Source organism: Sciurus carolinensis, chromosome 6 (genome assembly GCF_902686445.1).
Source record: "Sciurus carolinensis chromosome 6, mSciCar1.2, whole genome shotgun sequence".
NCBI lineage: Eukaryota > Metazoa > Chordata > Mammalia > Rodentia > Sciuridae > Sciurus > Sciurus carolinensis.
The window spans coordinates 87,053,013-87,125,101 of NC_062218.1; the positions used below are offsets into that span (position 1 = coordinate 87,053,013).

Here is a 72,089-nt window from a genome sequence, read left to right on the forward strand (position 1 = left end):
ACTTAACATGGACATATGCAAATGCTATGATATGGATTGCACTTATTTTCTCAGTATTCAGGTGGTCCTAAGTCCAGAAAATATTTTTACATCTTAACCCTAGAATTTATCGGATCTTAATAATTTATCTTATGTAAATGTAGGTCATAAAATATACAAAAACGGTCACTATAATATTACTTATAACAGTAAGCGTACTAAAAAAAAACTTAACTATCTAAAATAAGAGAATTCTTAAATATATTAGACCAGATTCATAAACTGGAATATTATTTAGCAATTAAAAATGGATTTTTTTTAAGGATAGTTAACAACTCTTGAAAATTCTCATGATTTGATGTAAGAATTATAATTAAATTTGTGTGTGTAAATTTCAAAATATGTTTGCATTGATATTATTGGAAAGAAAAACATTAAAATATAATTTCCCACTTTAGGGAAATGGAATTTGGGGTGATTTGTTTTCCTCCTTGTCCATTCATACATTTATCCATTCATTCGTTGAGTCTTTATTGAGGACCTAACAAGTGACAGGCACATATTAGAGCTGTTCAATGAGGAGCAAAAATTTGAAAGGTCTTTGTCACCAAGATGTTTCCAATTTAGTGGGGAAAATATATATGAATCATGAAATCACATAAGTAAATATGAAACTGTGACTGATAATGCACTAAACAGGAGGTTGACTGAGAGCACCTATTGAGGAACCTGCCATAATTTGGAACTTAATTTACCGAGGAACTGACTAGTGAATGGAAATTTGATGTGTGGGTAGGAGATTGAAGCAGGTGCTGGGAGAGGACTGGAAGAGCATTTCTTTGCTGAGGAATAGCAGAGTAAATCCCTGTGGTAGGTGGAGCAAGGTATGTTGGAAAATGTGAGGGTAGTGGTCTGGGGAAGGAATTTGGGATGCGTGATAAAAGATTTTTGTTTAAAAATTTTTACTTTTCTGTACCTTAAGACAGTGGTCAATAACTGAAGTCCTACTGGACAGAAATATTAAAGAACAGCATATAGAATGAGAAGAAAAGATGACACTTAAAAATTCTATAAAATGTACCATTTAATGACTTTTTTTTTGCATTGCTGGAGATTGATCCCAGGGTCATGCACAAGCCAAACAAGGAATCTACCACTGAGCCACAACAAGCCCCACTTAATGACTTTGACAGAGGAGAGAGGACAGAGAAAAGTAGAGAAGTAGCAAGACAACTAGACAAGGGCTTATCGTGCAAACCTGAGGTGTGAAGCAGGGAGATCACACATGTCAAAACTCCTGGTAAGTCATGTGTAGAAAGGGTGGACAATGTGTTTTGGGTTTTATATTAAAAGTTTTTGGTGACCTTAGCAAATGTCATTTGACTGAAGAGTGAATGGGGACATATGAGGACAAGTAGGTAAAGATGATATCTAAAAGGTGATGTAGAGTAAAGGGAAATTTTCCTTGCTATATTTAATTTCCAGAGACTTACTTTTGTTTAAATGGCATTAGGAAGGATGGATTAAGATTGTGTATGAGAGACAGTTGAAAATGAAAGAATGAAAAGAAATACTCTACTGTGTAAATTTTCCATGAAGGTCAGAAAAGATAAGATCAAATGCTATCATAAGTCCTAAAGGAATATTTCTGAAAATAATAAATACAAACTGAAGAGAGGAGATGGACAGTTTCTCTTTGCTAACAGATGACAGGGAAGGGTACAGAAGTAAGCTGATAGGTATAGCAACTTAGTCTTTGAAGAACCCATCATCTCCTGAGGGCAAAGAGAATTGAAAGTTGGAGAGTTGAGAGAAGAGAGGGCACTTTAAATAGTTGCTTGGAGAGTGAGGGTGAAGTGATCTGCAAAACATCCTAGGAAGATCAGGCAGAGGTGTGAGCCCATTTGAAGTTGGTGGTATGGATCCATAGCCAGACTAGTCTGCCCTGTCATTGACTTTCTCCAGCAGTGCTGAGTCATGCAGGACAAGAGCAAAGAAATAAAATAGTGTGCTCATTCAGAGGTGAGATTTTGCCATGGCAATGAGATATAATGACAGAGGAACAAGAAAGTTCAGAACAAGGGCAGAGATTTTTCTGTACTGATGGATCATGGAACCCAAGCTGAATAGCAAATATGTGATAGCTGCTGATGTACTCTGGATGAACTGGCACTAAAAAGAGGGATTAGTGGACTCATTTTCCGAGGAGGCTGAAGAGTGATCATAATTTGATGTGGTTGAATAAGACCATATGAACTGTAGACATTTTTTTTTGGTTCAAGCAAGTAGTTCTTGAATAAACAACTTTGGGTATGAAGTAGTTAAGGTGTGAGAAAGGTCTTTTCTATACTTTTCTGGGTTTTATAATATCTCTGCACTATGTGTGTTTCACTTTTATAATCAGAGAAGATGGCTCATGCATTCTAAGAGAAGCTTATTCCTCAAAGAAAGTGAGAGATCATATAATCCAGCAAATTTATTTTGTGATGAAGATATTGAGGCTTATGGTTAGCTTGAACCAATATTCTAGTTTCTTTTCCCTGTTCCCCTCCTCATGAGGGAGTGCAACATAGTAAACAGAATCTAAGTATTTCATAATAAAATATAAAATATTGTGGACTTTCTAATATCAGCCCTCATATTTAGAGCAAAACTGAAGGCTTCTCCTTTCTTGGTTTTGGTCTGGTGGATTCCAGTTCATGACTTAACTACAGAGCAGCAATTCTCAAATTGTGTTCCAAGAAATGTCAATTGGTTTATGCTGCATGATATATACCTCTTCTGAGAGTCACACCTCACTTTGGTATATGAAAAGTTATCAGAAGGACTCAAGTGAATTATATTTTTAAAACTTTACTTAACTGAGGCAAATTTGTTCCAAATTTTTTAGAGTTATAGTGTTTTGATGACAGAGTATACTGTGATTTGACTGCAGTTTGATTCCCAAGGATCTATGTGTTGGAGTTCTGGTACCAGGGTAGTGGTTTTGGGAGGTGACTGGACCTTTAAGAGGTGGGGTCTCACTGGAGGCACTGCTCTTAGAAGGGAATGAGGGTTCCCTGTGAATTCTCATGAGAAAGTTATTATAAAAGTCTGAGCCACCCCCCCCTCCCGCCACTCTCTCACTTTGGCCTCCTGTTTGAGATGTGATCCTTCTTTCTATAATGTGACACCATCTTGTAGAGACTAAAACAGTGGGGTGCCTCAATCTTGTACTTTGAATCTCCTAGGCTGGGAGCTCAATAAACCTCTTTTCTTCATAAATAGCTTGCCTCAGGTATTTGTTATGGTAATGGAATGCTGTCTAATACAGAGTAGGGATAAACTTCAGGGGCATGTTTAGGGTAACAGGGTTGGGGATAATCAGACATGCAATTGTAAGAAGAAACCATCACCAATATTAATGGAGCTTTATTCACCTTCCTCCGCAAGGTATTTGTTCCACCAAAGCCTTGCAGGGTGGAAGTACCAGAGCACAGGATATGGTGTTGGCAGAATTCGGGAAGGATGAAATGCAACAATAGCAATTATTGTAAACAGTAGAGTCCCAGTTACAGTAGTCATCTGTGGAGATGACCTAAGTCTTCACCTGATGAACATAATCTCCTGCAGCAATTAAAAATTCCAATCTTTAGATTTTTATGGATATTAAATTAGTCAATTACAAAGGACTCTGTTAAAAGTATATTAAAATGGAAGGGGCAGTATATTAAACGAGTACGTTGACATATAAATATGCAAAACAACATTGCTACATTCCAACATTTCTTTGACAATTATTTCTCAAAAATGTTTCAAGAATAGGTCATCCAAACCATGAGTTATGAGTTTACTTCATTTGAATGAAATGCAGAGTACTATAGAACCTGCATTTAAAAACTGACTTTAAAAATTTACATGCCATAAAATACATCCTTTTAAATATACAATTCAGTGTTTTTTAGTACATTAACTAAGTTATTCAATCATAACTAAAATATGATTCTGGACATTTTTGTCATTTCAAAAAGAAACCCTATACCTTTCAGCAATCGCTCACAATTCCTCTCTTTCACCACAGTATGGCAATCACTAATCTGTACAGATAAGCTTTTTCTGGAAATTTTGTATAAATGGAATCATACAATATGGGATCTTTTATGTCTGGTGTTATGGTTTAAATGTGGTGTCCCCCAAAAGCTCACATGTGAGACAATGCAAGAAGGTTTGGAGAAGAAATGATTGGGACATGGTCTTAAAGTAATCAGTAGATTAGTAGATTAATACAATGATAGGGATTAAATGGGTGGTAACTGTAGGAAGGTAGGGTATGGCTGGAGGAAGTGGTTCATTGGGGTTGTGGCTTTGCAATGTATATATTTGTATCTGGCAAGTGGAGTCTCTCTGCTTACTGATCATCATGTGGACTGGTTCCCTCTGCTCTACTCTTCTGCCATGATATTCTGCCTCACCTAGAGACCAGAGGAATGGAGCCAGTCTCTTATGGACTGAGACCTCTGAAACCATGAGCCCTCAAATAAACTTTTCTTCCTTTGTAATTGTGCTGGTTGGGTCCTTTAGTCAAAGCAGTGAAAAAGCTGACTAAAACATCTGACTTCTTCTACTTAACATAACGTTTTCAAAGTTTGTCCATGCCATAACATTTATTGATATTTAATTCTTTTTAATAGATGATTAATATTTTACTGTATGGATATACTATGTTTATTTATCCTTCATCTGTTGATGAACATTTTTTTTTCCTCCTTTTTGACAATGGTGAATATTGATTCTCTGATCATTCCTAGACAAGTATTTGTGCAGTCACACATTTTCTTGAGTACACAGATGCTCCCTGCTGAAAATGGGTTTAGTACACCTAACCTGCTAAACACCGTAGCTTAGCAACACAGTACACTGAAGAGTGTCTATTACTTATTCTTGTGGTCATATGGCTGACTGGGAGCTATCCAGTGTCAGAAGAGATTATCATACTGCATGTCACTAGCCCAGGGAAAGATCAAAATTCAAAATCTGAAATATATATTTTACTGAATGTGCATGATTGTAAAGTAAGAAAAATGTCAAACCACTAGCAATCACACTCTTCCACCATCTGGACACCTAAAAGTGGAATTGCTGGGTCATATGGTAACTCTAACTTTTTGACAGTCTTCTAAACTGCTTTTCAAAGTGGTTGCACTATTTTACATTCCCGAGGGCAATGTAAGAAGGTTCCAATATCTGCACATCTTAGACAACTGTAGCTTTTTTTGTCTATCTTTTTTATTCTAGTCAACCTAGTAGGTGAGAATGGTTTCTCGTTGTGTTTTCCATTTGCATTTCCCTAATGACTAATGGTGTTGAACATCTCTACATGCACTAATTGGCCTTTGCCTATTGTTTTAGTCAGCTGTGACCAAAGAACTGACAAGAAAGATTTTAGAGAATAAGATTACTCATCACTCAGTTTCAGGGGTCTCAGTCCATAGATGGCTGACTCCATTCCTCAGGACCTGTGGTGAGGCAGGACATCAAGGAGGAAGAGTATGATGTAGGGAAGTGACCTTAGGTCATGACCACCAAGAGGCAGAGAAAGAGAGAGAGACGCCCCTCACCACTGACAAGATACACACTCCACCTGCACACCCCCAGTGACCCACCTCCTCCAGCCACGCCCTACCTGCCTCAGTTACCCCCCAGTTAATCCCTATCAGTGTATTAATGCACTGGTTAGGTTGATACTCTCATAACCCAATCATTTCACCTCTAAACTTTCTTGCATTGTCTGTCACATAAGCTTTTGAGGGACACCTCGTATCAAAACCGAAACACCTATCTTCTTCAGATAAATGTCTCTTTGGTCTTTTGTCCATTTTGAAGTTGGGTGTTACATGTTTATTGTTGTTGTTTTGGTACTGGGGATTTAACCCAAGAGTGTTTTACCACTGAGTTACATCCCCAGACCTTTTTATTTTTTATTTTGATACAGGGTCTTTCTAAGTTGCTTAGGGCCTTGCTAAGTTTCTGAGGATGGCCTCAAACTTATGATTCTCCTGCCTCAGCTTCCTGAGTCTCTGAATTCACAGTTATGTGCCACCATACCTGGCTGTTATGTTTTTTTCAATGTTGACGTGTTGGGTTTCAGCAGGAACTTCACATATCCTGGATACTAATCCCTTATTATACACTTATTATACATAGTTTTCAAAAATTTTTCTCCCATTCTGTGAATTGCCTTTTCATTTTCTTTGTAATGTCCTTTGAAAAATAAGTTTATTCACTATTAAAAATTTTTGTTAAATAAAAACTATATAATATTTTTTGTGGTACCATATGATGTTTTGATACATGTATACATTGTGTAATGTTCAAAACAGTGTAAGCCCATATATTTTCACTGTAATTTGGATCTGGAGTGTTCCCCAAAGATTCATATGTTAAAGTCTTGGTTCCCAGCTTGGTGCTATTGGGAGATGGTTGAACATCTCAGAATTGGGCCTACTGGGAGGTCTTTGGATCATTCAGGTGTGCTATTGGAAGGCATACTGGGATCCCAGCCTCTTCCTCTTTTCTACTTCCTAGCCATGAGGGAAGTATTTTGCTCTGTCACATGCTTCTACCATGATATGCACAGGGTCCAGTGAATCCTAGACTGAATTAAAAGCCCAAGGAAAAAACATTTCTTTTTATAAACTGACTATTTCAGGTATTCGTATAGTAACATAAAGCTAACTTACTCCCAAAACATTTATCATTTCTTTGTGGTGAAAGCATGCAAATTCTTCCTTCCAGCTTTTTATTTAAAGCATGCAGTACATTATCATTATCTATAATCACCCTACTATAGAACAGAACAGCAGAATTTCTTTTCTCCTGTCTATAACTTAGTACCTGTTAATCAATCTCTCCCCATCCCTCCTCTCCCCATGTCCCCCCCCCCCACACTCAATCTCTGGTAACCACCATTCTACACTTAAATTCTGTGAGATCAAATTTTTATATTCCATATTTGAGTGAGAAGAGGCAGCATATTGAGTGATTGAGTACTTTATATGTCCTGGTTATTAACCTCTTGTTAGGTATATAATTTGCAAATATTTTCTCCCATTCTGTAGGTTGTCTCTTTAGTCTATTAATTATTTCCTTTGCTGTGTAGGAGTTTTTAGTTTGACACATTCCCATTTGTCTACTTTCACTTTAGTTTCCTGTGCTTTGGGAGTCTTATCCTTGCCTATTCCAAAATCTTTAAGTATTTCTCTTGTTTTCTTCTAGTAGTTTCATAGTTTGGGGTCTTACATTTGGGAATCTCATTCATTTGTGTTGGTTTTTGTCTAAGGACAATGACAGGGATCTACTTTCATGATATCTAGTGGATATCAAATTTTCCCATTCCTTGGAAATGAGGTCCCTTTTCCACTGCACACCCTTTCACCTTTGTCAAAGATTAGTAGGTTGTGGGTATGGAGGTTTACTTCTAGGCTTCCTATTCTGTTACATGATCTATGTGTCTGTTTTGAATTATATTCAATTTTACACCAACTATCTTAGGACACAAAACTTAGAGGCAGTGGCTAACAGTGAATAACCACTTAATACGTCTAAAAAAATGGCCAAGAACATATAACATATTATTATTTTGTGGGACTTTCCATTTCTTTTAATTCAACTAGCTAGAATTATTTGCTTAGTATTTTCCCATTCAAACTTTAAAAATGAAGGATTTGTCTATTAAACAGAACTCTTCATTTCATTGTAAAGAAAGAACATGATGTCCTTGCCTTCATTCATTCCTCACAAAACCATCTCTTTATTGTGGTCTTTGTTTGTAAAGCAGGAAGAGGCACAGAGCAAGTTAATTTCATGTTGAGGCACAAAGATACATATAAATGAGTGAAAACGTGGCCAACACAGCTAGTGTCCTGAAAATTATAAAATGAATGCTCTCCTAGGTTGCTTTTTCTACTCTTTTTTTTTTTTTTTTTTCTAAATTATGTCTCAATGAGAATTGGATAAAAAAATTGAGGGTAAACAAAATGCCACTACCTACTCTGTTTACCCTGGTTACCTAGTGGAACATGTTTGTAAAATATATAATGATACTAGGAAAAGCACTTGCTATTTTTTTTTTTTGTTGTTGTTGTTGCTTATAAGTCACACAGTTTATATAGTGTTTTTGTTACAGCAACCAAAGTGGACTAATACATAATAAAGTCAACATAAAACATGGAATATCATTCTGACAAGACACAGAAAGCTTGTTTTCTATGTAGTTTACACAATAGATACTTGCTATGTTTTATGGGATGTGTATTATATATATGTTTATTGTGTTATACCTATGAAGTAGATACATTTGATACCTCCTTTTTTCAGATAAGCAAACTGATTTTAGAAAGGGGAAGTGACCTACCTTATATTGTAGACAGTAAATGGTTGAACCATGATTTCAGTTCATAAGGGGCATTTAAGAAGGAGAACCTTGTTCCTATCCTGGAAAGGTCAAAAGGTGGTCAAATTCTACCACAGCTTCTGCTGATTATTTGATTTCTAGGGCAGTCCTATCCTAAACATCTATCCATCTATGACTCTGGCTCCTTTGTTTGTTCAGGGATGGGATGACATGGAGGGTCATGATGAGGATATAAGCAGCGACTGCAATAGCTTCTTAGGGCCCCTCTACTGGCCATGTGCTTTCCTTTGTTATCACACACCTCTACAAAAGTACTCTAAAGTTATGTCCTGTTTTATCCAGTTTACAAATGAGGAAGCTGAGGTGTCTGGTGGGCTGTAATTTCTTTGGGTTGATGCAGTGGCAGAACTGAGAATAAACACAGTCCCATTTGACTTTGAAACACTGGCCAGCATCACATGTAGACTCAGGATTTTGTTTTTAAATTTTTGACCATTTTGTCACCATCATTTCGTTATCAGTGGATTCCTTAGGTGGGCATCCCAATGAATTTATGTTATATATGAGAACAAAGAGATGATGAATAAATTGAGTATTGACATAATTCATTTTACAGTGGACTTTTTCACAGATGTGGAAAAGGCAAGAGGAAAACAAGTTACAATGATTACTATTGGTTACCTGCTAATTTTTTCCCTTCATGTCAACAATGGGTCTGATTTCCACTTAGAAGCCATATGAATATGGCAAGGTGCCACCACAGCTGGTTTCAAAGGTACAAATCAGGTTTAATTTAGTCCAGTCAGGGAACGCTATTTTCCCAGATGGAGTAACTGGTTCACAACTGGTCTGATCTGGTCCCATCAGAATGAATTTAGGACCTTTTCTGGCAAGGCTAGGACACAGGTGCCCTTGTTTCATATGTAGGGGCATAGCCTCAAGTCGCTGGGCCATTTTTGTTTACATGAGGGAGTCATCCTGAAGACTGGTAGAGAGAACAAGGAATTGAGATCATTGTAGAAAACTTCAGGTGGTCTGGGTGACAGCACAAACTGTCTTGCCTGAAGACCGATTTGTCTGAGTCTGAGTCATGTGAATCAGTAACTCCCCTTTATCTACTTAGTTTTGGTTTCCTAATGCTCGCAACATGTTTATACTGATGCCATCTTCTGATTCCACTTGCTGGTCCTATTACTTATATTTTCTCTTATTTTATGTGACATATTGTCTTACTAGCCAGTTTTCACATTTCATTTGACTTTTTACCTGCAAGATGATAAACTTTGCATTGGCTGACCGTACACTAAAAAAAAAAAATAAAAAATAAAGTTTGTATTAAAAGGAGACAAGTAGTTTGTTGGAATGAAACCAACTACTATATATTCCAATAAAGCTCTAATAATAATTTAATAAAATAAAACAAGTGAGACTTTCCAAATTATATTTACTATAAGGAGATACATGTTTCCTGTTTAAGACTTTTATTGCTTTATTTATTTTTGCCTTGTTTTTTGTGGTACTGGGGACTGAACTTAGGGGTGCTCTACCACTAAGATATATATTCAACTTTTTTATTTTTTATTTTGAGACGGGTTCTTGCTAAGTTGCCAAGACCTGAACTTGTGATCCTTCTGCCTCAGTTTCCCAAGTCTCTGGGATTACAGGTGTGCACCACACCACCTAGCAATACTCTTAAAGAGTAGAGCAAATGAAATAAATTTTAGAACAAAAAGTGCTATTGTTTTATATCTTTTTTATTAAAGAACAATAACTAGCAAAGTAGCAAAGAAGTGAAAAGTCCATCAACAGTGTTAATATTAAAACTATGCGGTGCTGTTCAATTTACTACTCTGCATGAAGCAAACTAATATACACTGAAATTGAGTTGTGCAGTGTGAAGAAAAGATGTGTGCAAGTGTGAGTATTAGCTACTTTCACACAAGCAAGCAAGACCAATGTTTTAATGTAGCTAACCAATTCCCAACAAATGAAAAAATGTCTTTTAAAATATACAACAGGGCTGGGGATATAGGTCAGTTGGTAGAGTGCTTGCCTTGCAAGCACAAGGCCCTGGGTTCAATCCCCAGCACCACAAAAAAAAAAAAAAAAAAAAAAAAGTCCAACAAACTCATTCATTAGTTTTTGTGCTTTCTTGATCTAAGATGCCAAATATTTATTATGGCAGATTTTTGTGTATATATGTATGGTGCTGAGGATCAAACTTAGGGTCTCACACATGCTTGGCAAGTGCTCTGCCACTTGACTATTTACCCCCCAGCCCCCCAAAATTTTTTATACTAATGAAAATTTGAAGATTGCTCCATTCCCTACCCACGTTATAGTACTATGATTTAATAGTCATTGAATGAGAAGCTACTTTTGAATAATGTTGCAAATATAAAATTAGAGAATTCATAAAAAACATAAAATTGAGGATGTGCAACTGAGAAATGTTTATACAGGCGGATATGAATTCATTAGAATTTGGGAAGAGTAGCTATTGAACTCCAATATCCAAGGTAAAGACAGCTGAGATACAGCTTTCCAATGATCAATTTTGAATGGTTTTCTTGGAAATAAACCACAGTTCAGGAGATTTGAAATCAATAGCAAAGAATAGCTTGGGGATTTGGAGGGAGTAGTGTGTTACAGGTTCTTGGTGTTGCTTTGAAAAATGTTAAGTTGTGGGCATAAGTTGATGAGACTCAGAAGTGTGCAAGCATATCTGAGATAAGGGCAGGATGAGATGAGTTGTTCAGAGGGTAAAAAATAAGATTATAAACTCCCTGACTCCCTTTCCGTTTTCATTTCCCTAATAACCAGTTAACTATAACTCCTTTCTTGCTTTCCATTTCTACAAGGTGGTAATCCTGCAACATGATTGACTAAGTGGAAACTTCTATGTTCTCCCTGTTTGAGTGTCCTGTTCTCTGAACCACCTACATTCAAGGCTGGTGATTTTACCTCTTACTTATTTCTGAACTTCATCCATTTCTTTCCATTCGTACACCATTGCCTCAATTCAGGTCCTTTATCTCTCACCTGTGCTATTGTAGTACCTTCCTGATCTACCTCTCTTGATTCTACTTTCTTTGAATTCCATACCATTTTCTTCACCATGACGTAAGTAAACCTTGAATTAAAAACTGCCCATATATTTCATTGTGTCCAGATGCATCTCCAGGACAAAGACAAATCTCTGAACAAAGGATTTTAAGACTTTTTCCATCCTGTTCAATATCTTTCCAGTATTCTTTCCAGTCTGATCACTGTGACATCATGTAAATGATGTTCTAGACCCACGGAGAAAACCCTGAAGCCCCTAGAATGTGCACCCATGTGTGGCAACATCTGTGAGATATTATTTTCATTGTTGCTTCTGCTTGGAATGCCAACTGTTAGGGTTTGGCTATAAGGGGTCCCCTAAAAGCTCCTGCGTTGATGCCAGAATGTTCAGAGGTGAAATGATTGGATTATGAGAGCTGTAATCGTATCACTCCATCCTAGTTTCAATTAACTGACTGGGTGGTAACTATAGGCAGGTGGGGTGTGGCTTGGGGTGGTGGGTCACTAGGTTTATGCCCTGGAAGGGTTCATCTTCCCTGCAGCTTCTTCTCCTGCCTTCTCTGCTTCCCAGTCATCAATAGGTGGTCAGTTTTTATCTACTGCCACCCTTCTACCATGGTATTCTGCTTCACCTTGGGCCCACTATGAAACCCTCCCAATTCACTTCCAGAATCCCCTCCCTCCATGGTAGATAATTACTCCTTCTGCATTTCTCAACAAACTTTGTAAATATATCTCCTTAGCAATTGGAAATGTCAGGATTTGGTTTTACATTGTTCTTCCCACATTGGACTGTAAACATGTTTTTATCCCTTACTCCAGCTACGTCTGATATACAGTAGCACTCAATACCCATCATTTGGAGAACTGTATCACTGACATCAGGAGGCAAATTTTTCTGAGTTTCTGCAAATGAGTGTGGCAACTCAGAAACCTTTCTTAGATCTCTGGGCTCTATGATATGCTATATTTTGAGATAATAACTTTCCCTGACTTTGTTCCACATATACATGTATATACAACACAAATAAAGAACTTTTGCTGAATGACTAGTAGTTATTTACAGATTCCATGTTCTCAGGAAAGAAAATTCTGTGTCATAAGAATCTTTGCACTCTTGTATCTGTTGTTGTTTTCTAATTAATGCAGGCAAATTAAAAAAATTGGACTCTAGTTTTGAGAAGAGTTAGGAAATTAAAAAGGTTATTGCATGTCCCCTGTGCTTTCTGAATGAAGAGAAAGAAAACTGTCTAGTGACATCGTAGGAATTTGTTTTTATGGAGCTAACTTAAAATAGTTTCTGGTATGGCTTAGAGATATGATTTATAATTCATTTTACAGGCTATATACTAGCTTAAAATAGGGAATCTGGAGTAAGAATGCTTCAGTTCAGCTCTAGTGTCTGCCTCTAAATACGAAACTGTGTGACCTTGAATATACTACTCAACCTCTGTATGTCTCTATTTCACAAGAAGGCTTGTTGGAGGCTTCAATGAGATAATTCATATTAAACAGTTGGAATAGCATCTGGAACTTAGAAAAGGCTCTGATGAATCTGACATCAGACATTGATCTAGTGCATGAAATGAATTTATTAGCTTAAAACTGTCAAACTTTCCTGACCCAATTCTTACTAGAATCATCAGTATCAAACATATTCTTAGACAGTAGCAACTCCCTTCTATGTATCTGAAGTTCAACCATTATGCATTTTGACTTCTGATGATTTCTGTAGACAGAAAAAAAAAAATCAGCTGTTTACTCCATGCCAATTAGAGTGGAATCATTACACCACAAGCAACAACAATTACTCATGACATAGTGGCCTTCCAATATTAAAGAAATGATAACGTTTTGTCTTTTTTAAATTGTAGGTTAATTAGAGTCAATATGCTTGGCCAAACTTGAGAGAATTTCCAAACTACTGCAATATAGAGAAGGCAAATATTGACTGAAACAAAGAACACAGCCTCAGGAAATTCTGTAGTGATTAATTTCAATGCTTTGTATTTGAACAAGGGAGTATTATAGAAGTTAATTGACAGCCAATACATTCTATGCCATGCAGCCCAATTGATTATGTACCTAACAAATGTCCAGTTACAAAGGTGCAAGGTAGCCTTAATTAAAACTAAACTCTTTGTTTGCAATTTATATAACATATAAATATAGTATACACATAGTACTGATTGTATTAATCATTAGTTAATGATTAATCATGTTGATTGTATTAATCATTAATCATGAATCACCCTCAAACAATGGAGTATTAAAATTCTCCTTGAACAGTTGGAAGAATTCATATGTATAACCACAAGCATGTCACTGTGAAGGGGGGCAATTAATTTACTGAAAATACAGTTACTGAAGTTCACAAAATTTAGGTAATTTTCCTTATGTCAAATAGTTTGTCAGTGGTTCAGATAACAATCTCTATGCAATTCACTTTCATTACAAATCCTATCAGAGATATTGAACTTTGAGAACTTCAGAGTAGATGACCTGGAACTTGGCAGAAGAAAGTGGTGCAGATCATAATTTGGTTTACAAGCCCAATTCAGCAGATCTTATTGTTCACTTTCATTTGCCAAGCTGCTTTTTGGAGCAGTTTTCAGAGCCAAGGAAAGTGAAATAAAGACATAATTATCTCTGGCAAAGGTTTATACAACCAACTGTAAATTAACTGTACAATTTGGGGAACAAAGGGCAAAGAGCACAGAGTGAATTAAAATCACTTAGATCTCTATGTGTTTCAGTTTATTTCTCCAACTTTTTTACAGAGTTACAAGGATAAAACAAAAGGGATTAGTTTACATATAATGTTGACCTTTCTCTCTAGCTGCTGGTGAAGATAATAGGCAGAAACTGAGGAAAGAATAGGCAAAAGAGAGTAAAGAAAGGCTCAAGATGATTTGCTATCATGTCAGGCTTAGTATAGTTACAGGCTGACTGCTTTGGGATAATCTCCTTCTAAATTAGATGAGGGTAATATAACCAAATTTTATTTAGGAAAAAGCTAACACTCCCCTCAAGTCCCACAATACACACAATCTCTTAACCTTCCCAAACTGCCTAGTTACCTTATCTGAATCATTTTGTTGCCTTTGGGTAAGCAGGCAGAGAATATGAGAGAATGTGGTCTGGTACTTATATAAAATGCAGCTTCTTAGATATAGTCTAGTCAAGAATTCTACAACAGATCAGCTTATCTAAACTGGCCTATACTCGGGAGGTATGAGGCCTTACAAATGGGGAAAGAGAGAAAAGGGCTCGTGTCAAAGATACTAGATATTGTCCTTCAGAAGTCATGTTAAAATCTGGGTTAGTTGAAAACCAGAGGTGGAGATTTTGGGGCTGGGGAGGTAGCTCAGTCAGTAGAGTGCTTGCCTTGTAAGCACAAGGCCCTGGGTTCAATCCCCAGTACCCCAAAAAAAAAAAAAAAAAAGAAAAGAAGAAAAAGTTGAAAACCAGAGGTGGAGATTCTAAAACAAAGAAAAGGATAGAGAATAGAGATGATTTTGCTGATTTTTTTTCCCACATTCCTTTCTGCTAATTTATGAGGGCTACATTTTTTTGTAATGGATCTTTAAAAGTGTCTTTGAAATGGAGTGTGGAGGGACGTGTTGCATGGGAGTGAGTTAGTTGCTAGTATGTATTATGTACTGCATGTTTGCATCCCTCAAAAATTCATATGCTGAAACCCTAACTCCCAGTGGATAGTATTAGGGAGTAGGGCCTTTGGAAGGTAATTGAGTTTAGGGTAGAACCATTATGATGGGATTACTGTTCTTAAAAAAAGAAAGACTAGACCCTTAGCCTTCACCAATCACCAGATCTGCTGGCACCCTCACCTTGGACTTCCCAGAACTGTGAGAAATAAATTTCTGTTGATTCAGCCACCCAGTTAAGCCTGTATGGGTATGAATGGCAGCTGGTAGTGTGTGTGGTTGTCACTGCTGTGTGTGTGTATATAGTAACTAGTGTGTGTGTGTGTGTTACTGCTGTGTGTGTAGATAGTAGCTTGCGTGTGTGTGTTTGTTGATGGTGTAAGGAGTGAGGTAGGCTGCTGGTTGTTGTTGGTGTGCATTTAATTGTATGGTTGCTGGAAAGTGTGGGTTTAGCTTTTGTTTAGGCAGGTCATTAAATTAGTATCTGGTCATTTGAACCTATTAATCATTGGCATCCTTAGTTTATAGGGAAGCCCAGATCAATGCTGAGATGCTTTAAAGTCTATGTTGCTAATCAGGGTCAATTTCAGTGAAATTCTGCAGCAAGTCATGGGCCTCCTCCAAAAACAGCCACCCCTGAACTGTCAGCAGTTGGAAGACCCCCTCCCTCCAGTGAAAAATCCCTTCAATCTGCTTTATGAGGAGAGAATAAATAAATGAAAGTACAGTGGGAATGACAGTAAGTGAGACAGAGAGGAAGAGAGGGTCAAGGAAAGGCAGAGAATGAGAGAGACATTATTTGATATCCAGCTCTTACATCCTTGGCTCACCCTTGACTTTTTCCCTATGAAGATGCTCCTTGCCCTGCTTTCCCAAGGCTAACAATATCTCTGGAGGTGCTTCTCTGATTGCTTGCAACTTCTTTAAATTAGCTGAGGACTAAATTGGTGCTGGGTGGTATCACAAATCATCAAAAGACGACCTTTCCAACAACCTTAATCTGAACAAGATTAATCTTTTCAGCCCCTTGACTAAAAAGCCCTGATTTATACTAAACCACAGTATTGCCTTTTGGGCACATAATCATTTTCCTTCCTTAGCTCCTGTAATTTTTTAAATAAGAAAGTGGAAAGGTGGGAATATCCTCTGTATGCCACCTGGTATATATATATATATATATATATATATATATATATATATATATATACCCACTCTGCTTCAGTAATTGTAGTAGCTAGAGAAGAATTATTGCTTCTTTGATCCTTTGCCTCTGTTTTGTCCTCAGAAGGTGTATCCAAAAAAATCAATGTCTACTGGCTTTAGAGGAAATGTTTTTAATGGGTCTGCTGCTGCCAAGTCTCCCTGGGAAGCTTGATCAATGTCTCTACACCGGTGGTGGAAGCACGGAGGCTTCAGCAGCCTCATCTGAGCAGACCGTCTCAGAGGCTCTCAGTTTCAAATGTTTCTCGGAGGTCAGATAGATATTATAAATGAGTATAGCAGTTAAGTATGTGACAATAAGGACGGTGAGGGACTGTATGGAGTTGGGGGCATCTCATATACAGGAGGCAGCTGCTACTCATCCCAGTCAGTTGCATAAGGCAGCAAAGTCCCTGTGAGGCAGGAATGTCTGGTTTTTCAAAAGAAAATTTCTCATGTCATTTCTCTCCATATCTAGTATAAGAAACAGACTAAGTTGTGGTCACATACAGTAACATTTGTGATTGTCTCACCCTGAAGAAAATGATTAAGAAATCTTTAAGGTTTAAAACTCCTGTGGAGGCACATACTAGTTTCCTTGGGCTGCCATGATCAAAAAAAACAACCAACCAACCAACCAAACAAACAAAAAAAGCCCCACAGATCGAGAGACTTAAACAATAGAAATTAATTTTCTTGCAGTTCTAGGTCAAGGTGCTGAATTCCTCTGAGACCTTTGTCGTTGGCTTGCAGATTTCCACCTTCTTACTGTATACTACATGGTCTTTTCTCTGTGCTTGATCATCCTTGGAGTCCCTTTGTGAGCTCAATGTCCTCTACTAAGAAGGGTGCACCAGTCAGATTGGGTTAAGGTCAGACCCTAATGGCCTCATTTTAATTTAATTGACTCTTTAAAGACTGTTTATCTAACTACAGTCACATTTGAGATGCTGGGGTCAGGACTCAAAGTGGTTTGGATATGGTTTGGGTGTCCCAATAGGTCTATGTTTAAAAGGCTTGGTCCTCAGGGTGGCAGTATTGGGAGGTGGTGGAAGCTTTGATAGGAGGGGCCTAATGGGAGGTCCCTGGATGATTGGAGGAGCTGCCTTAGAAAGAAATTAAGATAGTTAAGCAGACAAGGGGGAGCTTTTGCCAGAACATGTGCCATGCCACTTGGACTTTCAGTCTCCCAAACTGTAAGCTAAATAAACCTCTTTTCTTCCTAAGTAGATGTCTTGAGTATTTTGTTATACTAATGAAAATCTGGCTAATTTGCTCAAACTGTGAATTCTGAGAAGGAACACAATTCAGTCCACAGCAAGGCAGCAACCCACAGCCCTGGTTCTTCAGAGGCAGGCAACTTGGGCCTCTGCACTCTATTCTCCTCATTCATACCAGTAGACAAGTATGTATTATAAACAAGGAGCGAGCAATTCTAGTATCACATACACAGTGACTTAATTAATGGTTTAAGCTTATCCCTAGACAAGAATTCCCCAAAGGAACTTGTGATTAATGCAGATTATAAAGGCTTTCTGCAGAGAATGTGGAAATGACTCCTGCAACAGAATCAACTTTTTCATCATGTGAGCTGTACTCCATTCTGGAGATAGCATGGTCTTTAAATAGTTAGTAATTGGTACTTTGGTGCATTCCAGCATTTGTCACCACACACAGCTCCTATTCTCTAAGATAAAGCATCTGTGGTGAGAAATGGTGGTTTCTGCTCTCCATCTGTGTGTAGCCACAGTCTTAGAAGTCCATAACTGCTTAGCTTTCCAGATATAGGTTCCTGTGCTGCTGATGAGAACAGAGGGATTTTTCCAGTAAGTCAAGACGAGTTTACCTCTTGTGATAAACAGCAACATAAAAGCATAGCAGATATTGCATATCCTAAGGAAGTATTCCAAACTCTTCACTTAAAAACAAAGAGTATGTGCTTTTGTTTGGGTGAAATGAAAACCAACTATATTGATTTAGTAACTTAAAAAGTTGGCATTGACTCCTACAACTCTATAGCAAAAAGAAATAAGTTAGTAAAAAATGGGCAAAGAACCTGAATAGATGTTTTTCCAAGAAGACATACAAATAACCAATAGGTATTTGGAAAGATCTCAGAATTATTAATAATCAGAGAAGTAAAAAGCAAAACTATGGTGAGATGTCAAATCACATCAGTTAAAATGTCCTTTATAAAAAGACAAGAGGTAATAAGTGCTGGTGAGGGTGAGGAGAAAAGGGACTCCTGAACACTTTTTTGAGGAGTGTAAATTTTACTAATGGTTCAACAATTATGGAAAACATATGGAGGTTCATCAGGAAACTAACTATTGAACTACTAGATGATCCAACAGTTCCACTTCTGGGTGTATATCCAAAGGAAATGAAATAAGTATCTAAAAGAAATATCTGCACCCTAGTGCACCCCTATGTTCATTGAAGCATTGTTCATAACAACTAAGATATGGATGCAACCTAAGTGTCAAATGATAATAGATAAAGAAAAACATGCAAATATTTTTAGTATTCATTATCTTCTATCTATCTATCTATCTATCTATCTATCTATCTATCTACGTATATAAATCATAGATGAACCCATAGGACATTATGTTGAGAGAGATAAGCCTGACACAGAAAAATAGATGCTGGATGATGTCATTTATAAAGGGAATCTAAAAAAGTCAAACATAGAAAGTCAACTCATAGAAACAGAGTGTTTAACAGAGGTTACCAGGGATCAGGGAGTAGGAGAAATGGGGAGAGGTTGTTCAAAAGATAAAAACTTCCATTATAAGAGGAATAAGTTCTGAGAATCAAAGGGACAGCATGAATGGTATTATATATGCTAATTAATCTGATTATGAAAGTCATTACACAATGTGTACATATATTAAATCATCACCAAATATACTTTAATATGTGTAATCTTTATTTATTAATTAAATATTTTAAAAAGAATTTGACTTTGAATATTCTCATTTCACATTTCCTTTTTTTTTTTTTTTTTTTTTTTAAGTACCGGAGACTGAACCCAGGGGCACTTAACCACTGAACCACATCCTCAGCTCTTTTTTTTTCTTTTTCTTTTAGGAAAGGATCTTGCTAAATTGCTTAAGCCCTTGTTAAGTTGCTGAGGCTGGCTTTGAACTTTCCATCCTCCTACCTCAGCCTCCTGAGCTGGAGGGATTACAGGCGTGAACTACCATGCCTGGCTCATTTCACATTTCTGTGACTCACTTGGTTACTGGATGAATCAAACTGCTATTACAAGTGCTGAAGTATTTTTACAATCCCATGGGTAAAACAACAGAATATGGTTATCTCTTCTGTAATCCTAGAAAGTAGGATGCCTTAGTCTGTTTTGTGCTGCTGTAACAGAGTACCTGAGACTAGGTAATTTGTAAAGAACAGAAATTTAGTTCTTAAAATTCTGGAGGGTGGGAAGTCCCAAATTGCTGGTGTGTGTATGTGAGTGTGTGTGTGTATGTGTGTGTGTGTGTGTGTGTGATTGTGTGTGTGTGTGTGTGTCTGGTGAGACTCTTACTGCATCAACAAATGGCAGAAGGTGAAAGATCAAGAGAAGAACAGAGAGAATAGGGAACTGAACTTGCTTTTATAGCAAATGTACTCTGGTTATAATAGATCATTCCTATGATAAAAACATTAATCCATTCATGAGGACAAAGTCCATAGGATTTAATCACCCCTTAAAATTCCACCTTTTAACACTGTTGCATTGGACATTAAGTTTCCAGCTTTGGGAGACACACTTAAAACATAGTGTAAGGTCTTCTAGAAAATTCATAAGTAACAAATGTCAGGGAGTAAGTAATTGACCTAAGTTATCCTACTCAGTTTTGACACTTAAGAATTAGAATTGAGATCTTAGAGGCTCTATTTCAACCCTATGGAGTTTGAAGGGATAGAAACACAGGGTTGGAGCAGGGAATATAGTATTTGGACCATGTGCATTCCAAGGCAGAGAAAGCCTGTCTGCAAGAAGGAGATTAAAAAGACAAAGCAAGAGAAGCAGAAATGGAAGCCTCTTCACTCCTGGGGCAATGGTGTGTAACCACAGTTCCTATCTCCCAGTTTCTTCTTTCTATCCCTGGTGTGGCCCATGTGTATTATCTGCCTTTGGCTTCAATGAATCTTTCTAGTAAATACTACTATTTGCTTAAGAGAGGTTCAAAGGTTCAGTTTAATTATTAAAGGTCAAAGTATCACCCATATCAAGAAAAGCAATGAATTAATCCTGGCAATTACCCAATTTTGAATCAAATATTTTGATTTATTTCATTTTAGGAGATTAGCTCTGTAGTCAATGATAGATATTTCTACCAGTATATGCTCTTACCAAATTTTAAAGCAAATAGACAATATTTTCTTCCTGGTTTGTATTACTTCTGATTAGATTTTCTTAGATTGAAAGTTTCATTTGTAAAATATGGGAGCCAATTATGCTAATTTTAACAATATAATACCAACACACTGCTGGCCCATTTCTGACTCTCAATAAATAGCTATGGGTTGATTTATTTTAACTTTTTTTTCCAAGTCTTTTATGTAGCACAAAGCTTATATCATGGGGTAACACATGCTTTGTGGGGTAACCCTCTTCTGAAGCTTCTTGGTAGCTGTTGACTTGCCCTGTGCCATGAAATGACCATGTTAGAATGAAGGCAACAAATCCGTCAACTGTATGATTTCAGATACCGTCCCTATATTTCAAATTTAGTTCTTTTAAAAAATTCATCAGCTGTGGAGAAGTACCAGATAGTATAGTCCAGAAAAATATAGGATTGGTTGAAGATTCATTTCCCCCAGTAAGATGTGGGATGTTCTGTTTAATTAAAGGTGTAGTTTAGATTTCTATGGCTCCTGTAAATGAAGTGCCCTCAAATTACCCAGTGTAAAAAGCCAATTGTATAATCAGGGCCAGACCTAAAGTAGACTGACTCTTGCTGTCATGTGTAAAGTACATGGGTATTTTAACACCAGGAGTATAGTCTGATGCACTTGTCCTTTGGAAGAAAACACCCTGGAGTACTGTGATTTGATAGTTCTGCCTTCAGCTCTGGAAGCTGTTGCCAGGTAATTAGTGGTACATCCTCAGGGCAGCACCTGCATAGCTGTTACATGTAATTTAAGCAGGAATATAGGGTCTTTGAGTTAAGAGAGCCAGAACTTTCCTTATGCCTTTACTTGACCTCTTTTTTGTTTAACAAAAGAAAGCTGTAACCCTATATTTATACAATTAAAAGTGAATTGTGCACAACAATATGAACATCCTCAACACTACTGAGCTGTACATTTAAAATTGACTAGGAAGGCAAATTTAACATTATATATATTTTGCCTCAATTAAAAAGAAAAAAAAAAGGAACAAAAAGTGGTTTATGTCTTATTCTCACCTATGGTTTGTCTGAGGTTTCAGGCAAGTGCCTGTATAAGCTTGAATATCTCCTTTCATTTTAAATTTATTTTACTTGTGTTCTTGAATTAACATCATCTTACTACTGACCTTGAAAGTTCAAGTTTCTCAAACATCTAGTAAATACCCTTGCCTTCCTTCTGTTTTTTCTTTCCATGAATATTTAATGAGCATTTGTGCATCTGAGACCAGAGAGAGGGATGTGAAGCAGGATTTTCTCTCTGCCCTCAAGGAGATGCAGACTTGTTGAGATGACTGACAAACAAACATTGGAGCAAAACTTATGAGAGACTGAATGTGATCGTTAGGGGTCCTGGAGGGGGCATCTAGACAAGCCTGGAGAACAGAGAGAGGGTAGATGCACAGGGCTCATAGGAAAAGTGACATCCGAGAGAAGAATGAATAGGAGGTAGCTAGAATGAGAAAGGAGAGCCCTACATTGCTGACTGAAAGAACCACATCTAAGAGAACTCAAAGCATCCGGGGGTGAGGACACAAAATGGTGCCAGTGATTTTGTATCTTTGGTGAGTAATAGTTGAGTGAGAAAGTGAGGGCAGAGGTAGGGAAGGCAGGGAGGTGGCAGAAAACGAGGTCAGAGAAATAGGATCAGATCCTATGTAGCATGCTCAGAGATTTTTTCTTTTCTTTTCCTTTTTTCAGTTGTAGATGGACACAAAAGACTGTATGACTTTCTGGAAATGCAGGTGAGAAGTGACAAAGGTCTGAACTATTTTATTTATTTATTTGTATGAGGTGCTGAGGATTGAACCCAGTGTCTCACATGTGCTAGGCGAGTGCTCTACCACTGAGCCACAACCACAGCTCCAGAAGATGAGTTTTACACATAGGCTACCCCAGAATGTTTGGGCAATAACCTTACAGAGGAATTTAAACAGGAAATGACATAACATTTGTGGTTTAGAAAAATCACCTTGAGAGCACTGTGGGAATGGATAAAAATGGAAAAGACTGGATGACTTTCTGGTAATGCAGGTGACAAAGGTCTAAACTAGAGCTGTGAGGCTGGAGGAAAAAAGAAGGGATTGAGCAATATAGAAGGTGACTGAGGAGGGAAAAGGAAGGGTCGAGATGAGCAGCTCTTTGAATGATACACTAAAGATTTATGAATTTCACTATATTTTACCCCACATAACCAGTTAATAATAGGCATATTCACGTATTGAGGGATGAAGTGTACTGATGTCTGTGACTTATTTTGAAATAAGATTATTTGATAGAAAGCTACATGGATTGATAGGTAGTAAAGACAGCACAAATAATAACTGTAAAATGTAGATGGTGTGTATATGGGGATTCACTGTACAATTCTTTCAATTTTTCTATAATAATAATTATTTTCATAATAAGAAGTAGGGGAAATTTGTCCCTAATTTACTTTACATAGTTACAGAAATTATGACTCATTAAATAAAAATAATATTTCAAGTTTTTAAGAATATACTCAATAACTTTAGAACTCCATCACATGTATTCCTTCCATAATTCTATAGGATTTACATGCTATGTTCATATTGATAAACTAATGGATATTTAACTTCAATCTGTTTAATGAACCTATTGTTTTCATCTCAAAAATAGCTAGTATAATGACAGGTAACAGAGAAACCAAGTATTAACCTGAAGATCAGTAGATAAAACATATAAAGTGTTGCTTAACACAGAGTGTTCTATTCCATGTAGAAATTGCTCAAACTGATTCTGGTAACTGTGTGTGGGATTGGAGAAGGGGGGATAAGTGTTTCTGAAAAACAAACAAACAAACAAACAAACAGACAAAATCAAGCACCAAGTTCTTAATTTTCTGTGTGATCAGAACAATGTTTTGTTAAGCAAGGAAAAGAATCTGGAAAAGGACTAGATCTGGGTTGACAGGGAGACAGGTGGAGAGGGTTATTTTAGGTTTGGTCAGACTGAGTCTGAGATGTCACAGACAGTTGGACATATGGTTTTGGAACTCAGTAGAAGATTCTGTACTGGAGATGGGATGTCCCTGGAATTTATCCATATGGTAACGTAGATGAGATTCTGAGAGGGTGGGTAGAGTGTTAAGATGACCAAGATTAGGACTATGAGGAAGATCTGAAGAAGACAAAGAGACAGGCAAGTGGAAATTTCCTTTAAGACAGAGGGAAAAAAACACAAGAGAGGGCTATCATAGATATGTTGGGTGCTCTCCAGAGTTCAAGTGAGGTCAGGGATAAGCAGTGGATTTGACAGTTCTAAGTGAGCAAAATCCATGGTGAGAGACATTGTGGTGAAGTTGGATTAGAGCACTGAGAAGAAGCAAATGGAAGGTTAGAATGTGGATACAGTGAGTATGCATTGTTCTTTAAAGAAGTATGGTTAGGATGAGTTGAAGTTAGACTGTTTTTTAAGATCAGAATGATTCAAGTATATTTGTGAGGAGAACTCTTGGTAATTGAAGAAATGAGCAGAAGCAGAAGGAGTAATAACCAAAGCTGTGTGTCCAAATAGCTGAGAAAAGAAAAGACCTAGAGGCTGAGTGGAAGGTTTAGACCTGCATGGGGTAGGGAGAACTCCCTGCACTTCCATCAAGAGGAGGAAAAAGGTGGGTATGGATAAGTTCCTTTTCTGGGGGTGGGAAGAGGAGAAGCAGAAAGGCATCTTGTTTTCTCCATGAGGGTCACCAGGTAAGTGATGGGGAGCTGGGTGCATCGGTGCATAGAGGATCACAAGTTCAGTGTCACCCTCTGCAACTTAGTGAGACTGTCTCAAAAATAAAAAATTAAAAAGGACCGGAGATGCAGCTCAATGGAAAGATGCCCTTGTGTTCAATCCCCAGGACTACAGAAAAAATAAATAAATAAATAAATAAAAATAAAAACAATAAAAAACAATAAAAAGTGATAGGGAAAGTGGGGAGTCAAAGATATATGAAGAGAATGAATTTTATGGCATTGGGAGCAGGAGCAGAATAGACACATGGAGAGAAATGCTGGCCATTAGCTGGCATGGTGGTAGTTTTCTTCAGGAGCTCTTCGTTACCTAGATATTGGAGGTATCTACCTAGCCATTTCCATTCTGAACTGTTCCTCAGCTCTCAGTGCCCCTTTGCTTTTGGGTTTAATCCTCATCATAGACATAATGTATCAGAGACTGATAACCTTTTCCTTTGTAAAGAAAATTTCCACCTGTACATCTTAAGACAAATAGCCAGAGTGAGTTCAAACATGTTTTCCCTAGAACTCCAATTTGAAATATAGTCTTTTTTAACATTTTGATGTTACTAGCATAATTAGATCAACACTTACACCAAATCTGGACATAACCTAGCATTTATATTACATTTTACAGCCTGTCTCCTTAGGCAGGTAACATATTCTGCTTCTACAAACCTGAATGTGTTCTTGCAGCAAAACAGAAGTGGCCAAGTCTAACCCTATTTCCGAGATCTTTCATACTCAGATGGGAGGCAAGATTTTGCAAATTTAAATCAGAATTTCACTACTGACCTTTAAAGTTCCCACTACTGACCAACTGGAATCTCAGTAATTTTTTTCCTAGGAAAAATATCACCTCCAATCCTAATTTCCGCTTTTTCAAATGTTTTCAAAAGTAGATGGCAGGGTAGGCATTAACCCGATGCCTGGGTCAGCCTCTGGTGTGTGGCTTTCTGTGTGGCTCCCAGATGCTTCATTTTGAAACCTTGATTTTCATTCTTTCTTTATTCCAACCTGGATTTCAGCAGCAACCCCCTTTCTTTAACCTCCATCTGTGTGGAGATCCTAGAGTAAGGATATTCCTGGCTTCTTCAGTAACCATCTCCCCCTGCTCTTTTCTGGCATCCTATGTCTCACCACTATTTCTTTCCTGAGTCACTGTGCTCAAGTGACAGGGCTTTTTTTTTTTTTTTTTTTTTTTTTTTTTTGGTTTCAGCTAGCCCTTGCTTGATTTTTCATAGAGTGAAGCTAGTAACACTTTGTGGATTATTGCATCCATTCAGATTCAGAACCCAAAACAATTTCTAACTTATTTGATCTGAATTTTGAAGATTTAATGCCATTCTTTGGATTCAGCCAGTCTTTGTGTGAGCTCTGCTTTCAACCTTCTGCGTATGCAGTAGTATTCAACAGGTGTTAGTCAACTCATATTTATTGGGAGCCTACTTAAGTTTGTCATTGCAATAAAGAGGTGGATTAATCATAGTAGTCATCATCAAAGGTGCTCATGGTTTGATTGGAAAAGATAACAGTTAACATACAACAGTAATTCTCAAAATGTAATGTGCAGAATAATCAGGTGAATGGTGTTTTAGTCAGTTTTTCACCACTGTGACCAAAAGACTTGACAAGAATAGTTTTAATGAAGAAAAGTTTATTTTGGGGCTACTGTTTCAGAGGTTTCAGTCTGTAGATGACTGATTCTCTTTCTAGGGGCCTGAGATGAAGAAGGACATTAAGGCGGAAGAGTGTGGTGGAGGGAAGTGTTTCAGAACATGGCCACCAAGAAGCAGGGTGGTGAGGAGGGGGGCAGGGTACGGAGAGAGAGAGAGAGACTCCCCTCACCACTGACAAAATATATATCCCACAGGCATATCTCCAATGACCCACCTCCTCCAGTCACACCCTACCTGCCTACAGTTATTCCCCAGATAATCCCTACCAGGGAATTAACATACTGATCAGGTTAAGCCTTTTATAACCCAATCATTTCGTCTCTAAACTTCCTTGCCTTGTTTCAAATATGAGTTTTTGAGGGACACCTCACATCTAAATCATAACAGATAGCTTTTAAAAATGCAGATTCTTGAGCTCATTCTAAAGAGATGTATTCTTTAAATCTAGTGAAGAATCAGCATTTTTTTTTCAGTATTGGGGATTGAACCCAGGACCTCACACATGGTAGGTAAACACTCTTTATCACTGAGCTACATCCTCAGTCCAGAATCTGCATTTTATATAACCATGTGGGGATTTGGGGTGCTGAAGAATAGTGGAGGTGAATATGATGCAGAAAGTTGTGGTAACCATATTTTGAGAAATACTGAATGGCATTGAGGAAAGGTTATAATAAAATATCTACTCTGGGTGCTCTGGGTCCCAAAAAGGTATTGTCTGATAGCCAAGGGAGGAGGTTATAGAGTTAGGGAGACTGAGGAAAAGTTTGATGAATACTTCACTCTCACCTCTCACATGATCTGTGAGGATGAAGTACTGTGAACCCTGCATCCTTGGCCTTTGTCTCTGAAACCTATTCTAAAGTATTTTTTACTTGATCTATAGTGTATACACTTTGCTAGTGTTTTTTTCCTTACTTTTGACTAAACAATTATGTTGTCTGAAACTTCATGAGTTCTGTGTATCTCTTCCCATTTCTAGGCAAGTTGTAATTAGGTAGCAGTTTCCTCCAAAACTGAATTTGCCACCCTCTGTTCTTTATTTCTGAATTTACATAACTCCACATGTGTTTTCATTTTCAGTGAACAATCTCTTTTTCTTAAACCCAAATTGAAAATACTGCACTCACCTCACCCAGTCATTGACTGTATTATTTGTTTCTCACAAAGGCAGGCTTTTGATATTGGCAGGCTTGAGATATTGTAGGTAAGTGCTCTACCACTGAGCTACATCCTCAGCCCTAGAAATCCATTAGATTTAATGAATATGAGTCTGTAGTTTTTCATTTGGTAATTTTTTCTGTAAGAAGACTATGCGAGCAGACTGGTTAGAGCAACTGATGATAAATGTGTGTGGGATCACTACATGATGACATCTTTGTGTTTGTGTCTTTGAATTTAAACTTTAATGTGAAGAAAGTGTGAAATGTGTCATGTTCAAATTTTTATGCTGTTAATATTTTTAAAAACTTTTGGTTTTATTTCATTTTTTTCTCTTATTAATTTTTTACTTGTTCTAATAAGTTCTTTTTAATTATACATGACAGTAGAATATATTCTGATACATTTATACAAACATATATTTTATTCTAATTAGGACTCCAGTCTTGTGGTTGAACATGATGTGGAGATTCACTGGTGATGTGTTCATATGTGTACATCAGAAAGTTGTGTCAGATTCATTCCCCTGTCTTTCCTATTCCTTTCCCCCTCCCTTCCCTTCACTCCCCTTGGTCTAATCCATAGTACGTCTATTTTTCCCATCTCCCCACTTGTTGTGGGTTAACATCCACTTATCAGAGAGAACATTTGGCCTTTGGTTTTTTGGGATTGGCTTATTTCACTTAGCATGATAATCTAATCTCTTAAGTCATCACTGAGAAATGAGAAATAATATTAAATTGTGGAATATTTGGTTTTTATTTATCCGAAGTATTGATTTCTTCAAATTGAAATGTTGACATATAGGGACAGGAGAGATGTGAAAAAGTTGTCACCCATTTTATGAAAGAAGATGCTATGTACTGGATTTTGTTCCCTCCTCCCCAAGTTCATATGTTGAAGTCCTAACCCTCAGTGTGACTATTTGGAGATCTAGGTTTTAGAAGGTAACTAGGGTTAAATGAGGTCACTCAGGTAGGGACTTAATCTGGTAGGATTGGTGGCCTTAAAAGCAAAGAAAGATATTGTGTCTTTCTCTCTCTGTACACACACCCATACACCCAAGGCAAGGCAGAATGAACACACACAGAGAAGGCTACTGACAGCAAGTCAGGAAGAGCCTTCACCAGAACCCAGCTGTGCTGACACTCAGATCTTGAACTTCCAGCCTTCAGAAATGTGAGAGAGTACATTTCTGTCAAGTAAACTACCCAGTGTATGGCATTTGTTGTGGTACCCAGTCAATTAAGAAGAAGATGTGCTTGATAGTATGGACACTTGCGCATTCCGGGTCTAGCTCTGCAGCTATCACCTTACTTTCCTGAGCCTCCCTCTAAGTTTCCTGAGAACCTGCTTCCCTCTCTGCAGAATGCTAGTGGAGTCCTATTATCTTTTCCAGTTGCTGAAAATTTTGATTCTGATTACATCAATTGAATTGTTTTGTTGAATATCATTGTGTGTTGAGCCTGAAGAAAACTTCAAGACCTTGTTCCTAACTCATATTTAGCAGAAAGGAAAATTAAGGCCCTAAAAACTAAACTATGTGACTTGTTGTCACATAGTAGATGCACCTGGCAATGCCTGGAAGTATAGTCTTCTTTGTTTGTTTTCCCATTACACCGATGAACGGGTTGTCAGGTGTTAAATATGAATAATGTTTTCTATCATGGACCTACTTCATTGGGAAAATGTTAATGGGTTGGAAAATGATGAGTTTTTCAGAATAAAGATAACCTTTATTATTGTATTGCAGAGAGTTATGATTAAAATATTCTGAAATTCTTTCTTTTGAAGTTACCTATTATCACATCTAATTTTTTTATAAGTATTTATTAATAGGTAATGCCTGTAGTGGCTTTAGTAGCTTCCTGTTGGTGATGTTTATCAAAGCTGTAAGGTTGACTAATATCAGGATTTGACTCTGCATAGGACTATGTGGTTGCAATATTTTATTTATAATTTTTTTGTATTTAAAAGTAACACCAGCATATGGGAAATAAACAAATAATACTAATGATCTTAAAACTGATAGGAGTTTCTCACACACTATTCTTTATTTCTAATTATACTCTCCAAAAAAGCAATGTTTTTTACTGTTACTTTCTAAAAATCTTTTTGAAGATTATTGTGATAACTTTATTTTTTTTTTTTTTTTTTTTTTTTTTTTTTTAGAATTTTTTTTTTTTTCTTTTTATTGTAAACAAATGGGATACATGTTGTTTCTCTGTCTGTACATGGCGTAAAGGCATACCATTTGTGTAATCATAAATTTACATAGGGTAATGTTGTTTGATTCATTCTGCCATTTTTTCCCTTCCCCCCCTCCCCTCCCACCCTTCCCCTCCATCTATACAGTCCTTCCTTCCTCCATTCCTGCCCCCCTCCCTAAACCCAACTCCAACCCCAACACTAACCCTTCCCACCCCCATTATGTGTCATCATCCACTTATTAGCGATATCATTCTTCCTTTGGTTTTTTGAGATTGGCTTATCTCACTTAGCATGATATTCTCCAGTTTCATCCATTTGCCTGCAAATGCCATAATTTTATCATTCTTTATGGCTGAGTAATATTCCATTGTATATATATACCACATTTTCTTTATCCATTCATCAATTGAAGGACATCTAGGTTGGTTCCACAATCTGGCTATTGTGAACTGAGCAGCTATGAACATTGATGTGGCTGTATCTCTGTAATATGCTGATTTTAAGTCCTTTGGGTATAGGCCAAGGAGTGGGATAGCTGGGTCAAATGGTGTTTCCATTCCAAGTTTTCTAAGGAATCTCCACACTGCTTTCCAGAGTGGCTGCACTAATTTGCAGCCCCACCAGCAATGTAAGAGTGTACCTTTCTCCCCACATCCTCGCCAACACCTGTTGTTGGTTGTATTCTTGATAATTGCCATTCTAATTGGGGTGAGATGGAATCTTAGGGTGGTTTTGATTTGCATTTCTCTTATTACTAGAGATGTTGAACATTTTTCCATATGTTTGTTGATTGCTTGTACATCTTCTTCTGTGAAGTGTCTATTCATTATTGTGATAACTTTAGATAATGTGCTTCTTCCTTTATGCTTCCATAATCAATAGATCATATCCTTAGACTTCCTGTTAAGAAATGAGGTTAGTAACTCACATTACTCTCATGTCCCTGTCTTCCATGATTAAGTTTGAAAATTGTGTTATTTTTAGTTTTTCTTAACTTTTTAATTTTAAAAAATATCCTAAAACTCTATTTTTTTTTAGTACTGTGGATTGAACTCAAGGGAGCACTACCACTGAACTACATCCCAGTCCTTTTTATTTTTTATTTTGAGAGAGGGTCTAAGTTCCTAAGGCTGGCTTTGAACTTGTAATCCTCTTGCCTCCACCTCCTGAGTCTCTGGAATTACAGTTGTGCACTATTGCACACAGCTAAAACTCTATTCTTTTAGCAGAATTTATTGATTCATTGCTTTTTAAAATGAATACATCTGTGTAATAGAATGTCTACTCTTTTTTCACTTTTCCTCTCCTACTTCTTTATCATCCTTCGCTAAGCTACACTTTTGCTTCTACATTATCAAGGTTAACATTTGCATCTCATTCTGCAAACACAAATATGTCTCCTATGCTTGTCCAGACCTTAACTATAAATGCAGAAAAACAATGAAACAGTGCTTAATATTTTATTTCTAAAGAGCATTCTAGGACCCCAGATATCCTGTCCAAATGGATTTTCTGTAAAAAATATAGAATTGGAAGTTTGCCACTTAGACAATTTGAGGTTAAAAATTACATTTATTTGAAGATATCACTATCATCTACTTTGCTGTTTAAAAATGACTTAGCATAAATAAAATCTGAAAAGAGATTGCAAATATCATTTAAATATTTTTTAATTGTGTAAATTTGTGTTAAATCAGTTTCTGATTTAGTTCAAAAGGTCTGGTTTGCTTCAAAAGGTCTGATTTGATACTACATTAAGCTATATTGCTTTAGGAGCCTTAGTAGTGACTTTTCAACTGCAATTGGTTTACTTACTACATTCAGAAAAATTCTACTTTTAACATGTTTCTGCCATGTCAAGCTTAAAATTATTCCATGTAACTAAGTCAGAACCTCACTGTGGAATCACCCTAGATTCACACCAAGAAGACTATGTTGCTCTTCGAAGTGTGAATATGACAGTTAATTTGGGATGAAGAGACATTCTTAACCTTAATAATCTCTCTTGTACAGAATGTTGCTACATCCATTGAAGTTTGTAGGACATATGTGGGCTTTGGGTCAAGCATATCTAGATTTTTAAATAGGTTAAAAGCTGTACTATGTTATCTTTTTTTGTGTATGTGTTCAGATTTCCAGTATGATTGCTAGGGACTTAATCCTCCACACCTTTTTGATGAAAATACATCTTGAACTTCCTTACCTATTTAGCATTTCATATCCTGCAGACATAAATCCAGGAGCTAAGCTTAGCTCATGGAGCTCTGTATATTTTCACTTCCCCAGGGGTACTTATATCATTTCTGAGGTAAGAAGATCAATACAGCATAGGGTTCTCTAAGTAAGGGCTAAATCAGTACCAAATATAGAACTGATAAAACCTTTAGTGGCTTCCTGTTGGTGATGTTCATCAAAGTTGTAAAGGCTGACTAATATCAGGATTTGACTCTGCCTAGGGCTATGTGGTTGCAAAATATCTCACACAGTCTTATTTGTCATGGTGTCTGAATGTTTCTATTTTTACAATTGATATCAATGGTATTATCCTTTAGGGTCCTTAATTCCTGATCAGATTACATTTCTCTTATAAAAAATTATTAGGAACTAATATTGATATAGTTTCATGGTGTTCACTAGATTTTGAATTCCTGAAGAGCATCTGTTGTGCTTTATCTTCTTTATATCTTTAATATACTGTAGATGCTTCTTATACATAAGATAGGTGGCAAATGCTAATTTTCTGCTTAGCACTGTTGTAAACTCTATATATGCATTATTTTCTTTAATACTCAGAACAATCTCATGAAGGAGACAATCTTTAGTTCTGTTTCACAGATGAGTAATTTAAGGAAAAGAAAGCTTAAGTCAGTTGGCCAAAGGCAGTCAGCTAGTTAAATGATAAAGCTAGGGTTGGTCTGAATGACTGACATCTTCCAGAATGAAAAATAGTTGGATTCATAGTTGATTGCCTTTTCAGATGGCTTTAGTTAGTAAAGTGAGTGTAAGTTTCCCTCATGTGTTTTCCAAACTTGACAACTAATTTCTTTTAGTGCAGAATAATATTACATTGTTTATATGTACTACTTTCACCTTCAGAAGGACATCTTGGTTGCTCGCAAATTTGGGCAACTATAAGTGAAGTTGTTATGGTCATCTGTGTGCAGGTTTTGTTGTGGACATATGTTTTCACTTTCTGTGAGTATATACCATGGGGTGTAATTACTGGATTGTGTGGTAAGAGTATGTATAGTTTATACAATTTTATATCCCTACCAGCAATGAGTGAGGGTTCCTGTTGCTCCAGATCCTAACCAGCATTTGGTATTGTTAGTATTTTGAATTTTGGTCATTCTGATAAGCATGCAGCGGTGTATTTTTATTGTTTTAATTTGTTAATTCCTGAATGGTATATGATGTTTAATATCTTTTCATATGCTTACTTGCCATTTGTTGTCTGATTTACTTATACCATTAGTTATTTTTATCAATTTTTAAAATTTGTTCTAATTAGTTGTACATGACAGTAGAATGCATTTATACATTTTGATAGATCATACATAAATGGAGTATAATTTTTATGATTGTACATATTATAGGATCACATTGGTCATGCAGTCATATATGAGGTAATAATGTCTATTTCATTCTACTATCCTTGCTACACTTATACCCCTTCCACTCCCTTCATTCCCCTCTACCTAATATAAAGTAATTCTATTCTTCCCAAGTCCCCTTTATGGTTAATTAGCATCCACATATCACAGAAAACATTCAGCCCTTGGTTTTTTGGGTTTGGCTTATTTCACTTAGCATGATATTCTCCAACTTCATCAGTTTACCAGCAAATGCCATAATTTCATTCTTCTTTAAAGCTGAGTAGTATTTCATCACATATACATATCACATTTCCATCTTGAATTAGATCGTTTATCATTGAGTTCTTAGATTTTTAAATATATTTTAGATAAAAATGCTTTATCAAAATGTATAAATGCATTCTACTGTCATGTACAACTAATTAGAACAAATAAAAAATTAATAAAAATAGCTAATGCATAAATAAATCAAAGAAGACAACAAATGGCAAGTAAGCATATGAAAAGATACTAAACATCATATGCCATTCAGGAATTAACAAATTAAAACAATAAAAATACACCACTGCATGCTTATTAGAATTAGTCTTTTGCAGATATCTTTTCTTAATCTGTGATTTTTCTTCTTATTTTCTTGACATTGTCTTTCTCATAGAAAAGTCTCAGAGCTTATCGATTGATAACTTATCAATTCTTTCTTCATAGATTATACCTTTGTTGTTGTATCTAAAAAGTCATTACTGGGATGAGGTGTAACACAGGAATAGAGCACATGCTGAAGTATGTGAAAGGCTTTGTGTTCTGTCCCCAAAACCACATCCAAACACACAACAGTCATCGCCACACACAAGGCCATCGGGAATTTTTTTCCTGTTATCTTCTAGTTCTATAGTTTCATGTTTTATATTTGGGTCTATGATTTATTTTATGAAGGATATATAGTCTGTGTCTATATTCATTAGTCTAGTTTGAGATTTATTTATTTTACTTATCTTTCAAAGAAACAATTTTTGGTTTTGTTGATTTTTCTCTATTGGTTTTCTTTTTTAAAAGAATTTTATTGATTTCTGCTATACATTTCATTATTTTATTTTGCTTACTTTGGATTTAATTTGCTCTTCATTTTATAAAGTGGAAACTTGAATTATTAATTTTAGATTTTTCTTCAATTCTAATGTATGCACCGGATACTATAAATTTCCTTCTAAGTTCTTGCTGTATCACACAAATTTTTTAAAGTTGCATTTTCATTTTCATCTAACTCAAAATGTTTTAAATTTTAAAATTTCTTTTGAGATTTATTTTATCAATCTATTATTTATTTATTCTATGTCTTATTTAATTTTTAATTACAAGTTGTTTAATCTGTATTTGAGGATTTTCCAGTCATCTTTTGTATTTTCTTCCTTTATTGATTTCTTGTTTAATTTTATTAAACTGTATGAACATGCTAAGGGCACTGATGGAGAAATTTACAACATGTAAAAACACATGAATAATGTAAGCAATAATCCTGGCAAACCTGTCTGTGTCGACCTCTTCAAATTGTGTTTTGCCTTTCAGTGTGTCTCATAACTTTTTGTTGACAGATGGACATGATTCACTGGATAAAAGGAACTATGGTAAGTAGACTGTTAGTATGTTGGTGATAAGGTATGGAGATAGGGGAAGCATTCTCTAGTCCTACAATCAGTCTCCATCTTTGGATGAACCCTTGACCTTGAACTTCACTAGTGCTTCTCAGTTGTTTGTTCCTGTGAGAGGTGACTCTACATCTAGAGGGGGCTAGGGTTGGGTATTTTCTTTCTCTGGGTAGGTTAGGCGTTGATAAAACCCCAGCAGTTTAGATACAGGTAAATAGTTTCTCCTAAGGGCAGGCCTTGATAAATAAGAATATAATGGTCTGATCTATTTTAAGATGTTCCATTTCCCTTCCCTCTGCTGCAAGAAAGAGGGGATTTTTCTTTATTATTCACTGTAAGAACCTGATAGAGCTCCTGGATTTAAAAGTTTTAAACTCTCAGAATTGTCTGTGGTGAACCTCTAGTAATTTGTCAATCGTGCTTCAGGTTTTCCTACCCCAGCACTGGTTCCCACTGAGGTTTCTGCCCAAGTAAGCCACACTTCTCTGCATCTGCTTCTTTATTTTTCCAGTTTGGGGTGCAGTGGTTTGCCTGTGACCTCGGTCCTCTGAGAGATCAAAGAATAGTTGTTGGTGTTTCAGTTTGTAAGTTTTTACCTGTTGTTCTGATGCAGTGGTGACTTCTCAGCTCCTTACTTGTTAGAAGAGAAACTGGAAGTCTACTTGATCTAGTAACCATCACGCTCCATGTCTTCCATTAGCTATTGATTGGTTGACTTGAATTCTGTGTGGTGTGTTGCCTTAGGCTTTCTTTGCCTCACTCCTCTTTCCCTCCAACTTGTTCACTGGGATTCAACTCCCTGAAAACATGATAGCACATAAGCCTTTATTTCATAGCCTGGTAACAACAGAGAATTAAGAGGGAGAGAATTTATAGTGGTATATAGGAAGTAACTGATATACCTCCTTAAATGCTTCTTCGGAAAAAAAATTCCAGAAGGTTTTTAGAGTCTTTGTTTTTCTCTACATATGGAATAACATTTGGAAAAAAATTTATGAGTTAGCCCACCTGTGGACTGTATTGAAAATGTGGTTGCAAATTTTCACACTGATGTGTCTATTCCTCTCTTTGAGAGGTGGAGTCTTTAATTCTGATAGGCTGATAACTTTCTACTTTTAGTTTATAGGTCTTTAGATGAGGAGAAGTTGCACTCTTGGAGTTATCCTTGCAACTTCATTGACCAATAAGCAGAATAAAGTAGAAGTGACATTTTATAGACTCTGGGACCTAGGCCTCAAGAGGTCTTGCAAGTTCTACCTTCACTTGCTACACTGAGACCACCATGGAGAGAGGCCAGTCTAGTCTACTATATGCTAAGAGGCCATGTAGAGAAGTGGGTCATCCTAGCTGATGTCCAGCATGCACTCCAGACAGATCAGGTCATTCTGAACTCTCTAATCTCGCTACCCCTCCAGGTCAATGCAATCACATGACTGAGTCCAGGCAAAACTAGAGGAAACTTCATAGCCAGGACACAGAAGTAAGAGAAATACTAAATCATCATTGCTTCAAGACACTAAATTTTAGGTGGTTTGTTGCACATCAACAGATAATAGTAGAACATGAACAAGATTCTAAAAATCTGTGGAATCATTCTTATGCCTCAACTAAGTAGATTATTAAATGATGTAATAATAAGTTTGAAAATATTCATAAGGTTTCATGCTGAGTTTTGGAGAGTTCTTCTGTATTTAACCAAGGAAGAAACTACAAATGAGGAGTTTCTGTTCCTTGTTCCATTTAAGCTTATAAAAATTGCCCTCAGTTAATTAAAAGGGCAAATACACCTGAGGTAGTTTGTGAAATTGCAAAGCATGATCTATATGTGATAAACTCTTGGATTCTGGGAATGCAATATCTGAGAACATCATAGTTTAGTGACAAGTTTTGATTGTGTAGATGGTACAAGTTTATACTATGGTCTGATTCTAAATGATTTTCTGGATCATAGCAGTTACTGACATTTACTGAACTTGAAGGAAGGAATGGGGCTCTGTTGACTGAGCAGAGAATGAGTTATGCTGGTGATATTTTAAGGGGGTTTAGAAAATGTTAATAATAAGACAGAAGAGAAGAATCCAAAGAAAACAGAATTTTTTTTTTTTTTTTTTTTGCAATGCTGGGGATTGAACCCAGGGCCTTGTGCTTGTGAGGCAAGTACTCTACCAACTGAGCTATATCCCCAACCCAGAAAATATATTTTTATCTTCATATCTTTGTTGTGTCTGTGATGCCAAAAGGGCTAGAGACACCAAATTTCCTTCTATTGACAGAAAGGAAATCTCACATCTGGCCCTTTTAATTTTTAGCAGCAGAAGTTTGAATTTTATTATACAACAGAAAAAAGAAGGTGGTGGATTTTTAAAATATCACTGATTAAAAGAAATCTTTTTTGCTTAGTACTTGGTATAGCAGATCTGGTTCTTAGTTTTTTATTTTGTGTTTGTTTGTTTTTGATATGGGGATTGAACTCATGGGCACTTTAAGTTGCTTGAAGACTTACTAAATTGCTGAGGTTGGCTTTGAACTTGCAATTCTCCTGCCTCAGCCTCACTAGTCACTGGGATTACAGATGAGAGCCACCAAGTGTGGCTGTAAATCTGGTTCTTTCACTAAGATGGTAAAGTACATCTAGTTCATGCAAGAGGAAGACATGGTTCTATGGTCACTGAGAATGAAAGAGCATTTACATTTTACTTTTGCTATCTCCTGGGAAGGGGGAAGACTTTCTGCTGAGTCTGGCAGAGAAAACCATAAATATCCCCTAAAGAAGCAACAAAGTTCTACAGACATGAAGACACCAGTTGAAATATCATACCTCAAGGCAATTTGTATGAATGATGTTCAAGGACAGGATACTCCACTCTCATCCTCTTTCTAGTGCCTTAGTGTGGCAGAAGATGCTAGAACTTTCAGAACCCTATTAAAAGATGTTAGGGAACACAAAAAGAATTAGTATTGAGTTTTCTCAGTGAACCTCTGCTTTCAGTTAGAAATTATTATAAACAAAATATAACATATTGCCCATTGTGTTGCCTAACAATTACTTATTTTAGGGAGGGAAAATCATGTTCCAATAAGGACTGTTAGTTTGTTCAAAGAATTGTTTTATTTTTGCCCTCAAATACTATTAAGTTTATAAAATATGCCCTGGGATTCTGCCCTTGATTATTACACCGAATATTAGAGTCATGATCCTGAGAGTTAATTGCCCTCACATGTGCTCCGTCATTTACTGCCGGCTCAGTGTCTTTCTTTTAAAAGCATCCTTATGTTTCTCCTTCTCACCAGGCAGAAGTATTTCCAGTCCTATGCACAGGTAATGGCTCTTTAAATTACCACCATTCAGTCATCTTCCGGACAGGTTTTCTTCAAGAGTCAGCAAACAAGCAGGACCTTCCAAGGACTGCTCTTCAAACTAGTGGGTCTTCTACTTTGTCTGGACGTAGTTCCCACTGGGAAATACTGCCTGTGGTTCCAGGTTGTTATTTCAGGACACTGAGACACGCTGATACTCTTTCATAAAACTCACTTGAGAATTCCAATGGAAATTTTAAAAATATGATCAACTGTATTCATTCATTCATTTAGAATGTATCTGTTGAATGGAAACTATATCCCATGATATCAAATAAAACCCAGTAGCTGATCTCTGCGAGCTCATAGTCTCCTAGTGAGAGATACAGGAGTCTGAGCTTGGCAGAGGTAGGCATAAAGTCTGCAAAGGACAAAACCTAGGTTGGAGGCTGGGATGACAAAGTAGGAAGAGGGTCAAGAAACATTCTGGGGAAAGTGATATCTAAAATGTGTTTTGAAGTAAGGATTAGGAATTATTCAAGAGAAGAAAGAAATGGTGGCTAATTTCTGATGCTGCTTGCATGTTAGGGAATTTGGACTTTACCCAGGACTGGGAGTGGTTCTGTGTAGCAGCATTAAAGGCTTCTAAACAAGAAAGAGGACTGATCTGATTTCTCTTGTAGAATGAACACTTTGGTGACAGTGTGGAGCATGAATTAGGAGCAGTGCAAAGCCAAGGGAAAGAACATCTCTTAAAGAGTAGTTAAATAATTTAGATGATAAAGAATGAGAACCTTATCTCAAATGCTAGAAGTTGTGTGTGTGTGTGTTGAGTTATACTCAAAAGATACTAAGGAGGAAGATTCGCCTGAGAACTGGTTGTATATGTGGGGTAAAGAAAAGACAAGTCGAGGATGACTTCAGTTTTTCTACTTGAGTGCAAGTTTGTGTGACTGGATCATTCATGATGTTGATGGAAATGTGGAAGAACTAATCTTAGGAGATTGACAACAAATGAATCTTTGGAGATCTTGACTTTGAAGGACCAGTGGAACACTCAGATGGAGATTTCGGTTAGCACATGATTATGGGTCTGGAGTACAGGAAAATAGCTGAACTGGAAAAAAATACTTTGAAATCTTCAGCACATAGAGAATAGATAAAAACTTGAAGGTATACAAGATCTTCCAAAGAGTATTTGTAAAGGGAAAAGAGAAAAGTACTAATTACAGATTTATGGGACACACTGACTATAAAAGTTCGGTGAGTTGAAGAGGAATATGTAAAATATTTTTCTGGAAGCAAGCAACTAGAATGGTTAGAAGAAAATTAAGAGGGGACAAAATCTAGGAACTGAAGGAAGAAAGAGGAGAGAGAGAGAGAGAGAGAGAGAGAGAGAGAGAGAGAGAGAGAGAGAGGTGGGGGGGGGATTCTGTTAGAAACTAGACATATCTAAGTTATACCTAAGATTTCAAGGACTAAATAGAGGTGTTGGTACCTAAGATTTCAAGGACTAAATAGAGGTGTTGCTTGTTTGGATTTTTAAATTAAAATAGATGAAAATTCCATTAAGGAAATAAAAAGCAAAGCAAAACAAATGTCAAAGAACCTTTAAAGTGATCAATGAAAATAATTAACAAAATTCTTATAGTTTTTATGTAGTGGTTAAAAAGTGAAGCAAAGAACCAAGTTATCTGCAAATTTATTCAGTTAGGTCATTTGCTTCTGGTAAATATTTGTAGGAGTTCAAGTGCTTCTGAAGTAAATTGCTTATTAATCTTATTTTTAACAATTCTTATTGCTGCATCTGAAATTAAAATGGATGGGAAACCATTTAAAGTACTCAACAGGATAGCAGATTTTAGTTGCTAATACCATCCAGCGTGCCTGCTTTGGTAGCTGGAAAGAAAAAAAAGCATTTGTGAAACTTACCAAGGTATTTACTAAAGCCAAACAACACAGTAGTAGTTTTCTACGACTGTCATAACAAACTGCTACAGACCGGGCGTCTTAAACAGCTGACATTTATCTTCTTGTTCTGGAAGCTGGAGAATCAGATGGAGGTGTTGGCAGCTTTGCCTTTTCTGTGCCCCTCTCCTTGTCTGGCACTGGCCTTCTCCCAGTGTCTCCACTCATTCGTCTCTATGAGTATGTCCACGTCCTAATCTTTTTAAGGACACCGGACACATTGGATTAGGGCCCACACTTAGGATGTCATTTTAACTTAATTACCTCCTGAAAAACCCTGTCTCCACAACAGTCCCATTCTGAGGTGCTGCAGGTTAGAACTTCAGCACATGAATTTGGTTGGGGTGTGTGTATGTGTAATACAGTTCATAAAAATCACAAAAATCACTCTTTTTGAAATTTTAAATTTCTATTTATTGACATGAAAGAACTTCTCATGGATGATTGTATTTTCAGCTCAATTTTAAGTTTCAAAAGTGCACTTTATCAAAGGCATATTTTGATCATTAATAAAATTACTCAACTATATATGGTAAAGCAGCACATTTTACTGCTTCACTTGTGGATGCCCCTGTTTTTTTTTTTTTTAAATTCATTTTTATTGTAAACAAATGGGATACATCTTGTGTCTCTGTACATGAAGTAGAGGCATACCATTTGTGTAATCATACATTTACATAGGGTAATAGTTTTTGATTCATCCTGTTATTGTTTTCTCTCCCCCCATACCTCCCCCGTCTTGTCCCTCTATAGAGTCCATCCTTCCTCCATTCTTGCCCCTTCCTAACCTCTATATGTGTCATCATCCACTTATCAGTGAGATCATTCATCCTTTGGTTTTTTGAGATTGGCTTATCTCACTTAGCATGATATTCTCCAACTGCCTGCAAATGCCATAATTTTATTATTCTTTATGGCTGAGTAATATTCCATGGTGTGTGTGTGTGTGTGTGTGTGTGTGTGTGTGTGTGTGTATCACAGTTTCTTTATCCATTCATCAATTGAAGGACATCTAGGTTGGTTCCACAATCTGGCTATTGTGAATTGAGCAGCTATGAACATTGATGTGGCTGTATCTCTGTAGTATGCTGATTTTAAGTCCTTTGGGTATAGGCCGAGGAGTGGGATAGCTGGGTCAAATGGGGGTTCCATTCCAAGTTTTCTAAGGAATTTCCACACTGCTTTCCAGAGTGGTTGCACTAATTTGCAGCCCCACCGCAATTATGAGTGTACCTTTTTCCCCACATCCTCGCCAACACCTATTGTTGCTTGTATTCTTGAAAATCACCATTCTAATTGAGGTGAGATGGAATCTTAGGGTAGTTTTGATTTGCATTTCTCTTATTACTAAAGATGTTGAACATTTTTTCATATGTTTGTTGATTGCTTGTATATCTTCTTCTGTGAAGTGTCTGTCCATTTCCTTAGCCCATTTGTCGATTGGATTATTTGCATTCTTGCTGTAGAGTTTTTTGAGTTCTTTATAGATTCTGGAGATTAGTGCTCTATCTGAAGTATGATTGGCAAAGATTTTCTCCCACTCTGTAGGCTCTTTCTTCGCATTACTGATAGTTTCCTTTGCTGAGAGAAAGCTATTTGGTTTGAATCTATTCCAGTTATTGATTCTTGCTTTTATTTCTTGTGCTATGGGAGTCCTGTTGAGGAAGTCTGATCCTAAGCCAATGAATTGAAGATTTGGACCTACTTTTTCTTCTATAAGATGCAGGGTCTCTGGTCTGATTTCAAGGTCCTTTATCCATTGTGAGTTGATTTTTATGCAAGGTGAGAGATAGGGGTTTAGTTTCATTCTGTTGCAGATGGATTTCCAGTTTTCCCAGTACCATTTGTTGAAGAGGCTATCTTTTCTCCATTGCATATTTTTGGCCCCTTTGTCTAATATGAGAAAATTGTATTTATTGTCCGTGTCCTCTATTCTGTACCATTGATCTGCCTGTCTATTTTGGTGCCAATACCATGCCGATTTGTTACTATTGCTTTGTAGTATAGTTGAAGTTTCGGTATTGCGATACCCCCTGCTTCACTCTTCCTGCTAAGGATTGCTTTAGCTATTCTGGGATTCTTATTCTTCCCAATGAATTTCATGATTGCTTGCTCTATTTCTGTAAGGTACATCATTGGGATTTTAATTGGAATTGCATTGAATCTGTATAGCACTTTTGGTAGTATGGCCATTTTGACAATATTAGTTCTGCCTATCCAAGAACATGGGAGATATTTCCATCTTCTAAGGTTTTCTTGAATTTCTTTCTTTAGTGTTCTGTAGTTCTCATTGTAGAGGTCTTTCACCTCTTTTGTTAGATTGATTCCAAAGCTATTGTGAATGGGGTAGTTTTCCTAACTTCTCTTTCTGAAGATTCATCACTTATGTATAAAAATGCATTGGATTAATGAGCATTGATCTTATATCCTGCTACTTTACTGAATTCACTTATGAGTTCTAAAGGTTTTCTGGTGGAATTTTCTGGTTCCTCTAAATACATAATCATGTCATCAGCAAATAGGGATAGTTTGAGTTCTTCTTTTCCTATTCATATCCCTTTAATTTCCTTGGTCTGTCTAATTGCTCTGGCTAGAGTTTTGAGGACAATGTTGAATAGAAGTGGTGAAAGAGGGCATCCCTGCCTTGTTCCAGTTTTTAGGGGGAATGCTTTCAGTTTTTCACCATTTAGAATGATATTGGCCATGGGCTTAGCATAGATGGCCTTTATAATGTTAAGGAATGTTCCCACTATCCCTATTTTTTCTAGTGTTTTGAGCATGAAGTGATGCTGTATTTTATCAAATGCTTTTTCTGCATCTATTGAAATAATCATGTGATTCTTGACTTTAAGTGTATTGATATGGTGAATGACATTTATTGATTTCCGGATGTTGAACCAAACTTGCATCCCTGGGATAAAACCCCCTTGATCACAGTGCACTGTCTTTTTCATATATTTTTGTATGCGATTTGCTAAGATTTTGTTGAGAATTTTTGCTCTATGTTCATTAAGGATATTGGTCTGAAATTTTCTTTCCTCGATGTGTCTCTGTCTGGTTTAGGTATCAGGGTGATAATGGCTTCATAGAATGAGTTTGGGAGGGTTCCCTCCTCTTCTATTTCGTGAAATACTTTGAGAAGTATTGGAATGAGCTCTTCTTTAAAGGTTTTGTAGAACTCGACTGAGAACCCATCTGGTCCTGGACTTTTCTTTGTTGGTAGGCTTTTGATGACTTCTTCTATTTCATTACTTGAAATTAATCTATTTAAATTGTGTATGTCCTCCTCATTCAGTTTAGGCAATTCATATGTCTCTAGAAACCTGTTGATGTCTTCGAAATTTTCTATTTTGTTGGTATAGATTTTCAAAATAGCTTCTAATTATTTTTTGTATTTCGATCATGTCTGTTGTGATATTTCCTTGTTCATTCCAAATTTTAGTAATTTGGGTTTCTCTCTTCTTTGTTAGTGTGGATAAGGGTTTATCAATTTTGTTTATTTTTTCAAAGCACCAACTATTTATTTTGTCAATTTTTTGTATTGTTTCTTTTGTTTCAATTTCGTTGATTTCAGCTCTGATTTTAACTATTTCCTGTCTTCTACTACTTTTGGTGTTGCTCTGTTCTTCTTTTTCTAGGGCTTTGAGCTGTAGTGTTAGGTTGATTATTTGTTGATTTTTTTCTTCTTTTATTGAATGCACTCCATGAAATAAATTTTCCTCTAAGAACTGCTTTCATAGTGTCCCAGAGATTTTGATATGTTGTTTCTTTGTTCTCATTTACCTCTAAGAACTTTTTAATTTCCTTCCTGATATCTTATGTTATCCATTCATCATAGAATAGCATATTATTTAATCTCCAGGTGTTGGAGTAGTTTCTGTTTTTTACTCTTTCATTTATTTCTAATTTCAATCCATTATGATCTGATAGAATATAAGGTATTATTTCTATCTTCTTGTATTTGCTACCAGTAGCTTTGTGGCATAATATATGGTCTATTTTAGAGAAGGATCCATGTGCTGCTGAGAAGAAAGTGTATTCGCTCTTTGTTTTATGGTATATTCTATAAATGTCTGTTACGTCTAAAATATTGATTGTGTTTTTGAGATTTATGGTTTCTTTGTTCAATTTTTGTTTGGAGGATCTGTCCAGTGGTGAGAGAGGTGTGTTAAAATCACCTAGTATTATTGTGTTGTGGTCTATTTGATTTCTGGCATTGAGAAGGATTTGTTTGACATACATGGATGAGCCACTGTTTGGGGTGTAGATATTTATGATTGTTATGTCTTGCTGATTTATGCTTCCCTTAAGCAGTATGAAATGTCCTTCTTTATCCCTTCTGACTAACTTTGGCTTGAAGTCCACATTATCAGATATAAGGATGGATACTCTGACTTTTTTGCTGTGTCCATGTGCATGGTATGTTTTTCCCCATCCTTTCACCTTTAGTCTGTGGGTATCTCTATCTATGAGAAGAGTCTCTTGCAGGCAGGAAATTGTTGGATCTTTCTTTTTAATCCAATCTGCTAGTCTTTGTCTTTTGATGGATGAGTTCAGGCCATTAACATTTAGGGTTATTATTGAGATATGATTTGTATTCCCGGTTATTTGGCTCACTTTTTTTTTTGACACGACTTGATTTCTCCTTTATTTGGTTGTTCCTTTAAGGTAGTTCCTCCCTTTGCTGATTTACATCGTTGTTTTTCATCTCTTCCTCATGGAATATTTTGCTGAGAATGTTCTGTAATGCTGACTTTCTTTTTGTAAATTCTTTTAGCTTTTGTTTATCATGGAATGATTTTTTTCATCATCAAATCTGAAGGTAAGTTTTGCTGGGTATAAAATTCTTGGTTGGCATCCATTTTCTTTCAGAGCTTGAAAAATGTCATTCCAGGCCCTTCTAGCTTTTAGGGTCTGGATTGAAAAATCTGCTGATATCCGTATTGGTTTCCCCCGAATGTAATTTAAATTAGGTTCTTTTCTCTCACAGGCTTTAAAATTCTGTCTTTATTTTGTATGTTAGGTGTTTTCATTACAATGTGCCTTGGTGGGGGTCTATTGTAATTTTGTGTATTTGGAGTCCTATAAGGCTCTTGTACTTGGTTTTCCATTTCATTCTTCAGATTTGGGAAATTTTCTGATATTATTTCATTGAATAGATTGTTCATTCTTTTGGTTTGTTTCTCTGTGCCTTCCTCAATCCCGATAATTCTCAAATTTGGCCTTTTCATGATATCCCATAGTTCTTGGAGATTCTGTTCATGATTTCTTACTGTCTTCTCTGTTTGGTCAACTTTGTTTTCAAGGTTAAATATTTTTTCTTCGATATCTGAGGTTCTGTCTTCCAGGTGTTCTATCCTATTGGTTATGCTTTCTATGGAGTTTTTAATTTGGTTTATTGTTTCCTTCATTTCAAGGATTTCTGTTTGTTTTTTTTTTTCAATATCGCTAACTCTTTATTGAAATGACCTTTGCTTCCTGTATTTGCTCTTTTAACTGTCGATTGGTGCGATCATTCAATGCCTGCATTTGCTCTTTCATCTTATCCTTCAATGCCTGCATTTGCTCTTTCATCTCCTCGTTTGCTTCCCTGATCGTTTTAATTATGTACAATCTGAACTCCCTTTCTGACATTTATTCTGTCATGATGTCATTGGATTTTATTGCTATACCATCTAGGTTTGTTTGGGACATTTTCTTCCCTTGTTTTCTCGTATCGTTCAGGTATCTACCCCTCTAATAGTGAAACTCTGGGATATTGCAGATTTATTGACTAATATTGTCTCTGTAGATTTCCAATAACTCACCTCTTAGCCCTCAGTAGCCTGAAGTCTTGGAGGAACTTGATAATGCGGTGCTCCACTAGGAAGTTGGCCGTCTACGGGTCGTGGCCTTCAGGTGGGGTATATTCCCTGGTGGCTCTGAGTTGATCCTGAGTCTCTCAATACCTCCTCTTCTTGGCTCCTGGGTCTTGTCAAAGGTCCTCTAGCCTCCTGTAGGTGTCTCAGGAAGGGAGCTGCACTTCCAATGATGATGGCCATGCCCTCAGGAGTAATTCGAAATGCCTGCACCAGCCTATAAAGAAGCCTCTGGCTAACCCTGTGAAGGCAACAAACCTCGGTGTGGTGGTGGGGCGGGGTTGTTCAGTGATGGTGTCTTCTTTGGCCTGGTGGTTGGGCAGGTTTGCTACCCACTGCCCAGCTCCACAAGGCAGGTGGGTTGAGTGCCCACCTGCTACCTCCGCGATGTAGGCGGCCTGCCTCACCCACCAGCTAGCTCCAGGACTGCGACCAACCAGTGATGGCACCGACCTAGGTGCAGGGGTCAGGCGGAGTGGCTTAGTTATCCGGTTGTTTTTCAATCCATGGAATGATTCTTCAACATTCTTCCCATTGAGAAATGGGAGTCAAATGTCAATGTCTCCTTCCTCAATCTGTGAGGGTTCTCTGTGAACTGAGGCTATCCTGGCTTTCAGCCTTAAATATTGACAACTCCACTTCACCTCTCTTGGCATATTCCCTCTAGAATCCCTGAGCAACCCTGGAAGAAGTACATGAGCCATGCTGCATAGGCCAGGGGAAGGTATGTAGTCAACTGTTCCCTTTCAGCCATCCTTGAAAGGCACCAGGCATGTCAGTGCAATAATTTGAGATCTTTCATCTGTCAACTAAACACCACCAAAGGCTCTTGGCCCACCCCATGTGGAAAATGATGCTTGTAGAAATACTTTACAGATTTGATCTCTTGTAAATGAAAGCTACTAGTACATCAGTAATTTCACCCCGTAAAACTGCTTGGCAAAGCATCTGTACTTAGTATGAAAATGCTCTGTACAGACTGTCATGCTAAATCTCATTTTGTTCGTTAGAATTGCCATGGAATGCTTGTGTCTGAATTCAAGGTCATAGATGCTTACTGTATTCTCTCCCCTAGTATCAGAAAAAAGGAAGCTATTCTGTGGTAGATGGAAATTACAAGGCACCTATGGAATTAGAGGAGTCACCAAATAATTTTAAATTAGTACCAATATGTTTGGAGATTTTCACATTTAAGAGGCCAATATTTACTATTTTGCCTTTAATTAACTTATTAAAAACCCAATTGAATATCAGAATAATACAGTTTCATTTTAGAATGTATCTTTTTATTCCTATATAAACATTCCGAGAAAGAGACAAGAGATCGGGTTGTCATTTTTTGAAATATCCTTCCATTTACAGTGTTGGTTCATAAATGTGGAGTTTGATAATGATGACTGACAAGTGTTACAGTTCTGGTTCCTATGATTACAGGCTATGCCTTCTCCTGATGCCACACACATATTTGCATTGATGATTAACATAGGCAGGAGAGTACTGCAAGGATATGCATTGCTGTATGCTGTATGCATTGCTTCCTTTGTGCAAAGTAGTGAGAAATAAATTGGTACTAGAAATATTTTACCATGAATTTTGTGGATGGAAAAGAGAAGCCAGATAAAGAAATGTGTGAAAAATGTGTTAGGGAGTCAATGAGTAAATAAATTTAAGTAATCTGTAAGTAATATCAGATACTTATGCATGTTATGAAGGAAATAAACAAGGCAATATGGCAACAAGACAGGAGCTGCTTGAGACAGGAAGGTTGGGGCAGACCCTCAGCAGATATGCAGTTGGGTGGGAAGAGCTAAACCTCAGAATCTTATATAGATGCTTTTGAAATATTTGTCTTACACTACTAAACTGCAACTTTTCCCTTTACTAGACACATGAATGGGCATCTTGTTTGTCAAATACTTGACTTCCTGTATTTCATGGTGAGTGATTCACATTCCAGAAATATCATAAAGAATTGTGCTATTTGCTGACTCATTTCCTTATCAATTTATTTTTTCAAAAAATAATAAATTTCTAGAAGATCAAATTAGGATAATATAACAATTATTTAAATATGTAAAAATAATAAAAGGATATTATCAAGATCACAGACAATAATAGATGTTGTCATGGATGTGGGGAAAAAGGCACACTTGTACATTGCTGGTGGAGTTGCAAATTGGTGCAGCTACTCTGGAAAGCAGTATAGAGATTCCTCAGAAAACATGGAATGGACCCACATTTTGACCCAGTTATCCCACTCCTCAGTTTATACCCAAAGGACTTAAAATTAGCTTACTATAGCAACGCAGCCACATCATTGTTTATAGCAGTTCAATTCACAATAGCTAGATTGTGGAACCAACCTAGATGCCCTTCCACAGATGAATGAATAAAGAAACTGTGGTATATATACACAATAGAATATTATTCAGCCATAAAGAAGAGTAATATTATGGCATTTGCAGAAAAATGGATGGAATTGGAGAATATGCTAAGTGGAATAAGCCAATACCCAAAGACCAAAGGCTAAATGTTTTCCCTGATAAGTGAATGATGATATGTAATGGGAGTGGGGGTGTGGGGAGTGAGAGAAGAATGGGGGAACTTTAGATTTTGTAGAAGGAAATGAGAGGGAGGAAGGAGACAGACATCATTACCCTATGTACATGTATGATTACACGAATGGTATGAATCTACATTGTCTACAACCATAGATATGAAAAGTTGTACTCCATTTGTGTACAATGAATCAAAATGCACTCTGTAAAAATAAAAAATATAAATTAAAAAAAACATTGAAATAATAAAAAAATAGTCAATATTTAGCAAGCATTTACTAAATGTCTAGTATCAACTAAACACTCCTTGTTTCTCTGGAGTATTTAGTTGATACTAGACATTCAATGTCTATGTATTAGTTAATGTTTATGTGTTAGTTAATTTAGTTTTTATATTGGTCCACAAAATTGGTACAGCCAATATGTTCCTGTTTGGGAAGAAATCAGTCGACCAGAGGAGAAAATAATTTGTCTCTTGTCAAAGAGTAGGTGTAAGAGTTGATAGACTACTTTCCATTACACTGCATACACTACCTTCACAGAATAGAATAGTCATCCCATGTGTTCAGTATTTTGGTGGTTTAATACCAACTGAATTTTTTTTTTTTTTTTTTTTTTCCAGGATGACAGTTTGCTTTTCTTCAGAGCCAATGATTACTGTTAACTTGACCTTGGGAATTTGCAAGAAAATAAAGATGCATTTTTTTATAGAAAAACTACATCGAGAAAAATGTGTTTTATTCCAACAATATTCTGTGTAAACAGTTAATAAATCAGAAAAAAGAAAAATGTTAACAGTAATTTAGCAGTAAATGGGGTATTTGACCTGCAGCTTCCAGATGAATTCCCAAACGACATGAATAATTTATTTTAGGAAGATGAAATGATATGGGTTATGTAATGTTTGATGAGAAATTGCAGTCATAATTGGGGAAATTGCTTCTACTTAGCAGGGTCACCAGTGGAGGAAGGAGCTGCTCCCACGATATCATTTTCCACCTTGAGAATCTTGGCTGCAGTGGTGTGTAAGTGCTTGCTGCCCAGTTGCAATCCAACTAGCATAACAGAAGTAAGCTTTGTTTTCCAGAGGCCTCCAAAGCCATTTGAGTATCTAACATCCAAATGTCCTCTGAGCTATTTTCTTAGAGGTTGTTCTCCAATCCCATCTCCACATCTTAGAGATGCACTTACCACTTAGGTTTCCTAGATTTGCACAGATGTAAGCCACTCACAGAACTAGGGATAAGCTGTAAAATTGTAGGGCAGCTCAGTTGCTCCTTGGAATTTATGCCCTAAGGGACAAGAACTCTATAGAGCATTTTGAAAGCTGACAGCTTAGTGTTGGCAGCTGAGTTTTGACATTCATGCTATTATCAAAACTCTCTCAAACAGCTGAAACTGTAGGTATGTGACAGCTAAGCCCTTCTGCGAAGCATGTTTATCTGGCAGGAAAAATGCTATCAGTTCCCTTATTATTCCATTATCCTGTACATTGCAGTTGCTTTCTTGTTAATCAACTAAAACTAACATATTTTTGAGATATCTAAAATGACAAGGCAACTAAAGAGCTACTGTTAGAATTTAAGTCTTAATACCATGTTTAATTTAAAGGTATGGCTTTTCTTCAAAATGTTTAGTTGGAGAATTTTGCCACAGAATTTCAAAGAAATTTAAAAAACAATACAAGCCCTCACAGATTTGTTAGTCTCTATAAAGCTCACGCTTATTCCTTTCCTGATGAACTTAGAAGAGGGTAATGAAAAACCCTATTTCTACCCAGGTTAGAGCTGACATAATCAGAAGTTGGTGTCTGAAAAAATACTTTATCAAAATAAAGAGCTGAAAGTTGAGATTAAAACAAAACTGCAATGTGACCCTCAATTTTCTTTCCATTAAATGTTAAAAAAAATAATATTTGACAAGTAAATAAGGATAGAAAAACATTTTGAGGATGTTGTATCAGAAAGAGGACATTCTTTTTATTTTTTGAACAACAGAAAGATAATGCTCCTGAAGCTATTCTTACTTTCTATACTTTTTCAAATTATTTATTTATGTATTTATTTTTTACAGACTGCATTTTGATTCATTGTACACAAATGGGGTACATCTTTTTCTTTCTATGGTTATGCACGATGTAGATTCACACAATTCATGTAATCATACATGTACATAGGGTAATGATGTCTGTCTCATTCCACCATTTTTCATACCCCCACTCCCTCTTGTTTCCCTCTACATAATCTAAAGTTCCTCTATTCTTCTCTCACCCCACCCCCCACCCCCATTATATATCATCATCCACTTATCAGGGAAAACATTCGGCCTTTGTTTTTTTGGGATTGGCTGAGGGTAGTGAAAAGCAATGAAATTACATTACAACTTATAAAATAATGTGGCTCTTTGGTTTTTAGAAACCAAACCAATTGCTTTTTGTATAAAAAAGTTCTTTCTTTTTTTAATAATCATTTTATTTATTTTCATGTGGTGCTAACCCACTGTCTCTCGAGTGCTAGGCAAGTGCTCTGCCACTGAGCCATAACCCCAGCCCCCAAATCAATTGCTTTTAAAAATACAATTCTCTCTTTGGATGACCCCCACCCTGCCACAAAAAAATGGTAACAATGATAGATAAAACACATCTCAGTCCTTCAGACTAACCACCAAATTCACTCAGAGACATGAAAATTTGACCTCACCAAAGAATGTGTAAAAACTCTTTTCTTTTACTTATGTACTAGATAAGCACAAATTTAAATGCATTATTAATTTAAGTAACCCATCCTCTTCCCCCTGATTGCCATAACTGCATGTAAATTCATAGAACTCTCTGATATCCTTTGATTCATGACTGAGAACTGAATTTGATAAAACAGATTGAGATAGGTCGTGGTCCTATTTTCCATGTGTGTGCTCAACACCAAACAGGCAGTCCATTCAATAAATTAAAACAATCAAAACAATCCTCAGTGAAAAAATGAAATATATTTAGTTGGACTTTTCTCATGATTTAACCTCTACAGAGTCATAGATTTTGAATTTATCAATATTCCAGTCTGATTTGCAGGCTAAGTTATATGGTGGTTTTAAAATGACATTAAATTGTAGCAACAACACTTAAAGAATGTATATGATTCATTTGACTTGATTCTAAGCCATTCATATACACAGGCATAAAACATACACATTGCATATTCATATGTATACATGTATACACACACACATATATATATAATCTTTAATCCTCTTAACATCCTTAATGTGGGTAGATGCTATCACTATTCCCATTCTGTGGAGAAAGAAATAGAGGCTCAACGAGATTAAATAGTTTGCCCAAGGTCACAAAATAATGAGAGTGGTATTTAAGTTTGGGCTATCTGCCTGTAAAGCCTGTGCTGTTTATCTATCATTATATTATATTGCCCCTGGGTTGAGTCACCGGAACATTTACATTCATTCAAAGTTTATCTGCAGTGCAAGAATTTCAAAATTCTATATGAGTTCCTTCAAAAATGTGGTCGATACAGTGAAGAGGAATAACCACAATGGAAGGGTATTTTCGATGCTTCCATACAAAAACATCTGGAGGTAGACTCAATAATGCAAAAATATTGATTGTGAGTTTAAAAGGTGATGAACTTCAGGACTGATAACAGCCAAATTTATATCCCTAAAGTTTCCCTCTTATATTTCCTAATTCCCCTTTCCACATTTAAAAAGCTGGTTTTTAGAAGTGATGACAGAAGTATTACAGAGTCAGCCCTAATAACAGCTGTCAACTCAGATTAGTGCAAGTAAAAATTTCTTTCAGTTTCTGTCACACATCTGTTGTAGCCTAATTTTTTTAAAATCATGGCTAGTGAGCTGTAGCGTGGTGTACAGCATTTTTTCCTATATTTAAAGTACTTTTCTATTTTCTTTTTTATTGCATTGCCTCATTTCCTGTAAGTTTTTCTATTAATGCATTGTAACTGTTTAGCTCCAAGCAAGCACCAAGAAATAAATAAAAATGTGAATGCTTGCGTCAAGTAAGATAAAGATTTATTGGGACTTTAAAATATCTTGGATTCATTTTATATATATATATGTAAAATTATTTATACACATTTATCTATATTATGTATCTCTAAGTTTTGGAACTCTTTATTATACCTATGAGTTGCAATATTAAGAAAAAAGTAGCTTTGAGACAAATGTTCTCTTTCTCTTTTCACTAATGTTTCTGTTTTTGGTTAAAATATTATCATGCTGTCTCATTTGTTCTATTAATAACTTAAAACAAACCAAAAAATAACAATGAGAAAATTTACCAGGTTACTAAAGGTAAGACTTTTTAGGTTGCTTGATTTTATCTTGGTCCAATGGTTTTTAATAAAAGCCTTTCAGCACATTTATTATATTCAGGCCTTATTTGCATTTCTTACTATTGAGATGGAATGGAGCTTTAGGTGGAATTTCTACCAAGAGAGGTATTGAATATTTTTAGCATCAGTATCATCTTAATCTCTGACCTGGACAGCTCTCTGGGGACAGCTGCAGCTGTCATTTTACCTCCCTCTGACAATCTTGGGTCATATATGGGCCCTACAGAGAATAGGAATAACTACAATATTTTCAATGTTTAAGATACAAGAATGTCTGGAGGCAGAACTGATAATAGAAAAATATTGATTTGTGAACTGAAACTCATCAAGACTGATAACAGCCCTCGTTACACCCCAAGAACTTCCATGAAGTCTGGCTTCTGGTCAATTCTGACTCTGTCTAGAAGGCAATCCTGAGAAATGAAAAATACATAGATTTATACTCAGACTTCAAAGTTCTCAAATTCTATTCCAGATGGAACCAGAGATTTGAAATTTGTTTCTACAACATCTGACCTTCAGTTTCCTTATCATTACATTTCAGAGAAAAACTGTATTTTTATTTTTTCCAAAGACTAAAATGAGATGAAAAGTCTGTGAAATTTTTGGCATCTCTTAATAAATGTTTTTGTGTCTCTCAATAAATATTTATTTCTAGTTTGACAAAAATTTTTATTTTTGGAATGATGATAAAAATAGAATACATAACAAGATGTATTTTTGTTGAGTCAAGAAATATTTATATTTGTGAAGACCCTTCCTTCTGGAATTTATAATGCTCTGCATCAACGTTTTTCAAAGTGTGGTCTATGGATAATCTGCATCAAAATCACTTGAGGTACTTGGTTTTAAAATTATCAAATTACCTGTCTAGACTGGTCTTACTGAATCAAGATTTCTGTGGAAGTCATCTGGATAAATATACATATGCAACTACATCCCCAAGAGAAATTTTTTTTCCCTACACTAAAATTTGAGAAGTAGACTGGAGGTGTAGCTCAGTGGTAGAGTACTTGCTGAGCTTGGGTTTGATCCTCAGCACTCCCCCTGACTCCATTAAAAAAAAAAAAGATTGAGATGCATTACCTTACCTTATATACAGTCCTTTATACTTTATAAATCATAAATCATTTTCACACTAGTTATGTCATCTGACTCTCCACCCTTGTCTTTATGGATTGGAAAGTGAGCTCTAGAGAAGTTCTAAGCCCAGGTTACAAAGACAAGAAAAGGCAGGACTTATGCCTCTGTTCTGGTCTTCTACTTCAGCTCTCTGATGCTACATTTCACCATTCTCTGTCTACTTGAGAGGAGGTAGCTGCAGACAGCTTGGTGCATGCATGTGAGTCTATACAGTACTCCATTCTGTAGCTATGGAGATATAACAAGATTTTTAAGTATTAGAAATATTTCATCAGATATGTATTCTAGCAGGCAGCCGAGAAAATGGTTGGAGAGAGTAGGAACTGAATCTAGGGAGTGAGTAGGAAGACTTACATACCATCTATCACATAGGTAATGTAGATGAGGTTACTAATGTCAAAAGTTTTCAAAATGCATTCCAGAAAGCATTGGAAATAAAATTCTTGTGAGAACAAGACATAGTTGTAAACCCATAAAGTGGTACTTTATGGTGCTTATTGAATTTTAACATTAATCACATTAATACGGCAAGCTTCTATAATAGGACTCATTTTTGTGAACTCTGTGAAAATAGAATCATGTTTCATTCATCTTCATATCCCCAGAATCTAACTGAGTGTTGACTGTATAGTTTCATTAAACGTGTTCATTGTTTATTTAATTGAGTGAATGATATTGAAAACATTTATTTTACATTGTTTAAATTATTGTTATATTAATAGTTCATAATTTATACATCAATATGTACCAACATTTAGCTTTAGGTATATTTACTCATTTGATCATCACAACCAGTCATCCTATTACTAATAATACCCATTTTACATGTGAGAAGAACAGAGTAGTTAAGGAACTCACCCAATGTCAGTTGCTTATCCAAACTCTAATCCTAGTATAATTGGAATTTGAATTAGATAGTCTGGTTCTGAGGCCTTACTATGCTATATTACATATGTAAATTTATCATTATTATATTTATACATGATGTTATTTCATATTTGTATAAATTGGAGTTTAGGATAGGAAAAGGAAAGACCGTGGAATGAATCTGACATAATTTTCCTACGTGCATATATGAATACACCACAGTGAATCTCACCATAATTTACATCCACAAGAATGGGGTCCTAATTAGTATAATATATGTTGCATGCTTATATAATTATAAAAAAATATAGTGCTCCAGCACACTAGAAAGTTGGAGTTTAATAGTTATACCATGTCCTACAGTAATGAACAACCTTAAAATATCAGTGGGTTGGGCCAATAAGTTTATTTCATACTTATACTTTCATGTAGTATAGATGACTTTGCTGTGTGGTTTTCATCCAAAAGATGACTCAGCAATCTGGGCTCTTTCGTCTTGTAACTATGCCAGCAGGCATAGGTGTCCCCCAGGAGAAGAGAAATGAAGTAGGCACACTAGCTCTTAATTATCTTGGTCTATAAGGTCACAGCACGTCCACTCATATTTCATTGGGTAGCACTATTCACATGGCTCAACTTAACAGCAAGGAAGATGGGGAAATTTCTACAGAGGAGCATAAGGATTTTTGGTGAATCATAATAAAAAAAAAAAACAGTACAGTAATAAATACATAAAAATAAAACATTTGGAGCATTGCATTTGTTTCAGACCCTGTTTCTATCTCTAATTAGTTCAGTGACTCTGCTAATGTAATTTATCTGCTTTGAATCAGTTTAATCATGCATAAAATGGACAAAATGAGTGACTACAACTCATGAGGTTATTGTATTACCAAGTCAGAAACGATAAAAGTAATGACCACAGCACAGTTGTGGGCACACTGTAAGTGCTCAATATAGTACAGCCATTATAGCACTCAGAGTTGTCCACAGAAATACAATTAATAGGAAATATTGGTATATTTATGATATGGAATATTATATTTTCTTAGTATAAAGGAATCAGCTTACATGATTATGAAGGCTGGAAAACCCTAAATCTGCAGTTTGAATCTGAAGGCTGGAGGCTGCTATAGCAGCCGGAAGAACAGATGTTCCAGTTCAAAGGTAATCAGGTAGGAGAATTCTCTCTTACTTGGAACAGGGTCAGCCTCCATCTGATTGGATGAGGCCCACACACAATATGGAGGGAAATCTGCTTCATGTAGATTATTTATTTAAATGTCAATCATATCTAAAAACATCCTTCCAGTAAAACCACAACAATGTTTGATTAAATATCTGTTCACATGATGGCCTAACCAAGTAGACACTCAAAATTAATCATCACGAAATGGAGCAAATTATTTGTATTTAAGAGCATGTTACAATGAACCCCGCTATTGTGCATGTTTATAATATACTAATGAAAACATTAAAATGAATCATTACAGCTACCATTATTGTTTTAATTATTATTATCAGGTACAGTCTATAGTAAGGATTTTCTTATCCATCAATGAAAACTTTTTCTTCATGAATAATTTGCTTTTCTTCCTAAAGATCCACGTTAAAAATCCCTTCCTTATTAGGAAGAGTTACCCACTCCAGTTGGATGCCTATGAGTACAGACAAGATTTGGGTACCTAGAATGAGCAGATAACATTGGTAGCCCCTCTTACTAGACCACCATCTTGATGGTCATACAGCCACCATGGAAAGTGCACATAGGTCCGTAAATAAAATGTTACATGGAAGAATAGAGGAAAAACTGTGTCATCCACCTTCTGGAATTTCTCCTCTATGTTACAATGTCTAGAATAATCATTCTGATGTAATATTTTTATCACTTGTAGTGTTTAGTTCAATTTTAGTTGGACTTTCACAATCATATTAAGGCTAATTACTTGTATAATTCTCAATCTAACACTTAGTGAAATCTTTATTGCCTCCAGCCAAGGCAAGGAGGGAGAAAGTCTGTACAAACTGTTTGGGTGTTTAAATAAAACAATCAGCTGATTGATTTAATTTCTCACTTTCAGCTAGTCATCATCATGGAGACACAAATGAAGAGAGATTCCAGAGCCAACTTCATCCAGGGAAACACTGGGCAGATTCAAAAGGCCTGGAAAGATACTTTTTTCTTGGTGCCCAGAAGCTGAGGAGACATAGGTTTTATCAAAATGGTGGAGAAAAATAAATTCCAGACACACAATGCTTTCCAAGAAAATGCCTCATTTTGGGAAAATCTAATCAGAATTGAATCAATTTCATTATGTATAAAGTGGGCATAATAAGTGAATACAACTCATAGGGTATGTTGTACTGTAAATTCATAAATGGCAGAAAAAATGACTATAGCACAGTCTTGGTCACACAGTATGTGCTCAGCACAGTACAACCATTTTATTGTTCAGAGTTGTCCAGAGATAGAGAATTAATAAGAGGTAAGATAATTCATGGGTCCAGCTGCACACACTCAACTCAGTCAACCTGTTGGACTGAACTGACTAATCAATTGGTAATTATTATCAATCAGCTGTTTGAATTGACAGCATGTGTGACCAGTGTGTCACTGAGGTCAGATAAACAGTGTAGGAAACAAGATAGAATTGATCCTGCAAAGTCTTATTTCTTAAATATATCTCAAAGTATGTAGAATAACTTTGTCTTTAAATTGCTTGGTATGGTTCTATCAGCAAAAGGACCTCCAAGTGCACATCTAGAATGGTAAAAAAAAAAAAAAGCATCTACAATAAACTAGACCAGGTCAATCTTAGTTTTATTTTAAAATATTAAAAGATAGAATTAAAATGTTTTGTGTTATTTTATTCTAAAACAAATGAACTGATAGCAAGTGCTTTCCTTATCATACAAAAATATCCGTGACATAATAGTCATACAAATTGAAACTTTTTTTAAGAAAAACAAATGTTTGAAGTCCTATTGAATTTCCATGTCCATTTGCCATGTCCTTTTGCTTTTAATTGTCAGCATGTTCTATTTTATTTTGTGTTTCATGATAAATGTCATTGCAGAGACATAAAAGAGAGCTAGAGAGTATCTAGAATCCACTTCCTGATTTATATGTTGACCTGCGCTGTGCTTATTCTATCTCTGAGCTAGCACTCACCTCAACTGCAGGAATGTAAAAATTCGAATGCAAAAATGTGAGTTGTAGAAAAGAATATACTATCTGCTGATTTTATAGTTACAGGGTTTTTCACAGAAAAGAGGCTTTACAAACCTATATGGAAAGGGTTATTAATGTATATGAGTGGATTAATATATCAGTTAAGCTAATTTAGTTATATTCAGTAGGGAAGAAAATATGCCACTCCACACTATTGACTCTCTTTGTGGTGTGGATAATCCTTCATAAAACATATTTTATAAAGTTCTCTGTAAACTGAAAAATCATAAAATATATCACATAGAAATTTTGTGTCAAGCCACATTATAAAATGACTCCATTTATTTGGTATGATATGGATGAGGAGAGAGGGGTGGGACAGTAGTATGCTAGAAATGTTTAAAAACCTGTTGAAAAGAAAATGCATGAAAAATTTATATGTGTGTGTGTGTGTGTGTGTGTGTGTGTGTTTGTAAGTTTATTATCAATTTCAACTGATAGGAAGACTGTTTAGCACACTATTCATAAGTATTAAAATATACAATACTTTTTATTATAAATTCCATTTATATAGAATGTTTTCATTGATTTTTCTCAAATATTTATATCCTTAGTTAAACTATACTTGCAATTGATGGTCAGTTGTGGTTATGACATGAACATATTGGTTGATAATTTCATTCAGTGAAACAACAAAAATGTCACTATTGGACATTTTTGGAATGTCACTATTTCTTAATGATATTGCTTTCATTATTAAAAATAATTAAACTTAAATAAGTTATGTTTAATACACATGTAATAAAACAAATTTGTCCCTTCATGATGGTTTTATTACATGTTACTACTATTTTTGCTCTTGAGGCTGTTTATGTCTATTACTGTGGTAGTAATACTCTATAATGGTTAACTACTACTATGGGCCATCTGTTCTCAGCTTCATGTTTAGTAACTTCAGGTTGGAGGCCAGAAATCTGCCATGATGGGGCTGTTTACACAATAGAAACCAGTATATGTTATAAGTTAGCGTTAGATTTTTTGTTTTGTTGATGTTGAGATTTAAGAAAAAGAAGGAAGAAATGTTAATAGTGTCAACTAAAATTATGTCATGTCTTTGGTCATTGCAATTTTGAAAACCCAAAATATTCTCCCAATATTTGAAGATTAGTATTTGCATTGACAATCATATTTGACATTGTTCATCAGTCAACATCTATATTATTCTAATATTGTTGTAGCTCCAACAGTTCCTACACAATACTATCATATATGCTAGATACTCAGCAAATTCTTACTGAATACAGATAAAAATGCAGATATCTAAAGTGAGTTATGCCTTCAACCTATTAATCATTGACTTAATTGTTTTATCAGGGGCTCAAAGTCCTTCAGGTGAAAGCAGTGCTCTCTGAAGCATATGGACTAAATATGAGGGAGCAAGGTGTTTCCTAGAGGTTAAGTGGGTATGGTTAACAGAAGGAGGATGAATGAATTTAGGCAACAAAACAACTAGGTGTTCCGGGCACCTGCTGATTATTCTCCTAGCATGCTTGCTGAACCCATTCATCTGGAAATAGTTTTTTGTGGGTTTTTTTTTTTTTTTTTTTTTTAAATTTTAGGCTATGACCTAGTTTCTCCATTGGCTTTAATTTTATTTATCCACTGTGGTATTCACATATTAGGGCAATCAGTGGCTCACAAATTACAGTAGCTGGACTAGAACTATCAATATTAGAAATGCAAATTTTTTTAGAGATGCCAATTCTTAGGCCTCACTCCAGACATACTGAATAAGAAATTCTAGGGATACCCCCAAAAATGTGCATTTGAACAAGCCCTCCAAGTGATTCTGATACATGCTGAAGTCTGAGAATTTCAGTTGTAGTTATGTGTCTGGTTCCTCTTTGTAACATTCTGTTTAAGGATTTTTCTGAACAAATGATAGAGCTAAGTCTTGTCCAGCATTCCATTCATCCTGTGTGCTAGCAAGTATGTGCATACACGTCCCATTTCCTTCCTGCCTATTCCATACTGTCCCCAGGTCTGAATATCTCATTTTTCAAGACCACTGCATTAATTCTAAAAATCTCTTTTCAATTTCCTTTCATCATAACTTCCAATGTTTTTGAGAGAGCCCTTAGGCTTGAACTTCTCCATGGTTCATTGCACAAGAAGTCAAAGCCTTTGGGAAGAAATTAGGAATAATTTTAAACCTGCTTCTCCTTCAGGCAAAATCTCTGATCTCTAGAGCTGGGGGTGGGGACAACCATCTGAGGTCCTCTCTTTTTGCCTTTTCAAGTGTGGAGCCACCACCTCATTATCCAGGGGAGGGCAATCGGGGCCTCAGTATTCTTGTTCTGTTGTACTCATTTCATAAAAGAGAGCTCCATTGAAGAAGGAAGCAGCCATCTCTCAATTATTCTTACCTGGGACTTAGCTTCAACAACAGGTAGGATGGGAAAGGTCAAATTCTGCTCATCCTGGGAAGAAAATCCTTGGGGAACTGGGGGAAAGGAACCCTTGTGTTTGAGGCTGCAGCAATTTGGAATGGAGACTCAACCTTGATGATCTGGAGGTAAGGAAGGAGGGATGTTCATGTTACAGACTCTCACACTCTCACCTATCTTACTGAATTTTCACAGATTTTTTTTTGAAACAGATTGTTTGCTCCTTACTCCTGGAACCATTTCTAGAGAGAGACTAAATGTTTTCTTTTCTTTCTTTCTTTCTTTTTTTTTTTTTTTTAGTGCTGGGGTTTGAAACCACGGCCAGGTGCTTTTGCTAGTTTGCTACATTCCCAACACTTTTTATTTATTATTTTGAAATAGGGTCTCCTTAAATTACTGAGGCTATCCTCAAACTTACAGTCCTCTTGCCTCAGCCACATGAGTAACTGGGATTACAGGTATGCACTACTGCACCTGAATAATGTTTCCTTTTTGTGAAATAATTTTCTATAGTTTCACAGGGTAGCAGGTCAGCCATGCCTAAAGTTGATGGTTCTCATGCTGGATGTGAATTGAAGCTATCTAATTCATGCCTAAATTAACTTAGGCCCCATGAGATCTGACTGTCCACAACTGAGATAGTTCTCCTAGTCCCAGCCCATATGCTCAGTGTCATGCCAAGCCTGACATAACCTGTTAATTCTGACCTCTCAAGTAGTTCCATATAGCTATAAACATTTTCCAATGTCATAAGCACCTTGGCAGAAACTATGATGGGAAGTGATGTCAGTAGAGAGAAGAGAGGGATGAGTGTGAATTGCCTTTAATATTTTGTTCAGCATCAGCCCTTGCCCTTTGGAATCACCACCTCTCAAGAGTGAACTGACTTCTTATTACAGGGTGTACATGTTTCCTTGATCTCATTTTTAAGAAGCTGTGTAGAATTTTCCAGTCTTTTGATTAAGTCGATTGTGTTAAATACGCCTTTTTCAGGGACACTTGCTCAAGATTGAAACTCTATTAGGAAGGAAAACCTTCCCTTCAAGACTTTATGTTTCTAGGTTTGGTATTGGTGCAGCCTGCAGGTCATGGGTATTCACAGCCCTTCCAGAAGTTCATAGTCTAGTAGGGAAAGCAGAGAAGTAATCAGCAGTTATAATGTCATGAGACAGTGTGGCAGCAGTGAGAAATCACAGGCTGCCTGTTCCAGGCACCTCCCCCTTACACTGGTATCCAGAAAGCAGTGCTGCGATTGATTCCACAGCACGGAATGGGAAGGTGGCAGCGTGTAGATTTCTGATTTCTTGGTTCTCTTTAAAGCTGAGAAGTGAGAAGCAAATTGAGGAATGTGCCCAGGCAACTGTTTTTTTTTCTCTGATTATCTAACTATAGTAGGAGAAAACAGAGGTTTCTATCTTCATAGGGGAAAACAGGCTACAGGTGATGTGACTGTGGCTTGACCTAGCCAGCACGAGTCTCCAGTCCGGGAAGACCTTTTCTTTGACAAAGAAAAGTTTAGTAGCTGAGAGCTGTGGTACAGGAAATTATGTCTCTCCCTTGCTCAGAGCCTCCAATGGGTCTCCAGTGTCAGTGGAATAAAGATCCCTAGCACAGGACATAAAGCCTCCTTGTCCTGCCCTCTACCTGACTCCCTCCCGGCCATCACTACTCCTGCCATGCACACATTTTATGTTCTAACCATAAAAGCTACGTGCACACAGCATTCTCCTTTTATGTTTCTGTATCTTTGCTTATATTTTTATTTTGCTTGGAATGTTCTTTTCTTTTTTCCCTTTTTCTTGTAGGCATCACTTCCTTAAAGAAGTTTTCCTAGCCATTGCAGACCAAGTTAGACGCTCTTCTTCTAAGGATTCTGTCCGCATCTCTAATCTTGCCCTTGCCATATTATACTACATGTATACTTTGCTGTGAGCTCCTCCAGGCTAGGCCTTATCTATATTTGTATCAGCCATGGCTGAGCATAATGCCTGGGACATAGTTGATACTCCAAGAGTATTTTTCTGTGTAAATGAATCAAATGATCCTTAACTGTCTCCTGAATGATTAATTCCCTGCAGCATCTGTTTACTTTCCCACTAAAGTCTGGAAGCAATAGGTGCCTTCATTTAACCATTGGACCTAGAAATGTAGCAACCCGTAGCCTGCCAGGCTGAATGCACCTGAAAGCCTCAGGAAATCTTGTCACTGTGCATTTTATTATGTAGCTACAACTTGAGCTGAATAGGGAGAAATGAATCCTGGCCAACACTGAGCATCATGCCAGGAATAGAACAGTGGGGCCATTGCAGTCAGTGAAACAAAAGGTTACCATGGTGTCATTGGGGAGTGTTCTTGAACTGTGGCAGGACCATATTCTCCTTTCCACCCCAGATACTTCTCCATACCACTGATGGGGAAAGCCTCTGGCTTTCTGAATCCGTGGAGGAGTGCATCATGCCCTAAACCTGTCCCTGCAGAAAGCTGCTTGTCCTTGGAGTCCCTAAGCAGAACAGTTAGGGTGATCTCAGTCCCTCCTGGCTGCTTAGTAAATGTTATATGATATACAGTACCCCAATCAGGTGACACAAGGAGAGCTGAAAACATCTCTGATGGTCTTTGCCACAGCACTCCTTATGCACAGTGCATTCTAGTTACCCAGCATCTTTAGTTATGACTCCCTTTCCTTTTTCTAAACTAAGACTATGTTGACCTTACAAAGGATTTCACTGAGTGGCAGGTCAAAAGTGTCAGCTTATGAGAGTCCACTAAATAATAAACTTCTTCCTTGTATGTGAAGTTAGGTTTTTCACTTTGGGGGACAATGAGGGACTGCAATAGAGGAAAAAGAATGCAATGTACTTCCAAGAAGTTAGTGAGAAAGTATATCATTTCCTTTGAAGTGCAGAGTGATATATTTTTTTACCTTCATACAAATGAGATTCTCAAATACTGTGCAATTTTAAGAAGCACAAAAACAAAACCCTTGTTTTGATTATAAGCCTGTGGGAATGAAGATGATCTCACAATATGCAATAAAAAGGGTCATCTCTTGATCTTGGATGTTTCCCGCTAAGTACATTAAGGGTGTCATTGCTGGCAATGGAAAGCCCAGAGCTCCAGCAGTTTCTGCACTGTGATTTAGTGCAGGGAGTGACTGAGAGTATTTTTGTCAGAGGAACTGGTTCTCTGCTTAGCCTCAATATTTCATAAAAAGCTCATTGCAGCAAATTTTTCATTTGGCAGCATCTGCTGTGCTATCATCTTGATATCTTCATATTAAGTAACACTGACACTTCAAGGTCAAATGAAGTCAAAGTGACATGATGAATTTTAAATTGTCAGCTACTGTTAGTCCTATATATTTTTTAAAAAAGACGTAATTTTTATTTTTTTGCAATGATGTCAGCAAACATGTAATAAGCAGTGTTTGTAGGGAAAAGGAAAAGCTATAGGAATCCTGGAGTCATAGGGCAAATTATAAAGGTCAATTTGAAGGTAAGAGTGGTACAGTGGGAAAGTCACTAGAATAGATCCCTCATTCAATTCTGACAGTGCTGATCTTGTAAAACCATTTAATTGTAGGACTTAGTTTCTCCAGTGTAAAATTAGGAGAATGAACTACATTGTTGTTGTAGTATTTACTGTTATTCATATTTTCAGTGAGAACCTTTCTAGATGCCATTAGAAGGAACACTGAAATATACTAGAGAAAAAGGATGGTTTTTTTTTTTTTTTTTCCTCCTAAGCACTTAAATAATAGAATAGGCACTATTGCTTAAGTGAATGAATTGAATGGGATGAAGATTACAATGAGATACATAGGTTAGGAAAGGAGCCTGCATTGTGCAGTGTAGATTAGGAAAAAAACAAAGCCTGTTTACAGGACTGTTTACATTTCCAGTGGAAACACTGAATGTTATAGCAATACAAGACTTTTACTTGAATTGTTTCAGAGGTCATGAGATTACATGTGTAACCTACTGTCCAGAGGGCATCATGTCATGTGGACTGTGTTTTCATCAATAGCCAACCTTAAAATGAGTGAGAAACATCTACTTCTGAGCAGTTTTGGAACGCTTTCTACTTGAGGATAATGTAAGTGTTTGATTCTGGAATTTTGCCCATAACTCAGAACACAGACCAGGGTCTTAGGGAAATTTGATCAGTGCTTCTGTAAAGGAACACCAAAGCCACAGATTCTGTTACAGCAAGACAGAAAATGCATTACAAGGGAGGACAACATGTTTCATGGGATGATGGCTTGTCCTGAAGGGGGCTTGGAAGAAGAAACTGACAGCAATTAGGAACAATGATTAATGCTAGACTAACTTCTGGGAACCCTGCCGGAACATGCTCCTCAGAGTGTATTGGTGTTTCCAGTTCTGCCTTTTGTTTTGCCTCTGGAGTCAGACAGAGTTTTGCTATAGGTCCTTGTTATTGTCTATTAGCTTTGTTTTGAGTACTAATACGAGAGGATATGTTCAGAAGCACTTTCTTCCCTCACTTGATCATCCTACACAGTATTGCCATTGCACTCTTTTTGTTGGTTTATTTTGTTTTGTCTTTTTGAGATGGGATCTTGCTATGTTGCCCAGGCTGTCTTGAACTCCTGGAATTGAGTAATCCTCCCACATCAGCCTCCTGAGTGCTGGAATTACAGAGGCTATCATGCCCAGCTTCACGTTACATCCTTAGAGGTATATTTACTCTCGGGCATTACTGTTTGGGGTATTCACAGAAGTATATAGTCAAAACCCTTCCTCCATAGCTGGTCTCTTAGCTTCTTGGATGTGAACCTGCCAGCCACTGTGAAAATAATAGACTGGTACTTATGTGTGGATTGACCTTCCCTTCTTTGGCCTTGGGATAGGAAGAATGTGAAAGCTGGGGGAATTAGAAGCAGATTCTGGATCCTTTCTGTGAGATCCTTCATTAAAGATTTTATTTGCATTGTTCATAGAGGACAACTTTCATGGGGGATATTGGAGAAGTGGGAAGCTGTTTTCTGATATCCATTGAGCTGCATTTTTTTTTTCTAGGCTTTTCTTGCAGTTCTCAGTTCAGTGAGTTAGCAGACAGACTAACCAGGGCTTCTCTGAATTCCAATTTCTCAGGCTAAACTGGGTTAGTTAGGTTGAGTGGGTAATGAGGGCCTTGGGGAAGGAATAGGCTACGCTTACTTTACCTTAGGTCTAAACTTTTTTTTTTTGCCTAACATTGTTGCTGTTGAGAAGTCAGAGGTCATTTTCTAGCTCACAGGTCATCAAACTATGACTCATGAGCAAAATCTATCTTTTTAAAAATATTTATTTATTCTTTTTAGATATACATGACAGTAGAATGTACTCACATACATATTGACATATTATACATACATAGAGTATAACTTACTCTAATTAGGATTCCATTCTTGTGGTTGAACATGATATGGAGTTACATGGTCATGTATTCATATATAAACATAAGGAAGTTATGTCTGATTCATTCTACTGTCCTTCCTATTACCATCTCCTCTCCCTTCCCTTCATTTACTTTTGTCCAAAGAACTTTTATTCTTCCCTCCCCCACCCTCATTATGTGTTAGCATCCACATATCAGAGAGCACATTTGGCCTTTGTTTTTGGGGGATTGGTTTATTTACTTAGCATGATACTCTACAGTTTCATCCATTTACTGGCAAATGCTATAATTTAATTTTTCTTTATGGTTGAGTAATATTCCATTGTGTGTGTATATGTGTGTGTGTGTATATATATATATATATATATATATATATATATATATATCACATTTTCTTTATCTACTCATCTGTTGAAGGGCCCCTATGTAGGTTCAGTATGATAGCTGTTGTGAATTGAGCTGCTATAAAGGTTGATGTGTTTGTGTCACTGTAGTAGGCTGATTTTTAAGTCCTTTGTGCATATACTGAGGAGTGGGATAACTGGGTCAAATGGTGTTTCCATTCCCAATTTTTTGAGGAATCTCCATACAGATTTCTAGAGTGGTTGTATCAATTTGCAGTCCTACCAATAATTTATGAGTGTAATTTTTCCCCAGTACCTCACTAACATTAACTGTTACTTGTATTCTTGATGATTGCTGTTCTGACTGGAGTGAGATGGAATCTCATTATAGTTTTAATTTGCATTTCTCTAAGTACTAGTAATGTCGAACATTTTTTCATGTATTTGTTGACCATTCATATTGCTTCTTGTGTGAAGTCCCATTCAATGACTTTTCCTATTTATTGATTGGGTTAATTGGTTTTTTGGGTGTTTTTTGAGTTCTTTATATATCTTGGAGATTAATGCTTATCTGAGGTGCAGGGAGCAAAGATTTTCTTCCATTCTGTAGGCTCTTTCTTCACATTCTTGATTGTTTCCTTTTTTGTGAAGAAGAACAGAATATATCTTGTTGCTTGTTTTTAGCAAATAAACTTTTATTGGGACACAATCATGATAATTTATTTAAGTGCTCTCTATTGATGTGTTTGTGCTATAATAGCCAGATTGAATAACTGCAAAAGAGACTACAAGATCTGCAAAGTATAAAGTATTTACTATTTGACCACATATGTAAAAAGACTGCTAACCCCTGCTATAGTTCTTTCTTTTCTGGTAATCTGTTTTAAGATCTTTTTTTTGATTTTTTGTTCTCTGTACTGTTGATAAATGTGTTTAGGTATCAATTTATTTTGACTTTCCTTGCTTGAGATTTATTGTTCTCTCAACATTATTAGTCATGAACTTTGAATACAGTCTCTCCATCTCTGCTCTGGAGACACTGGTTAAATTTATGCTAGGATCTCATTCTATCCTCTATTTCTCTTAACTTTCATATTTTCTATCTCTTAGGATCATCTTAGGATCTCTGTGCCACATTCTGGAAATTTCTACAGATCTATTTTTTTGATTCTGTCTTCTTGCTTGTGTTGATTTATTAAGGTTTTCCATTTCTTCATTATTCAGCCTTGGTAGACTGTTTCTAGGATTTTGTTTCTTCTGGGTTATTTGATTTTTGTATCATTGTACTAGTCTCTTATGATCCTATACTTATGTGGTATCAATTGTAATATCTCTTATTTCATCTCTGATTTTTTTTATTTGGATTTTCTCTCGTTTGTTTCATAGTCTAGTCAAAGATTTGTCAATGTTGTTTGTGTTTTCAAAAACTCTTAGATTTGTTGATTTTTTTATATTATTCTTCTAGTTTCTATTTAATTTATTTCCACTCTGATATTTGTTGTTTCCTTCCTTTTTCTAACTTGGAGCAAAGTTGGTTATTCTTACTTTTTCTAGTTCTTAAGTTGCAAACTTACGCTACTTATTTGAAGTCATTATTTTTTCTTCATGTAGGCATTTATCACTATAAACTTTCCCCTTATAACACTCCTGGCTGCATCCCAGATTTGGTACTTTGTGTTTTCATTTTCTTTTCAAAATATTAAATCTTGCTTTAGATTGGCTTTTTTGGCCCCTTGTTATCAATTTCACATATTTATGTATCCTCTAGGTTTTCTTCTGGTGTTAATTTCTAGTTTCATACCTTTGTGGTTGGAAAAGATACTTGATAATTTCATTCTCCTCATGATCTGTTCTGTAGAACGGTCCACATGTGCTTGAGAAGAACATGTCTTCTGTGGCTGCTGAATGGGTTATGTCTATTAGGTCTAGTAAACAAATGAGATACATGTTGTTTCTCTGTTTGTACATGGAGTAAAGGCATACCATTTGTGTAATCATAAATTTACATAGGGTAATGTTGTTTGATTCATTCTGTTATTTTTCCCTTTCCCCCACCCCTCCCACTCCTCTTTTCCCTCTATACAGTCCTTCCTTCCTCCATTCTTGCCCCCCTCCCTAACCCTAACTTTAACCCGAACACTAACCCCTTCCACCCCCCATTATGTGTCATCATCCACTTATTAGCGATATCATTCTTCCTTTGGTTTTTTGAGATTGGCTTATCTCACTTAGCATGATATTCTCCAATTTCATCCATTTGCCTGCAAATGCCATAATACATGTTTCTTAAAAGAAAGTTGCCCAGCTTTAAGGATGCACATAGATGGAAAGAGAAAGGATGAAAAAAAATATTCCATGCAAATGAAAATCAAAAGAATTCAGGGGTATCTAGATATCAGAAAAAATAGATTCTAAATAATGTAATGTAAGTGTAAAAAAGAGGCAAAAAGTCATTGTATAATAATAATGAAATCAAATCAATTAGGGAATATAAAATTATAAATGTGCATGTACTTATTTTGGATCATCTAAATAAATAAAGTAAATATTAATAGATCTGACAAGAAAGTAGACAGTAATATAGTAATAGGAGAAGCCTGCTATACTTCTGGTCTATTTTCTGGTTCACTAATTCCACATTTGTGTCTAATCAGCTGTTAAATCTATCATTGAGTTTTAAATTTTAATTATTACTTGTTTTCCACATCTAGAAGTTCTATCTGGTTCTTTAAAAATTTTGCCAAGTGATCTTACTCATATTTTCACATCTCTTCTTTTATTTCCTTGAAGACATCAAGCATATTTACTTTAATTCTATGCTGCCAATTCTAACATATGAAATGATCACAGGTCTGATTCTACTGTATTATACTCACTGAATCACAAGACCCCTGCTTAGTTATGAATTTCATATTGTTTCTAATAGTGATCTCAGTTTACTTGGGTGTTTTCTGTGGAAGTTCCTTGAGCATGTTTATTTGATGTTCATATGGCATGATACCACCAGAGAGTCTCCATACAAGATTTACTAGAGACCCCTAAATGCTGGAAAATATTGAAGACTTTCCCAGATGATTGGTAAAACTAACACTTTTAATGTTAAATTGCCTATCCTTTTCTAGCATCCCTTCTTGCTTTTGATTCAAACCCTACAGAGGAGAAGGTGAATCTCATGTCCTCATTTGGAGCCAGAGATATAATAAAAACTGAGAACCATTTCTTATGTAGAAGTCTTATTGGGCTATTTTTCAAATTTTCTTCATCATAATTTCCCTGCTTTCAACATTCTTCAGAATTTCATCTAAAATCTGCATCATCTTATTTTTAAAAATTATTCCTTATGATTATTCTTTCCCCTGCATGCAAATTTTCCTGCTCTCTTGAGGAAAATGACAGCTGGCATGCTTCCTTATATTCCAACTCATTCCAGAAACCTACTCTTGTAATAATCATTCCCATTTACTCACTAAAGACTCTGAGTTTGCCTCACAGCCTTTTGTTCCACTCTAGATATGACCTCATACTGTCTGACTTCAGATTTTTTACTTCCTCATTTTTAAAATAACCTCCTCAACCAGTGTGCTGCATATTCCCACATACTTAGTCACAAGAAACTTTCCATCTTGGAAATCACACAATTAGATATTCTTAATTTTGATCACCATTTCCTGTCCCTTTAGGTCACTCACTAAGCCATTCTTGATATCAGTTCTTTTACCACATTGAGCCCTCCATTCTTTCCACCCCCCACTTACAATGTTTCAAACATTGTTTATATTTTTAATTCTCTCTTTATCTCATGTTTTATAATTCAAGACTTCAAATACCACTTTACTTATACACTCAGTTGACTTGACTGTACTCTATTAATCTTACTTGGCAAAACCCTAGTCTTGGTTAAAACAAAATATTTATTTTCTCTACTTCTATACCTAGGTCAGTGAGTATTCCTGAAGAAATATTATGATTTCCACTTTTGTAATTTTTGAATAGATTGTTTGGATACATTTTTTATGAAGAAAACCACTAAAAATGCTGGATATAATACTGGATATAATGCTTAAGACATTTTATCTCTTAAAACATTTAACAATTTGGAGTGGAGTTGTAGCTCAATGGTAGAGCACTTACCTAGCATGTTTGCTCCTCAGCACCACATAAAAATAAACAAATAAAATAAAGATGTTGAAAAACACATTGTATCATTTTTTAAAAAACCTTTGAAGAATTTAGAGTATATTAAGGAATTATTGGACCAAAATTTAAGAAAAAGTGGAAATTTTCAAAGCATACTAAAACTGAAGCCACTTACCCCCCAAAGCATCTTCTAATGTGGGAAAATTTACACTTTGATTTTGGTGGCTTCATTGGGTGAGGGAGCATAACTTAAGGGTTAGGAACAATTCAAATAAAAAATCTAATAAGATACTGGCCCCATCTTAAGACATAATCCAAAATTGCTGGGCTGTCAAGGAAAAAGGCCAATTAGAAAAAAATTACTGGGAAGATTGATTTGGAGTTAGCAGAGAAAGGGAAATACGGGAATGAAAAATTACTATGGCTACCAACTAAATTTTGGGTAGATCTGCAGTTTGAGTTCACTCATTTGGGGGTAACTGTGGAAATTGTGGTACATGAGTGTACTTTAAGGTAGTTCTAGACTGGTAGTACTCTAGATTTCCAGGCAGAGAAATAAATTCAGATTCTTTTTGGAGGAAGATAACTTTATTCTAGGGCTCAAGGAATCCTTTTAGATCTACTTCAGGGAAAGAAAAAAGGATATAGTAAAAAATAAAATCAAGTACAGAGGCAAAAGAAAATCATGAGGGAAAACATTAATAATAACAGATAGAAGAAATAGGTCTCTAAAGACTTTGTGTATTTTTAAAAATCATTGGACACAAATTACAAATGCTTATATGCTTACCCAAAGGATACAGAAAACTCTAAAACTTGATCTAACAGACTTGAAAAAGAGCTAAGTAAAACTTCTATGAAAAAAAAAGTAATCTAAATTAAATTCAATGTCTGGATATAATAGCAACTTATCTGTAGAACTAATGGGAAGGTAAAGGGAAATATAGATGAGAAGAAAATATCTAGAATGAATCATGGAGAGACAATAAGGAGAAAGGTACAAATGGGAAGACTAAAAGTCATGGAGGAAAACAAGGAGAAAGATACAAGGAGAAGGAGAGAAAGAGAATAAGGACAGAGGCAATATTTTTTAAAAAGGAGAATTTTCCAGGACTTGTGAAATACACTGTTATGGTTTGAATCTGAGATGTCCCCAAAAAGCTCATGTGTGAGAAACTGCAAGGTTTAGAGGAGAAATGACTGGGTTATGAGAGTCATAATCCTTTGGGTTATATATTTTGTATCTGGCAAGTGGAGTCTCTCTCTGCTTTCTGACCATCATGTAAGCTGCTTTCTTCCACCTACTCTTCTGCCATGATATTCTGCCTCACCTCGAGCCTTTAGGAATGGAGCCAGCTCCATATGAGTTGAGACCTCTGAAACCATGAGCCTCTGAATAAACTTTTCCTCCTATAACATTTTTCTGGTTAGATCTTTTGGTCGCAGAAGCAAAAAAAAAACCAGATTAAAACATAAATTGGTACCAGGAGTGTGGTCATTGCTGTGACCATCCTTTCAGAAGTTTTTGGAGCTTTTTAGAATTGGTTAGAGGAATTTTGAGATGCATAGCAGTGCTAGCTTTAGACTGTTGTAAGGAGAGCTTAATGACGGATTTTTATGGGAGATCAAAAGACCAGAATGCCAAAAGGATTATGGACAGTAAAGACATGGCTCAAGAGGTTTTTAGAGAAAAAGGAAGACACTATTGGTAATTGGACTAAAGGCCATTTGTGTTATGTTCTGGCTGAGAAATTCTCTGCATTTTGCACATGTCCTGAAACTTTTTGTAAGGCTGATTTTAA

General features: G+C 36.3%; 1 long non-coding RNA gene across 1 annotated transcript; it reads left to right on the forward strand.

Annotated features, from left to right (window-relative positions):
• The first annotated feature begins 1,001 nt into the window (after nt 1-1,001).
• On the forward strand, nt 1,002-49,132 carry LOC124987351 (uncharacterized). Its single transcript, XR_007109177.1, has 4 exons — nt 1,002-1,279; nt 46,523-46,579; nt 47,741-47,792; nt 49,036-49,132. It is a non-coding gene; the product is annotated as an uncharacterized LOC124987351 (long non-coding RNA).
• Nucleotides 49,133-72,089: the final 22,957 nt, after the last annotated feature.